Raw genomic sequence first — 72,089 nt, 5'->3', positions numbered from 1 at the left:
TAGTAAAATGTGCCATTTGGGTTTTAAAAACAAGCAAACAGGAGATGATGATTTTCCCAAAGAATAAATAAAATGGTGGAAGGGATGTTCATGTGTGGGAAATAAATATTTTGGGAAAAGCAGGGAAGGGAGAGTCAGGAAAAAAAGAGAGAGGAGAGACAGTCTCCAATCTATTCTGACTTCATTTTCTTGTAAATACTTCTCTCCCCTCACCCTTTTTTTAGCCCAGACCCCATGTGTTATTTGGCATTTCTGGAATTTGGCAATCTGGGCCTTTGAAAAAGTGAAGACAGACATGCTAAAGGGATGCATCCCTCCCCCATCCTGCTACTAACAGAGGAATGACAGATTGGGTTGTAAAATCATCCTCCTAGCTGAAAACCATCTCATCATTATTTCTACATCTGGATTTGTTAACTGAGTAGAACATTAAGTTTAAATAGATTTCTCAGCAAAAGTTTTTTTTTCTTTTCTCTCTGTCTCACCCTGTCTTGCCCCATCGTTTCCCTCTCTTCTCCTTATTCTCTCTCTCCCTCTCTCTCTCTGTCTCTCTGTCTCTCTCTGTCCCTCTCTCTCCCTTATTTCCTCTCATCTCTTTCCCTTTTTCTTTCTATCTGTCTCCTTTCTATCACTGCCTCTCTTTCTCTCTCTGACTCATTCTTTCTCTCCTTTATTGTCTCTCTTCCCTCCTCATTCTCTCTCTTCCTTTCTCCCTCTTCTTTCTCTATGTCTCATTCTCTTTCTCCCCCTTATTCTCCCTCTCCCTCTAATTCTTTGTCAAAGACGGGGTAAAGGAAGTATTTTATCCAAGTGATCAAGTAACATGTACTAAGGAAGTGAATTCTACCTACCAAGGAGATAAGAAATACAGACAGCTGTGTGCACAGTGGTATGGTATCCAGTCTCTCCTGGCAAAGAGAATGATATAGGGCCTGGGGTTTTTTTGGTCAGACCACTTCACAGCTTCCTAGAATGGGACAGCATTTTTATATTTTGGAGAGCTTCTGTTAAACAAGAAGAAAAAGAAAGATTGTCAGAGGGAGAAGGCATGTGGTATGATGGAAAGATGACCGGAGGTCAAAGGATTGGAATGAACAGTTTTCAGAAGAAAAACAAATGATGAATATCTATAAGGGCAAACAAGCTCTCAATCACTAATAACATGAAAAATACACATTAAAACAACTCTAAAAGCACCCATCAACTTGCCAAAAATAACAAAAGACAAAAATAATCAATGTTGAAAGGGCTTTGGGAAGAAAGACACTGTTGGTGGGGCTGTGAATTGATCCAGCCATTCTGGAAAATAACTTAGAACTATGCTAGAAAATATGAGTAGAAAATTTTTTAAAATGTCCTAAAAATATCCATCCCCTTCAATCCAGAAATTCTTCTAGTGTGCATTTACTCACAAAGAAGTCAAAAACAGATGGTCAGATCCATATATACAAAAAAAAATTATAGGAGTAGTTCTTGTGGAAGAAAAAAATTACTGGAAACAAAGTACATGCCTAATATCTGAGAGATGGCTGAACAAAAGGTACCATGTAAATGTAACAGACAGTGACTAGGTCATCACAAATGACAGATACAAAGAATTTAACTAACCTCATGGATGCAACAACTTACAGCCTCATCCATGGTGCCTTGGTAGCCTAAGCTCCCTCAGACATGAGGCTCCCACAAGTGTGTGTGGGGGGGGGGAGTTGACATAAATTTACATATACATATATACATGCGTACATATGTGTGTATGTGTGCATGTTATATCGAGGGTGGCACAGTGGATAGACTACCTAGATTTGGAGTCAGGAAGACCTGAGTTCAAATTCTGCCTCACACTCTTGCTAGCTATGTGACCTTGGACAAGTCACTCAAGCCTGTTTGCCTCAGTTTCCTCATATGTAAAGTGAGCTGGAGAAGGAAATGGCAAACCACTCCAGTATCTTTGTCAAAAAAACTCAAATGGCTCCACAAAGAGTTGGACATGACTGAAGAAACTGAACAAGTATTTATGCTCGTGTGTGTGAGCATGTATGCACACATGTGCATCCATCTCCATCTATACCCTTACCCCTCAAATACACAGGTGTTTCACAAGCACTCAAGGTCACTAACCTATATTGCCTGATGCTACCTGGTTTCTTATCTGCTAGAAGATGACAAACTATTGCTCTTGAGCCAAATTACGACTGGTACTCTATTTTTGTACAGCTTGAGAACTAAAGAATGTTTCTTTCCTTCTTTCTTTCCTCCTTTCTTTCCTCCTTTCTTTCTTTCTTTCTTTCTTTTTCTTTCTTTCTTTACTTCCTTCCTTCTTTCTTTCCTTCCTTCCTTCCTTCCTTCCTTCCTTCCTTCCTTCCTTCCTTCCTTCCTTCCTTCCTTCCTTCCTTCCTTCTTTCTTTCTTTCTTTCTTTCTTTCTTTCTTTCTTTCTTTCTTTCTTTCTTTCTTTCTTTCTTTCTTTCTTTCTTTCTTTTAAATGCAATTATTTTAGGCTTAAATTTGGCCTGGGGTGAGAGGTGGAGAGGTAATTTGCTGACCCTTCCCAGACTGCTCACCCTGGCCTTCCATATCAAAATTCTAGATGAGAATCAGTGAAAATGACCAAAGAATCTATGGAGTACAACATATACTTTCCCTTGTAGCTAAATTCTTCTCAGGAAGTAGGTTAAATAGATCAGAGTATTGTTTCTCAGGTAGTGCCTCATGATACACTATTGTGCCATCTTTTTCTTGATTGTCTCAAACTCCTCTTTTCCTTTTGTTTATTCATAGTCACAGTTTCAGAGAAGTGGAAGTGGTAGTATCCATGGGAGGAAGAGGAAGGAATATGGTTGAACTGAGTATATATACATACACACACATATATACATATACACGCATACATACACATGCATATATACATATATGTGTGCATGTATGTATGTGTGTACATATGTGTGTATAATTATGTGCCTAAATATATACATATATCTATATGCACACACATATACATACTTCTACTTTTCTTTTCCTATAGGTTAAAAGATGTAGGTTTTTGGTGTCATCAGTATAAAGCAACTCCCTTTGTAGAAAAGTCCTCCATTGATGAAGATCAGAATTTAAAATACAACTTGTGATGCAAGAGAATCGCTGAGGCAATGAAATTATAGTTTCACAGGTGGTCTGTGTCAAAGGCAAAACCCGAACACAGTCCAAGTACTGGTTCTGAGACCAATACTACCCATTATACCACGATGCAAAAAACACCTTGGTTCAAGTCTTGCCTTTGACACTTATTAAATTGTGACCCTAGGCAAGTCACTGGACCTCTTTCTGCCTCAGTTTCCTCATCTGTAAAATGAAGATAACAAGAACATCTGCCTCCTGATGTTGTAAGGATCAAATGAGATAATCTATGAAAATCTCTTGGCAAATCTTGAAGCACGGATATCTCTAATATCTATGCATATGTTTATATGTGTATCAGGAGCATATGTGTATGTATATAGTGCATATATAAATATACATGGATATATATGGGGAATGTACATGCATAAGTACACATCCTTTGATGAGAGAGAAAAAGCAATAGGTGGATAGCCAAAGAGTTCCATTGGTACCCTTGACACTCTGCATGGACATGACTCAGTGCTGACATTTGAGGTAACCAGACAATCTACTTTTTGGACTCTGGACAGGAAGAACACTGGGATTTCCTATGAAGGTTTGGGAAAGAATGACAGTTTTCACTATCTCTCACCTCATTTGCTGCACCACACACAGAGACACATACAAACAAATGTTTTTATTATGAATGTGTATGCATATAAATATATTTGTATTATATATACATATAGATGCATGTACATATATGTGTATATAAATGCATTGGATATACATGTGCATGTACATGCTAATCCATGTACATATTGACACATAGGTGTCCATATACATATGCTTTTGTTTTCACTTCTTTTAATTGCAGTAAACTATCCCTCAGTAATTAAAAACTCACCTTTATAAATGCAATTTTGTCTAATATATAAAGTTTAACTGAATACTTTATGCATATTAACCCATTTGAACTTCATTAGCCCCATTTTACAGATCAGTCATCAAAGGCCCAGAAAGGTTATGATTTGCCCAGTGTTACATATCTAGTAAGCCTCTGAAGGGATATTCTACCTCAAGTCTTCCTAGTTCTGGATCTAGCATTCTCTCTGTTCTGTCATCTGCCTCCCAATTAGTAGATTAATAAGGGTCATGTTTACACGTTTAGTGTCAACTGAAAGCACTGTATTTAAACATTATTTAAACTGAGGATTTCTCAGTTTATTATTATTTCTTATTATTAGGAAGAAATAATATTTCACAATTCCACAAGTGTATAAATTACATAATCCTTCAGGTCCTCTTGAGATCGACTTTCGGTCATGACCTTGCCACAATGACAATTTTCAAGAGGGCACAGGGTCTTCCTTAGGGCAACTGATCTTTAATGTGTTCCTGTTCAGAAATAATCTGATAATTTTTCTTCCTTGATTGAAAGTAGGTCAAGTTTCTTCATTAGTCTTGGTATTATATAAAATGACAACATTGCATCATTTCAAAGTTGAAAGAAACCTCAAGAGGAGTAAGCTGGGTCAGGCCAGACTCCACTAAAAATTCCTTCTAAAACAATGCCAGTAAATGTCCAGTCAGCCTCCACTTGAGAACATAAAGTTACAGAAATACACACTGAAAGGCTTTCAAGGAAGTCCACTGTACTCTGGGACTGTGTTAATTATTAGACAGTCTATCTTACATTAAGAAAATCGGCTAGTCTTTTCAAGTTCTACCCATTACTTCTTGTTCTCCCTTTTGGGGCCAAATGAAGTGAGCTTAATATTCATTCCACATGACGATCTTTAACACATGAACACTGAAGGTCTTCAAGCAAAGGATGATCACTTGTCAGAGATATTATACAAGGTTAAATATGGTTATACTTAGTTAAAGTACGGGCTATATTAGATTACTTAAAGAGCCCTTTCCAGTCTTAGATCTTATGATCTCACGTACACAAAAAGAATCACTGGGAAAGTGTGTATTGTAAGAGCCATACATTGAAAATGACCCACCTACACAGTTCTAGTTAAGATCTATGCTATTAAAAATTGGCCTGACTCAGGCCAAAGGCTTTGGCTTTGGATTTGGTAAACTGTTTCTTAATGTCATTGTAAAGCCAAGAATTAAGCTCCCATCTGTGCTTGGACAGATTTTTGCCTATTAGTACTCTTACAGGTCACTTCTTACATTATTATATCCTCAGGAGTGACAGATGCAAATAGATGGAAGACTGGAATAGTTAATATGTAGATGTGGTGAATAGGGAGCATAAAACCACTCTTGTTCCCCCTCCTTTTCCAATCCTCCCTATCAAACTAGCTTGTGTCACCACTGGAACACTTCTGGGTGTCTGATTTTGAAAAGTCAAGAAATGTTGACAAGGTATATGTCTGATGTATTGATTCTTTAAAACCACTAAGGTGACTAGGACACTGGTATCAGTAACAAAATTATTTCCTAGGATCCTAAAAGTGTTAATGTCACTTGCGGATATAATGGATATAATATGAGCATAAAGGAAAAGGAGATAGTTGGTACTGTGGATAGAGTATGGGGCCTTGGTTCAGGAAGACCTGAGTTTAAGCTAGCCTCAAATACTTCCTAGCTATGTGATCCTGGACAAACCACTTAACCTCTCTCAACCTCAGTTTCCTTAACTATAAAATGGGTATAATAACAGCATCTCCCTCCAAGGTTGTTGTGAGGATCTAGTGAGATAATATTTGTAAAGCACTTATCACAGTACCTGGCACTTTGTGTTATTTGTCCTTGTTCTTGAAGAGGGCTATGACATCAGGAAGGTGATGCTATGACTTGCAAATGAAATGGATTTTAGTGAGGTAGGGCTATGCAAAGTCACTAGCCTCACTTTCTCCTCCAGAATATCTAGGTCCAGTGGCAAGATACACATCAGGTCAACTGGAGATGGTCCCAGATCCAGTGGGAGACCTTGGCTTTTTTTAAACTAAGGACTTTCCCAGGTCTCTTAATCACTTGGCACATAGGCATTATGCAAATATTAGTTTATTATTAGTATTAATTTCATTTTAATCCCACCCCCATCCCAATATCTATACATGCACACACACAAATATGTACTGTACACATACAGTTTTTGCAAGCAAATTAAGCATTTGCTATTTTATCATAAACAAATGGAAGGGACTACTACTTTCCAATGCACAAAGGGTTAAAAACCATTATGACCATCATTCTAACTTATTCTACATTTAGGGAACTGTCTAGAATGACTGGATCTATGTTTAGTCAGGGACGTCCCAGATTCCATTTTAGCTAGGAGCATGATTTGGAACTGAGTTTCTAGCCTTTCACTCTTAACAATAAAACATGACCCTTTGCAACATGAATGAACCCTGGCAACTATCTGCTTGGCCATGATAGGCTCACTGAGCTATAGGGTTAACTTCCACATAGGAACAGAATGAAAAACGTTGCCTTGGATAATAGAAAGAGACCACCCTCCAGTGTGCCATACATGCCATGGAAGTGATAAATAACTCCCATGCACCCTCCCACCCCACTTTCCTAGCATTACTATGCCTGGGTTTCCAGAATAAAGTCATAAAATACCACTGAGGGATAGTTGTTGACTTGTACCCACATTTTCTAGCATGGTTTCCTAAGAACAGCAAGAACTCACAAATTTCTTAACATTCTCCCCTTTAAATTCTCTTTTCTATTCCTTTTCTGAATTATATTTTGCGTGTGTTGTGGTTTGTCCTTCATCCTCAGAGAGGACCATGACATCAGGGAGATGATAACATGACTCGTAATTCTCTGAATTATATACCTTGAATCTGAAAATCAACTCTCCATTTGGGTTTCTGTGTTCAGCATTCTATACCAGAATATGTTGTTTGGATGGAAGGCAAAGAGGATGATGGGGAGAGGGGAGCAGAGAATTTGACTTGCTACTTCTCTGCATTCCTGGCATAAAGGCAAACCTTCTTCAAGTCTGAGATTCTCTCTGGAGAAATTTGCATTCACTTTTGGCTCCCTAACCTATATAACAAAGTGTTATATGTTTAAGCGCTTCCTGGGGAAGTCATGGACAATCAAATTGGGCAAAACGACCAAAGTTCTGAGAAATTTGATCCTGTATTAGATGTGGCCCATGCACATTCATGCCAAGAAAACTGGGTTTGAAATCAGATGAGCTGAACAAAATCCTGGTTCTACCACTGGCTAATTCTATGGCCTTGGGAAAGGTGTTCACTTTTCTGGGACTTGGTTTCCTCCCTTACAAAAAATGACGGGGTTGGATTACATGATCTGCATGATCCTGTCTTTCGCTAAACCCTAAGATCCTATGACTTAGGCACAAGGGTGGGGAACCTATAGCCTCAAGGCTACATATGGCCCTCTAGGTTCTCAAGTGTGGCCCTTTAAGTGAATCCAAATTTCACAGAACAAATCCCCTTAATGAAAGAATTTGTTCTGTAAAACCTGGGATCAGTCAAAAGACCACAACCAGGGACCTAGAAGGCCACATGTCGCCTCAGGGCAGCTGATTCCTCACCCTTGAATAGGGGAAGAAGAGAAGGGAACAAGCACTTATTAAGCACTAACTATGTGCTAGGCATTTTGTTAAGTAGTTTTCAAATATTTTGTTTGTTCCTCACAACAGCCCTGAGAGGTAGCTGCTACTATGATGCCCATTTTATAGTTGACAAAATTGAGGCAAACAGAGGTTAAGTGACTTGCCCAAGGTTGCCCAGTTAATAAGTGTCTGAGGCTGAAGATGAACTCAGATTTTTCTGACTCCAGGCCCGTTTTGAGACTGGCATCTAAGATAACCAAAATGATCAGATGACTTTTAACTTTCCTTTCAGCTCTTGATTCTGTAAGGAGTACAGGGCTTTGGTTTGCAAGATAAATTTTTTTTCCAATTTTATCTGTCAGAAGGGTCTGCTACTTAGATGGACTTCCTTATATTCTCCTTCTATGCAGCCGCAACCAAAAAACACCATTCAGACAGTGACCCTGCCTGACAGTGATTGTTTGGTTACTGTTATCGGGCTTTGGTTTTTTGGGTCTTTTTTTTTCCTAATGTGGGCAGTCAGTTTAGTACTAGACAATCCCACTCTTCTTCCTCTGTGCCAGACTCCAGGATAACAATCCCAGCTAAACCCTTGTTTCTATTTTAAGAAGATGAGCCCCTGAACCACCCTTATGATTTTCCCTTCAATCATTATTTACCATAGCCCCTTAATTGGGAGGCACTGTGTATTCTGAGAGATGTGGATTATAGGGTAGTGGTGATAGGAAAGGCTGGTCGACTGTGAATTGAAAGATGCAGAAATGAGTATTATAGTCCAAGCTGATGAGTTTATCTTTTTTTTTCAAGGAGGTATCGTAAATATTCCAGAGTTACTATAGATGTCTTCATCATAATTTGGGGGGAAGCAGTTGAGGGCTTATTGAGTGTTTATCCTTAAAATCTTGTTGGGTCATACAGTTGTGGGAAAGAAAAAAAAGGCCTTAGACTGGGAATCAGGAAACCTAGAATTAGGGTGAGATGAGCCTTCTAAGGCTATATATACATATATATATATATATATATGTATATATGTTACATATATAATGTATTATATATATTTTACACACTTTACTTATATATTTTATACCTAAGTAAATGTACACATATATATTTTATACATTTACATATATACACACATATTGTATATATTCTATATAAATATATAGATTATATATAAATAATATAAATGTTATATATAAAATATATGTTTTTTATACTTATGCAAAGCCGTATGGTAGAGTGGAATAAACATAGTTTCAAGAGTCAGTGGTGGGTGCAAAGCCTGCCTCTGAAGCTTACTGCCTTATGACCATGAGTAAGTCCCTTAACTTTCCCCTGACTGAGGTCTAGGTGTGCTCATCTGTAAAATAAGACAATTACACTAGATGGTCTCTGAGGTCCCTCCTTACTCAATGAGTCTGTAATACACATCACTGTAGTATCTATTATACACCTACTATATGCCAGATTGGGCACTAGGCTATTGAGATACAAAGACAGAAACACAGATAGAAGCGAAAGGAAGGCAAGGGAAGGGAGGGAGGGAGGAAGAGATAGAGGAAAGAAGGAAAGAAAACAGTTCCTATCCCTAAAAGAGATAGCTTTTACAAAAATAAAATATGTTCAAAGGATAATGGTGGGAGGAGGAAGGGAGGAAGGAAGGAAGGGAAGGAGGGAGAAAGGGAGGGAGAGAGGAAGGAAGAAAAGGAGTTCCTGTCCCTCAAAGAGACAAGTCTTACAAAAATAAAATACATAAAAAGGATAATGGAGAGGGGAGAGAGACATTAGAGGCTGAATCAATCAGGAAAGATGGTAGGCAGAAGGTAATATTTGAGCAGAACTTTTCATGAAACTAAGGATTCTAAGAGTCAGATACAAGGAAGCAGTGCATCCTAGATATGACAGACAGTCAATGAAAAGCCTAGTAGCAAGACAGGGCAGTAGAACTACCAAAGAAGTGGAGGTCCTGGCAGTAAATGCTGAAGTTCAGGAGAAATCTTTGCAGTCTGGCAGGACCAGGAAAGTCTTTGCTGGGGGAAAGGGGAAAGGGAAAGGGAAAGGTGATGGGGGAGGGGGGGGTCTTGATTTCATAAAGTCATAGATCATAGGTTTACAGCCAGCAGGAACATTTGTAGATGAGGAAACTGAGGCCCAGGGAGGATAAATAGCTTGCCCATAGTCATAGAAGTAGCATGTGATTTTAGTTGTTGTTTAGTCATTTTCAGTTGTGTCCAACTCTTCATGACCCCATTTAGGGATTTCTTGGTAGAGATACTTGAGTGGTTTGTCATTTCCTTCTCAAGCTCATTTTACAGATGAGGAAACTGAGGCAAACAAAGTGAAGTAACTTGCCCAAAGTTACATATGTTCTCAGTTCCCAAGGTCAGATTTGAACTCAAATCTTTTTGATTCAATTTCTGTCCACTACACCACCTAGCACCTAGTAAGTGACAGTGCTATAGTCTGGACATCACACAAAGTTTATCTTCAACTACACAACAACATGAACCCTTTACTCCTATCAGACTTGTCTCTTAACTATCATATGGCTTTGACTCAAAGATCTAAAAGTAGGAAAGACTTTAGACATCACCTAGTCCATTGGTTCATAACCTTTTTTGTTATTAAGGACCCCTTTGAGCATCTGTTAAAGCCTATGGACTCTTTCTCAAAATAGTGTTTTTAAGTGAACAAAATACATAGAATTACACAGGAAAGCAAGTATATTGAAATATAGTTATAAAATACATTTTTACAAGTTCATGGCAGTCTTCAATTTTTCTACCATACGCTAAGTGCTGGACTTTCCTGGGGACTCAGAGACAAGATCTCAGACTAGGAGGATGAAACTGTTGTGGCTCTACCCCCAAAGCCCATAAAACACTTGTAAAAAAAAAAAAAGCCTTTAAACAAATTCTAGAGCAGCAGAAGCTGCAAAAAGACAGAGTGAAAAAGATTTCCAGCCCAAGACAATGTGGAAGGCCACCAGGAAAGGTCTATCACACCAGGCTCAGAGCACAGCACAGCCCATGGAGTGCACCCCAGCCTTGGCCACATAGCCCAGCAGGGACAGAACTGGAAAAGGCTTCAGGGTGCAGAATCACGGGCAGCAGCTGTAGTTCCCAGGTTTCACAAATGCCAAAGACAGCTTCAAAGGTCAGTGAGAAAGCTCCTTCACCTGGGTGAGAAGGGAGCAGGGTTGGGTCCAAGCCCCAGGCCCAGGGCAGCAGCCACTGTACCACAGGGTCCATTTTTCAAGCCCTCAACCTAAAGACCCTGGGAGAATCCAGCAGCCAATCTGGATCTCAGCCCTGAGTGCTGGCCCTGGGGTGAGGAAGAACACTAGCCTGTTAGAGCTGGTGGAGCTAGTGCAGGTTCTGGAGAGGGAATTCAACTCAAAGATCCTGGGTAGGAAAGCTTGTGGATGCTTCCATATCAGACTGCAGGTCAGGAAAAGAGTAAACTCTGCCTTGATTGTGCCACCTTGAAGGAACTTAGAACTTACAAGTCCCCAGAGTTTACCCTCCCCTTGACAAAGGACTCAAAAGTCAAGTAACTGGCTGGGAAAATGCCCAAAAAAGGGGAAAAAAATAAGACTACAGAAGGTTACTTTCTTGGTGAACAGGTACTTTCTTCCATCCCTTCAGATGAGGAAGGACAAGGCATACCATCAAGGAAGACATAAAAGACATGGCTTCTGCATCCAAAACCTCTAAATTAAATATGCTATGGTCTCAGACCATGGAAGAGCTCAAAAAGGATTTTGAAAATCAAGTAAAAGGTGGAGGAAAAATTGGGAAGAGAAACGAGAGTGATGAAAGAAAATCATGAAAAGCGAGCCGACAGCTTGCTTAGGGAGACCCAAAAATATGCTGAAGAAAATAACATCTTTAAAAATAGACTAACCCAAATGGCAAAAGAGGTCCAAAATGCCAGTGAGTAAAAGAATGCTTTAAAAAGCAGAATTAGTCAAATGGAAAAGGAGGCTCAAAAGCTCACTGAAGAAAATAGCTCTTTAAAAATTAGAATGAGGGAGGAGCCAAGATGGCAGAGTAGAAAGATACACATATGTTAGCTCTGAACCCACAGCCCATAAAATATCTGTAAAGAGGAACTCCCAACAAATTCTGGAGCAGCGGAAGCCACAGAGCAATGGAGTGGGGGAGATTTCTGTTCCAGGGAGCCCTGAAAAACAGACACCAAAGGTCCATCATGCACCAGAACCAGAGCAGAGCCCAGCCCTGCCTTGGCCATGTGGCACTGAGAGTAGCAGATCCGAGCAGGCTCCAGGGACGGAACCTCCAGTGGCAGGGCAGGTCCCTCCACCCACAGGTGCTGGGGGTGAGTGAGAGAGTCTTTTTGGCTCTCCAGGAGGGGAGCAGGGTGTCTCCATAACTCAGGCCCCCTCAGGAGGCAGCAGCAGAGGCAGCAGCAGACAAGGGCTCGCAAAGCAGGCAGGAGCTCAGATCCATTGTTGAAGGTCTCCTCATAAACCCCCTGAGGGAACTGAGCCCTGAGTGGTGACCCTGACCCCACCTGAGCACCTGAACTTAATCTCACACTGAATAGCAGCCCTGCCCCCACCAAAAGCCCTGAGGCAGGGAAGCAGCATTTGAATCTCAGACCCCAAACCCTGGCTGGGTGGATCTGGAGGTGAGGTGGGTGTAGAGAGGATACTCAGAAATCAAGTCACTAGCTGGGAAAATTCCCAGAAAAGGGAAAAAAAAACACGACCGTAGAAGGTTACTTTCTTGGTGAACAGATATCTCCTCCCTTCCTTTCAGATGAGGAAGAACAAGGCTTACCATCAGGGAAAGACACAGAAGTCAAGGCTTCTGTATCCCAAACATCCAAAGTCAATATTCAATGGGCTCAGGTCATGGAAGAGCTCAGAAAGGATTTTGAAAATCAAGTTAGAGAGGTGGAGGAAAAACTGGAAAGAGAAATGAGAGAGATGCAAGAAAAGCATGAAAAGCAGGTCAACACCTTGCTAAAGGAGACCCAAAAAAATGCTGAAGAAAAGAACACCTTGAAAAATAGGCTAACTCAATTGGCAAAAGAGATTCAAAAAGCCAATGAGGAGAAGAATGCTTTCAAAAGCAGAATTAGCCAAATGGAAAAGGAGGTTCAAAAGCTCACTGAAGAAAATAGTTCTTTCAAAATTAGAATGGAACAGATGGAGGCTAATGACTTTATGAGAAACCAAGAAATCACAAAACAAAACCAAAAGAATGAAAAAATGGAAGATAATGTGAAATATCTCATTGGAAAAACAACTGACCTGGAAAATAGATCCAGGAAAGACAATTTAAAAATTATGGGACTACCTGAAAGCCATGATCAAAAAAAGAGCCTAGACATCATCTTTCACGAAATTATCAAGGAAAACTGCCCTGAGATTCTAGAACCAGAGGGCAAAATAAGTATTCAAGGAATCCACAGAACACTGCCTGAAAGAGACCCAAAAAGATAAACTCCTAGGAACATTGTGGCCAAATTCCAGAGTTCCCAGGTCAAGGAGAAAATATTGCAAGCAGCTAGAAAGAAACAATTCAAGTATTGTGGAAATACAATCAGGATAATACAAGATCTAGCAGCTTCTACATTAAGGGATCAAAGGGCATGGAATATCATATTCCAGAAGTCAAAGGAACTAGGAGTAAAACCAAGAATCACCAAGAATTACCCAGCAAAACTGAGTATAATACTTCAGGGGAAAAAGTGGTCTTTCAATGAAACAGAGAACTTTCAAGCATTCTTGATGAAAAAACCAGAGCTGAAAAGAAAATTTGACTTTCAAACACAAGAATGAAAAGAAGCATGAAAAGGTAAACAGCAAAGAGAAGTCATAAGGGACTTACTAAAGTTGAACTGTTTACATTCCTACATGGAAAGACAATATTTGTAACTCTTGAAACTTTTCAGTATCTGGATAGTGGGTGGGATTACACACACACACACACACACACACACACACACACACACACACACATACACACACACACACACAGAGAAAGAGCACAGGATGATTGAATAGGATGGAATCATATCTTTAAAAAATGAAATTAAGCAGTGAGAGAGAAATATATTGAGAGGAGAAAGGGAGAAATGGAATGGGGCAAATTACCTCTCATAAAAGAGGCAAGTAAAAGACTTTTCAGTGGAGAGAAAAAAGGGGGAGGTGAGAGAAAAAGAAACATGAAGCTTACTCTCATCACATTAGACTAAAGGAGGGAATAAAATGCACACTCATTTTGGTATGAAAACCTATCTTACAATACAGGAAAGTGGGGGAGAAGGGGATAAGCAGGGTGGGGGGGATGATGGATGGGAGAGCAATGGGAGAAGGGAGCAATTTGAAGTCAACACTTGGGGAGGGACAGGATCAAAAGAGAGAATAGAAGCAATGGGGGGCAGGATAGGATGGAGGGAAATATAGTTAATCTTACACAACATGACTATTATGGAAGTCATTTGCAAAACTACACAGATATGGCCTATATTGAATTGCTTCCCTTCCCAAAGGGAATGGGTGGGGAGGGAGGGATGAAGAGAAGCTGGAAATCAAAGTTTTAGGAACAGCTGTTGAGTATTGTTCTTGCGTACAACTAGGAAATAAGAAATACAGGCAATGGGATATAGAAAGTTACCTGGCCCTACAGGACAAAAGAGAAGATGGGGACAAGGGAAGGGAGGGATGATAGAAGAGAGGGCAGATTGGTGACATGGGCAATTAGAATGCTCGGTGTTTTGGAGTGGGGGGAGGGGACAAATGGGGAGAAAATTTGGAACCCAAAATTTTGTGAAAATGAATGTTAAAAGTTAAATAAATTAATTAAATAAAAAAGAAAAAAATTAAAATGGAACCGTTCGAAGCTAATGACTTTATGAGAAACCAAGAAATTACAAAACCAAACCCAAAGAATGAAAAAATAGAAGACAATATGAAACATCTCATTGGACTTATCTGTATTCTTAACTGTATCATATAGGCTGCATTACTCAGACTTACCTATCTATGAGCAAAGAACACCTTAAAATTAAAAAAAAAAAATCAACCTAGAAGACTACAAAATATAGAAAGCTACATTATTCCTAAAAGCTCGGAGGTCAGGTCCCAGTAGCTGTCAGAGAGAAATTAATTAAACCCTGCCCATTTTTTAATATGAGAAAAGTATCTTCATGTATGTTGCAGTCACCTGGAATATCTCAAGAAAGAGGACCATGTGCTGCAGACCATTCATGGAGGTTGAGTTAAGAACCCCTGATTTAGTCTAATTCACTTTAAAACATAAGGAAACCTGAGCCCAGAGAATTTAAGTGATTTTCCCAAGGAGTCACAGTAAGTGGCAGAGGCAGAATTCAAACTGAGGTCCTTTGACTCTTAGCTAATCACTCTTTCCACTGCATCACCCTCACTTCCTAGAGGATTGCTTTGCTATCCTTGAAACAAGTAGAACAATGTTGGATTTGGCAGGAAGAAAAGTAAACACTTGCCTGGCTAGAATGACCTTGATCCCAAAAGCAAATTTAGAAAATTCCTTCAAGAGCATCCTTTGGACTTCAACACTGTCCAGACTTACATCTGAAGAAAATCTTCCCTCTGACAATCTGTAGGAGGAAACTTTGTTAACCTCCCAAAATCCATGCAAATTCAATAAATGGGTAAAGACCTTAGCATTCATCTGTGGGAGTTGTTGTATGTGGCCCACCCTGGTGCCTCAGTGGTCACCATACCGAGAAGCCCCAATATCGCTGACAGTCTGCTAAGAGAAAATGAGGGACACTAGAATTTGAGACAGATGGGAACAGTCCCTGGTGAAGGCTAGACAGTTGCATGCTGAGAGAAGTAAATAAAGGTAAATATTTATTTGGAACAATCTGTTCAACTGGAAACCAAGTGTGTAGTTGGCTACTTTGAAGGACATAAGATGCCTTTCAAAGTAGCCAAATGCTCTTTGACTCTTCTAGGATTTTTAAGCTGGAAGAAACATTAAAGATCATTTCATCCAACTCCTTTGTTTCACAGACGAGATTCCAAGACTCAGAACTTGTCCAAGATTGCACAAGTGGCTATTGGCAAAGCCAACCTGGAAACCTAGGCATTTTGACTCTTTATTCATGCATGTGTTTATTCATCCATCCATTCGTTTATCCAATCCAATGCAGTCTTTGTTCTATTATATCCCTGTTGTCTATTGATTGCCTATAGATATGGTGAATGGGAATAAAATGGGAATCAATGAAAGACAAGCCAAAAACTTCATGCTAGAGCTTCCTCCTACTAAAGTTTGTCCCATGGATTGGATCTAGTATAAGTAACAGCCTGTCTGTGAAAAATAACCTGGACAATCAAGTATTATTGAATCAGAACTTTAAAGCTGGAAGGGATCTCGGATTCCTTTCCGCTTCAGAGGAATAGTGAATATCCAGTGAGAACAGGTTGCCTGCCCAGGATCACAAAACCAATTATGGTAGAAATAGGCTCAGACCCCAGGTCTTCCCAGTCCAGTCCAGGTCTCAGCATGCTATTCAACAAACAGTAAATGGTACTAGCCACTCTGAAGTGTTTTATTGGAACAGTCCTAGCACTAGGAAAGATCTAAAGGGGTAATTTAGTTCAGACCTCTTTATGGTAGCCCTTTTGAACTGACATTCATTAGTACCCTCTGACTCTGCCCCACCCTGTCATTGGAGAATGGAGAAGAAATACCCTCCCAGAACCTCCATTTAAGGAGGATGCCCAGGCCAGTCATCTCTTTATATCCTACTGGCTATGTTCCTTCCAACTTCTCCATAATGGGTCCAGTCCAGGTACCTTCCCCACTACCCCTAACCTTCCCAGTTTCCCTTTCAGTTTTCTTTCGTCTGTTATCTTCCCTCATTAGATTGTCTGCTTGGGTTGATCACTGCCCAAACCATCCAAGAATGTCACAATAAAAATCTGCAAGAAGATTTCCAGAGGTTCTTTTGCACATTAAACCTATTATCATAGAATTAAAAGCTTGGAGGACTTTGCCCTGGTATGCCTACTGGGGTCTCACTTTGCTGACTGATGACTGTCTCAGTGGCCCAGTACATGGAGGCCTGGTTCTGACAATGAGTCATTTTACCCCACCCTGCTGAGTTATCCCCTCACCATCCTTATAACTTTCCAAATCAAAATGTCCCTCCTATGTTGTCTACCTAAAACTGAGTATGAGTTCCTGAGGGCAGAAACTGTCTTCACTTCTGTATTTGCATCCCCAGGATGACAGGTATTGGCACAGAACAAATATTTAAAAAGTGCTTTTTTGATTCATTCATTTATTTACTCCTCTAGCCGATTAGGAACATCTTCCTATAGCCCTGCCCCCTGCTATATCTACCTCAGCTTCTGGTTCTAGACACCAACCTAAGGACTTGGATAACTTTTGAATATGCCATACAGTGATGAGGGTGATTATTATTGTAGTGGTGATGATGATTTTAAAAAACAGACATTTATTTCATGTTTTAAGGTATACAAAATACTTTTAATATATAGTCATATAAGCCTACAACAAATCTGGGAGGTAGACATTACAGGTATCATTTAACCCATTTTATGGATAAGGAAACTGAGGTTGACTTGCCCAAGGTATTTAGCACCTTGTGAAGATTTCAACAATGAAAACTAGAGGGAAAAAAAGCAAGCATATGAAGGAACCCTTAGAAGAAAAAGCAAAAATTCTTGACCACATAGAAAAAATAAATAAATAAACATTATAACTTACAGGTTGGGAATTCCAGATCTCCCAATTCTAATCACTTTCCAGATAAGTAATTATTCCACACAGTACTCTAGTGAGGCCAAAGATGATTCCATATCATTCCGTAAAATATGTGTTTTGCCCAAAGCTATTCCCTAGTCATCAGGGATACTAATCATTCCACTCTTCAAGCAAGAGATCCTTTGCCCTTTCCTCAGGGACCTGGGTAATTTCCAAATAGTAGAAAGAGAACACCACCACCATTTTATTAGTATTTACTTTTAAGGGACCAGTTTTAATATTTTTGGGGGGTTTAGCATGGGAAAACTTCTGTGCTAATTAATTTCCCACAGCCCCATCCCCTAAGCTGTCTGTGTTAATTAAAATGAACTCCACCATCATTGCTGATGGACAGTTTTCAGAAAGGGGCCAATGGGAGGAAGGGCCCTAAAGGGTCTAAACAATTGGAGGAGCAAATAGAGCAGTTAATCTCAGGGACTAGATTTTTTCAGTTGAGCCTAGTTTATTAATCAGGACCAAAATATGCTGATGCAGAATCACAAGGCAGGTGGGCAAACCAACTGCATCAGGGGAGCCTGGTAAGCACACTATCTTAAGGAGGGAAGGGACCTTGAGAGGTCACTGAGTCCATTAATTCATGACGCTCTCTTCCCTTGGTTTCCATGACAGCATGAAAATTGTTCTAAAATCTTGCTCTAAAATCTCTCTAATCATGTTCCTCTACTTTTTTCTACTGACTCCTCTTCCAGTCACCTTAGCATTAGTGCTCCTTAAGGCTGCACTTGGTCTTCTTTTCTTTCTTCTTTATGTATGTTCCCATGGCATCTCACCTACTCTCAACACATCAGTTATCACTACTCCTCAGTTGACTCTCTAATGAATATTTCTAACCCTGAGCTCTAGACCCATATTTATCACTCTTATGAGTAGTAATGACAGGCATACAAATGGAAGCGATTCAGTTTCCATTTGAACTGTCTTAGGAAGATTCAGAGGATCATCTGGCAGGATAAGGTACCAGATAACGAAGTCCTTGCTAGAGCTAAACTGCCAAGCATTCAAACTATGCTTCAGAGAGTGCAACTCCAATGGGCTGGCCATATTGTTTGAAAGCAAAATGCACGTTTGCCAAAAAGACTTTTTTATGGAGAACTCACATGGGGCAAGCCATCACATGGAGGTCAGAAAAAGCAATACAAGGATACTCTCAAGGTCTCTCTCAAGAACTTTGGATTTGACTGTGCCACATGGGAGATGCTGGCACAGGACCGCTCAGCATGGCATGCCCACATCAGAAAAGATACTGTGCTCTATGAGCAAAGCAGAATTGAGACAGCACAAAGGAAACATAGGATGTGCAAATTTGGAGTAATTACCCTAAATATTCACACAGACTATCTATGCTCAGTCTGTGGTAGAGCATTCCAAGCTCTTATTGGTCTGATCAGCCACAGTTGGACACAGTGAAACTTCACTTTATCATGGTGATGTCATTTTGGTCCTCTTCGAAAACAAAGGACAACAACCACCCAACCAACCAACCAGTAATGAAAGGTGGTAGTGGCTACAGAGCTGACCTCAGAAACAGGAAGACCTGGGTTCAAGTGTCATCCTTGACACATACTGGCTATATGATACTGGACAAGTCAGTGTTCTAGGTAACTCTAGCACTATAAACTCTAAAAGAAGAGACCCACTTACATTGGTAGATGGAGTTACCTCATCCAGGATTTCTCCATACCAATAAGGTCCTTCAAGACAGGGACTGTGCTTTGGACTTTGATTTTATCTCCAACACTTTACAAAATGCCTAGAGTATTACACTTAATAAATGCTTGTTGACTGACTGATTCTTTTTATTCCTCTTAATAACAATAAAATTAGCTCCTACTTATATAATAATTCATGATTTACAAAGTGTCTCCCTGATAACAACCTTGTGAGATTGGTAATGAATTATTAGCACCACCTATAGAGGCTTAGAGACACTAGGTGATTTACTCAAGCTCATACAGCTAATGAAAGAATGAATGAAAATGAATGACTGAATGAGACATTTATTAAATGCTAAGTATGTACAAAGCACTCTGCTAAGCACTGGAGATACAAATAATAAAGTTAAGACAGTAAGTTTGCCCATAGCCAAGGCTTAGTCCCATTCTACTTACTACACTACAACATATATCTACATCTCCCTACTAGATATCTCTGCTAGGAATCCCACTAGCACATCAAACTCATAATGTCCAAATTATAACTCATTATATTTTTCACTCAACCAGTTCCCCCTAACTCCAATACCCTACTACCCTGCTTGTCCTTCTGATTACTCTATTTTTATCCATTGTACAACTAGTGTCATCTTTGACTTTGTTGTCTTATTTATGTCCCATATTCAATAAACTGCTAAGTCTTATCAATTTCAGTTCCACCAAATCTCTTACATGAATTTTTTCCCTTGTATTCCCTTTGCCATCATTCTAGTCATAGGCCTTTATTACCACCTATTTAGACTATTTCAATTTAAAATCAGTCTTCCAGTCTCTATCCTTTCCTCACTTCAATCCATCTTTCATATATACTTCATACAACCCATCCTTCATACTGCTGCTCAATTAAATTTCCTCATGCATAGGTCCAGCCATGTAACTCCTCTGACTCCAATAGTTCTCATTTGTCTAAGAAGTACAGTCCAAATCCTTACCTAGCATTCAAAGACCTTCAAAATCTGGCACAATCCTACTTTTCTGATCTTACACTGCTCCCTTCCAACATAGGCAAGGGTCCAGCTAAAGTGTACTGTTAATTTGGGTATTTATAATAGTCAAAAAGACTGTCACTCAAAGTTGTTCTTAAAACTATATTGTATTACCATATACAACATTCTCTTGGTTCTTCTCATTTCACTCTTTGTTATTTCATGCAAGTCTTTACAGGTTTTTCTAAGATCATTGAGCTTGTCATTTCTTGTAGCATAGTAGTATTACATTCCATTCATATACCACAACTTATTCAGCCATTCCCTAATTGACAGGCATCCCACAATTTCCAATTCTTTGTCACCACAAAGAGAGCTGCTATAAATATTTTAGAACCTATAAGTCCTTTTTCTTAGACCTATGAAGGAGATGCCAACTGTATTGAGAGAAATGATCAATAAACTGAAATATGTATAGAATGATTTCATATATATATATATATATATATAATATATATGTGTGTGTATGTGTGTGTGTTGTACACACACATATATACACACATACATATTTGTTTCTAATGGTAGGCATCTGGGAGGGAAAGGAAAAAAGAAAGCTACTTGATAACTTTATTATATATTTGAAAGGAATAGCAGATTATACATGATAAATTTGCATTTTCATTTATAATCGCTTTTTTTTTCCATTCCACTGTTATGGAAAGGTTTGTTTTATTTCTTAAGGTTGGAATAAGATAAATTAAATAAGGTATACTGTTTATTGTTCTCTCTCACTTCCTATATTGCCCTACAAACCCATGTCCAGATGTTGCTTCTTTCATGAAGTCTTCCTGGTCTTCCCCCTTTGGAAATTATCTTGGTCACCGAAGAATAATCATGGTACAGTAGAAAGAATACCAAGATTTGGAGTCAGAAGATTTCCTAGCTCTGGTGCTTCCTACTTTGTGACCTTGGGCAAGTCTCCAAACTCTTTTGGCATTGGTTCCCTCATCCTGTTGTTTGTACTTCATTCTCAAAGGGATTGAACCAACTCTAAATCTTTAGCTCAAAATCTATGGTCTTATTAATCTACAACTGATTTTTGAAGGCATTTTATTTTTAGTTTACATGCTACCAAATGGCCCTCCCCCAAAGGGAAAATATATAAATCCACATACACATATTCACACTCACAAAGGTCTCTGTAACACATATACACTCACACATACTCGTTCTAACATAGAAAACACCTTCATTGATGATTTTGTTCTCAATCTGGCTTCTTTGTCTTTGCAAGAGCTATGACAAAGTTGCATTGCTGAATGTCTCCATGGAGTTAGATTTCAGGTAAAAAATCTGCCAGAGAATCTAACTCTCATGACCACAGAAGGGAATTGGACACTGTTTGCAGTATATATAACACAGTGTTTTAAGATAGCTGTGTCAGCTTATGAACTTAACTTTCTCATCCTCCACTATCCACATGAAGATAGCAGTTGTTTAAGTACATTTTAATGTTTCAATTTATATTCAGAACAAAGATCCTAGAATTATCTTACCATCAGAAATCCTCTGTACTTGATTTTTTCTTTGGCATTTTCCTATCATGTAATGTTACATCTGAAAGAATTTTTTAAGAAGTTATATTCTTCCATCTCATTTCTATGATTATTGTGTGAGAAATGCTTTATCATAATGTTTAGAAAACATTAAGATTGTATGAACTCAGATTATTGCCTGAACCTCAGCAACTCGCCAAGAATTCCAGCAATAGCTACAACAAATTTTGAGTTCCTCAGGTCCTGGATCCACCAAAAAAATTTATGTTCTCTATCCTTTCTCCTAGGTCTTGTTTGGGTTCGCTCACGCTTGCGTTTAAGGTTCCCCTTGTGCTTCAGCTTTGTCTAAATTTTATTGGATATTTATATTTACTGATATCCCTCTCAATCTACTAATTTTCAAGCTGCCCTGATAGTGTATGTGGGGATACCCTTGCTTAAATCCTATGTATAATGTAAACTTCTCAGAGCCTAAACTAGAGGAAACCACCCCCTTTCCAACTCTCTTTTCTCTACCAAACGACCTCATATATTTCCTTCTAAAACTATTTCAGATTTTGGGTTTGTACTCATAAACAGTATTTGCAGCAATAGAAAATATCTCCTTGAGGAGTTGTGGGATAAGGAAGGAAGGGAAAGGACTAAGTCTTGAAATTAAAATGCCTGGAACTGTTTGGTTATTTAAAGCCAGGATACCCAGAACAAAGCATAAACATTCTGGTTGTGAAGTTATATAGGCTTCCTGCCTTTCAGAAAGGCAATTTACTACCCATCTCATTTCTGGGACTTCCTCATAACCATCCTTTGAGAGGTAACTTGATGAAGTGAAAAAGGCATTGGACTTTGAATTGCAACCATGAGGAACAATTCCTCTGCACAGATAAAATGACATATAAGGTAGCCTCAAATGCTGTTGGTGCATCAGGGCATTGAGGTGGAGGCCTAGGGAAGGATTTAATTGGGGTACAACCATCTGGTTGTTTCCTATTTTAACTAATAACTCTTGCTAAGCAGGAGCTAAGTTTGGCTGCTTTTAGGATGCTGAGGACTGCAAGTACTGTCGGGAAATCTATAAATTTCAGCACCTTGAGACAAAGTGCTAGTCACCCTGCCCTAGTTATGACTCTACTTCTAGTCAGAAAATTTGTGTTCAGATTTCAGCTCTGATATTTCCTAGCTCTGTTACTAGTAAGGAAGTCACAACTTCTCTGAGCCTGTAGCCATAAACTGGACACAAAAATATTTATAGTATAAGCATCACAGGGTTATTGTAAGGAAAGTAGCATGTAAACTTTAAATCACTCAAGAAATGTGCTTTTTTTTAATATTATAAATGAACCTGGAGTGCTCATATAACCCTGAAACTTCCTCTCTCTGCTTGGAAGACAGATGTGGTTCTTGGAACTGGCAGAGAAAATAGCCTCCACAGAGAGGAAGCATTATTAGCAGAAGGTAAAAGCAAGGCTGGACTTGGGGAAATTGTTTATGACAAAATAATGCAATGAATTCTCAAAGGAAGAGCTATATATACTAAAGAAAAAGCCCTCTCTCCTCTGTGAAACAACCACAAGTCCCCAAAGGAACATTTCAAGTGTTTAGACCTTGGCATTCCAGCCAAAGGATTCAACTCACAATTCTAGTCAGTCACTAGACTGACAAGTCCTGTCAGTTTTTCCTCAGCAATATGGCTTGCATCTGTCCCCTCTTTTCCATTCCCATTGACTTCACCACATGAGAGTTCAGGCTTTCATAGGTTTTTCCTAAACTATTATTGTCTTCCTAATTTCTTTTTCTTTCTATGATCTATCCCCTCTTCAAACCAATCCTTCATACTATTGCCCTAATAAACTTCCAAAAGTGCTGCTTGGATCACAAAATCTCTTTATAAAAGCCTGCAATAGTTGCCCATTTTTCTCTTTTGTTTTGTTTCTTGGAGGCAATTGGGGTTGTGACTTACAATTAGTTAAGGATCTCACAATTAATAAGTATCTGAGGCCAGATTTAAACTCAGGTCCTCCTGACACCAGGGTTGGTGTTCTATCTGCTGTGTTATCTAGCTGCCTAATTTTTTGCTCTGTCTTGTTGTCTTTTGAATAAATTTTTGATGCTAGCCTTCAAGGTCCTCCAGGGTCTATCTATAAATGACCTTCCCCACACTATCCCATTGAAGTGGGAGAGAGAAGGGAGGAAATAAGCATTTAGTAAGCATCTATTATTATCTAATTAGATCCTCCCCTCAACCCTGGGAGGTATTATTCTAATTTTACAGTTGGGAAACCAAGGCATACAAAAGTCAAGTTAATAGCAACTGAGGCTAAATTTGAACTCAGGTCTTCCTGACTAAAAGCCCTGTGCACTATCCGCCATACCACCTAGCTGCCTAGCTTATTTCAAGCTTCAGACCAGACTGGACTATTCTTTGTTAAGTGCCCTCATCTCTGTGCTGTCCACTCTCTGCACCTCCGCCCCACTATCCTCATTCTTCATAGGGTTTCCTCCCAAATCTCTGTCTATTGAAGATCTCCCCTTCCTCTAAGGCTCAACTCAAACACAGCTTCTTTCAAGAAGCCTTCCCTGACTGTTCCACAAGAAAATTATCCCTCCCCCCTGACATCTTTGATAGTACTTTACCTGGACTACTCCTTTGAACTTAGCTGAATCTCCTATCCCATCTATCATGTTGTTCCATATATGAGAGTATAACCTCCTTAAAACAGTGTCTGTATCATCTCTATCTTACTATCCTCCATACTAATGGTATTTATTACAAATAGTATTGACCCTGAAGCCAGGAAGGCCTGGATTTGAGTCCTACCTTCACAATCGACCCCCTGAGCACATCACTTGCCACTCAAGTGTTCTAGACAACTTACTAAGCTTGTAAGCTACAGAGAAAATGTTGACCTCTCTCGGTAGAGGGCTTTCCTTTACCAGGGAAATTTTCTATAACCAAGGAAATCACAGATCTAATCCCTACCCTCCATTCAGAGAATTTCTGATATTGAGACAAGATCAGTGTCATCCATTCTTATGGTAGTTGGGGAGGGAAGAGAGAGCTGTAATATTGTCAGCATGTGAAACTCTTGTGAACCTTCCCCAATACAAATCTGTAGCTTGTCTATGATTTAAAATCTTGGAGAGTGGCCTGGGCTCCCTCCATCTAGGTTTAGCTATCTTCCCTCTGTCTCACTGCTAATCAATGTCAGAGACCCTTGAGCCCAGGCCTTCTAGAATCCATGGCTGGTCTTCTGTCTTTTACTTCATCTCCTGTGAGTGCTTGTTAGACAGCTGTGGAATTGCCACACTGTTTTACCTCCCCTACTAGCTATAAACTCCCTGAAGGCAAGAGGTCAGGTTTCGTTTATCTCCCTTTGCAACTAGCATAGTGGCAACCATTATCTGTTGAATCGATGTCACACTTGACCAGCTCCATGATCCAACTAGTCTATCATTCTGTCTCTGATAATAGCACTAAGAAGAGATTTGGTAATCTTGGGTTTTCTTTGGTGGAATTGTTTTATTGAAGGAAGTGAGTTGGTTAGTTTTTCTTGGGAGGGAGGGATGAGAAAGAAGGAAGGCAGTGTTGTTGATCTCCTTGAGATCAATTACAAAGGTTAGTGATATCCCCCTAATACTTTCCTTTGCCTTAATAAATCGATGGATGACAGATCCCTAATGGGTTATCTAAACCTTTTTGAGGTTATTTTCAGTTTCTAATACCTTTGGGAATAACATGGTCCATAAATTTATTAACGTGAGATAGGATGTGTTTTTTTAATTTGCCCTAATCTTACTTCCCCCTCAAGCTTCAAGGTTACTGGTATGTCCTCTGCTTTCCTCTTCCCCTCTCATCCACTGAAAAGAACAGTTTATCTAGAAGTCCACAAGGTAAATATTAGATTACTTTTGGGATTTGTCTTCCTGTGCATTTATCAACCTGTGACATTCAGAATAAAATAGCCTGATATTTTGTTGTAGAGTCAAACCAAAGGGAATATCCATGAAAAGGGGAAAAATGAAATACCGCATGGTACCACAGAGAAGATGAGACTTAAGCTCCTAACCAGTTGGGATGGGAGGCAGGGAGAAGTACCCCAATAGTACAGAATTTTCTAGACCCCAAGTAGAATTCAGACAGTCTGGCAATCTCCTCAAACCCTAAACCAGTCATGAGTAGCCAGTACACATTGGCCCCCACCCAGGGGATGATGTGGTCTCTCCTTTACTTACAGTCTCCACACTCCAGACAGCTGTTCAGGAAGAGATCACTATTAATTCAGATGTCACAAAAAGTCTGAGGTGGGCAGGATGGAAGTTTACTTTTGTAAAACAAAGAATAAGGCCAGGCAAATTAGTGGTACTAATAGGATTAGCAACATCTATTTGCATACAGACAAAATGAAATGTGCTAATTGAAGAATATTCTAATCTATGGCAAGGCCCACAGAGCTGTTCCTTGCAGTCTTTCGCTAGTTACATTTAGTTCATTTGGGGTCTGCAAAACAACATTATCCATCATTAAAACTGTGATAAAGTAATTCATGGAACTCCGGATTAGTAAGGTTTTACATCTTACACAGAGAGATATTCTTATAAAGAGGCAAACTTTCAGCCTCCCATGGAAATTAGTCCACAGGAACTTGAGATCATTTCCTCTTTTTTAGTTTTAACACTTCCTCTTATGTCAAAGTTAAAGGGACAGTACTCTCAGAAGCCCAGAAAAATCCCTAATGATAGGTTCTTAACTTGGGATCCTGGATTTTTTTTCAAAAATATATTTTAATAATTATTTCAGTATGAAATATTAAATTATTATACTGCAATATAAAATAACATATTTGTTTCCTTTGTAATCATGAGAAAGATTTCATGGGGTGGAGGGGTGGTGATGATGGGGAGAAGGGAGAGCAAAAGAATAAGTATTTATAGAGCGATTGTTACGTTCTAGCTACTGTGCTAAGCACTTTACAATTATTATCTCTCTTGATCTTCTCTATCCAGTACTATCCTGGTACCTCTAGGCATGCTTCAATTATCTGTTCTCCAGAATCTGTTTTGTTATTGTTGTTTAGATTTTTTCCTCTAGTTTCTATTGGTCTTTTCATTTACATTGTTGCATTCTTTGGGTACACAGTTTTTGGGGATTTAGCCTATTTCATTCTGTATCAATTCGTTGATATCTTCCAGGGTTTCTCTGAATTCTTTATATTTCTCATTTCTCACTTCACAATAACATCCCATTGATTTTCATATGCCATGATCTCTTCACCACCTTTTTGTAATCACTGTTTTTTTTTTTAATTATTATTGCGTTTGTCCTTTGTTGCCAAAGAAGACCATGCCATCAGAAAAATGATGACATGACTTGCACTTGACTTTGTTTTGAGTGAGGGAGGGCTGTACAGGTCACTAGCCTCACTTCTCCTCCAGAGCCATCTGAATCCAGTGACCAGATATTCATCAGGATGATTGGAGATGGCCCAGGGTGCATTAGGAGAACTTGGCCCCTTTAGGCCAAGGTCTATTTAGGTACTCACTTAGGCTGAGGTAATTCCCATCCATTGAATAGGCCTGTTTTAGAAGTAGCCAGGGAATGGCCCCTTTAATGAGGCCAAGAAAAAGAAAGAAATCAGACTGCGAGGGAAACAGCAACAGTGAAGTCATATAATCATTTAGTCTAACGGGAGATAGTTACATCCTAGATTATCCCTCAAATCACCATCTTCTCAGTATTCTCCAAATAGAATTGCACACAACTAGCATTAAGAGCTGTACAAGACATTGATTGCTTCAGGTTCTAAGGACAGAGTCAAAAACTAGATATTTGCAGTCTTCAAGAACCTTAAATTCAGACATCACCCCACATTAAACTGCGAATTAAATTCCCTATACCATGGCAAAATTAAGGTACAGAGACCATACATATCTCATTGCCTTCAGTATAACCTAACATGAAGCCTGGCACAAAATGCTCGCAAATATTTGTGGAAGATATTAGCTAACTAAATTAGCCTAGCTCCTAAAGCAGTACCTAGGGATAAATTGATGGTAATAGTAACTTATATTTAGGGCATGCTTTAAGGTTTGCAAAATCAGGATAAGTATTATTATCCCCATTTTACAAAGGAGAAAGCTGAGACCTTGAGAGGTTAAGTGACTACGATTTGCTAAGGATTGTGTGTGTTCGTCTTTCGTTGAAAAAGAAGACCATGCCATCAGAGAAATGATGACGCGACTTGCACTTGACTTTGTTTTGAGTGAGGAAGGGCTGTGCAGGTCACCAGCCTCACTTCTCCTTCAGAGTCATATGAATGCAGTGACCAGATGTTCATCAGGATGACTGGAGATGACCCAGGATGAGGCAATTGGGGTTAAGTGACCTGCCCAAGGTCACACAGCTAGTGAGTGTCAAGTGTCTGAGGTGAGATTTGAACTCAGGTCCTCCTGACTCCTGCACTGGGGCTCTATCTACTGCTCCACCTAGCTGCCCCTCCCTAAGGATTACATAGCTGGTAAATACTTGAGATGAGATTTCAAGTCTGGTCCTCTAAGTCTGATACTCCCTCTACTCTGCCTGGCTCTCATTTTGTATATAATTATATACCTACAAGCTGTCTCTCCTAATAGAATATAAACTCTTTGAGGGCAAAGACCATGCCACTTTTGTCCTTGTATTCCTAATGTCTGGCACAGACATTAGATGTCTAATAAACACCTTGTTGATTGGTTGGTTGTTTGGTTGGTTCATTGACTGATAGAGGCAGGTTAGGATTCCCGGGCCATAAGACAGCTTGTCCTTGTTTCTTCCGGGAATTTGAATCCTTTCCACCTCAAGATTCCCACTTCTGTCATTTAGGGAACCCAAAAGTCCCTCAGAACCCTTTTCTTCTAGAGAACCAAACATCTTTCCCTCTCACTAACATGTGAGTTAGTGTAGATACATGTGTTAGTGTAGATAAGATTGACCACAGGGTACTACCTGATCAATTTGAGCATTATCTCTCAATCAAACATGGGCATGTCCATTCATGCCTTGTTTAGAGTCACACAAACAATTCCTGATTGTTTTTCAGTGACTGGGGCGACCTCCAAGGTATTTACTTGGCTGGAAACTCAAGAGGATGGATTCCCATCAGAGAAATGACTTTCTCTATAATCTATGAAAACCAAGTAACAGATAAAATCTCTCTCTGCATGTCTGTTTGTCTGTCTGTCTGTCTCTCTCTTCCCTGCTCCTCTCTCTCTCCTTCTCTTTTTTATCTTTTTTTCCCCTTTAGCTCTCTGTCTGCCTCAATCTTTCTCTCTTTTTTTTTGAGGGGAGGACTTCTTTGTTCTAAAGAGAGACCATTCTGGCAGCAGTGTGTATTTTGACTCTAGCATTTGGGCAAAGTCTCTGCACACAACAATCCCTTCCGACCACACAGAACTCACAATGACAGCCTTGGACCAGAAGCACAAGGGATTTGGATGAGTTTGTTCAAGTGGCCTGAAAGGAGAGATACTAAGGGCATATTTTGTCCATCCAACAGCTACATTAGCAGATTTCTTGCAGAAGCACTTGACAAAAGTAGACATGAATGTGTCTACTAGGCCTGAAAGTGAAGCTCATGGACAACATTCCCCCATCCTAACTTCCTATGTGGACAAAGGGGATATGGGTCACCTAGGCAGCATGTTTACACAATCCAGTTTTCTAACTTGAAAGGCTTCTTGTCTAGCACCAGCCATAGGGTTGCCTTGTAGGGGACCCCCAAATTCAAGAATTCCTAACTTAAAATGTTAAGAAACCTAACCTTGTAGAGAGATGTTTCCTGAAAATTGTGCTTCTTGGAAGAAAAAAAATGTATCTTCTATGGGCTCCTCTTTTCTCCCCCTGTGACTAGAGGAGCAATGAGGAAGACTAAAAAATCTAAGGAAACAAGGGACCTTGTCCTTGATACCCTCAGCTGTTATAGTAAGTGATCAGAAAATAGGGATCCAATGGAAATAGACATGGTCCTTCCATGACCTCAAAGTGGAATTGCTTTCTTGGGAAAGTTGATAAGCTCTCCAAGTGCATTACAAATTCCCTGTATTTTGTTTATAAACTACTTTGAATATATTTTGTTTTCTGGATTTTCTATAGGGTGAATTGAAGGCTATTGTGCCTTGAAAGGTTATATAGGAATTGAGTATTCCATTTACCTAAATTTGAAGAAAGCTAGATGTGAACTCTACATTTTAGATGAAGCTATACTGTTCTCTCTAATCCTTTATTTTAAAAACAAAATACCTTCAAAAAAAAGGATATGGTAAACTCATTTGTATTTATATTGGGGCATAAATGAGTAAGACACAGCTGGGTGACACAGTGAATAGAGAACTCAGTCTGGAGTCAGGAAGACTTGGGTTCAAATCCAATCTCAGACACTTTTTGTGTGATCCTGGACATCCCTTAACTCTGTTTGCCTCAGTTTCTTCATCTGTAAAATGAGCTAGAGAAGGAAATGGCAAACCACTCCAACATCTTTGCCAAGAAAATTCCAAATGGGTTACAAAGAATCAGACTTGACTGAAATGGAAGACCAACAGCAGCATAAATTTCTGACAAGGCAGGTGTGTTGTCCTTCTAAGTACACTTAACATTTTAACAGAGTTTAGCAATAACTCAAAGGAAATAACGTCTAATAGAAGAATTTTAGTCTCATATACAGATGTCATATATAAGCAGACAGAAGGAGAGTTTTTTGTAACTGTTGTTTGTGATTTGAGATGGGGGCAAGGGAAAAGTCTTTTCAGAGTTTTAACAATTCCTGATGTTTATACAGTTCAGAACTGTGATTTCATCGGTATAGGAAACTCTCAGTGAGGAAACTGTCTCTGCCAATGCAGGTGAGTATCTGCAATGCAACTTATAACCTTGGGCACCTGCCCAGGGCACTCAGCTTGCCCAGGGCAAGGGAGCCAGCATGTGTCAGAGGTAAAACTTGAACCCAGACTTTCTCGATTCTGAGGTCAGCTCTCTAGCATCCTAATATGTTTAGAGTCTGCCAAGGGCTTGCACCTATCTTATTTCATTTGACTTTCATGAAACCAACTATTACTTCCCCTATTTTAGAAATAGGGAAATTGAGGTGAAGAGAGCTTGTGAGTTAACTGTGATAAGATAGAAAACTGCAGAGGTAAGATTCAAACACAAGTCTTCCCCATACCAAGTTCAATCCTCTATCATTATGTTACCCAAGTTCTTTGTATGCCCATGGTGCAAGCAATTGTCTTTTTCTCCTACTTGTACAGCTAGTTCTGTTCCCAAAATTCTTTTGGGAAAGGGGTGCCATTTTGAGAAAGCTCCCCAAGGCATCTCAACCTCAGCAGCAACTTGGATCTTGTATGGGGAATAGGCAGAAATCTTTGTGTTTCTGCATCTATCCATCAAAATGTAGTTATGCATGTGTATAAGCCCAGGGGTAAATTTATACTTTGTGTCTGTGTAATGCAGTGTGTTCGGTTTCCACAATGATAATTTCAGGATTATGAAAAAATTAATAGCAGATTTTAGTATGTTATTCATCATGTACAACTCCCCTATGTATAATTTGACCGTTGAGTTGACAGTGACTTACAATTTAAATATTACAGGGCTTGTCTGGGGGAAAAAAAAGCATGACATACAAAGGAATAAAAATGTGTAATATTTCCAGGCTTTCACAGCTCTCCAGATTTGGGAAAGAAATTATGTGTGGGAGTTAACTTCCCCTTAAGGCTCCTAGCTTTCCTCTCAAATGGCTTCACATGAAATCGAGGTGTGGATGTGGGGCTTTAATCATGACCCTTCCCAAGCCCTCAGCAGAGAAACTGACCAGAGAGGAAACTGAGAGGCCTTTAGCAGTACTTAGTCTAGGGCCTCCCAGCAGCAAATCTTCACTCTTGGATCTGGTCAGTTTAATGAAGAATGCACCCTAACTCCAAAACAAATGAATTTGGGCACAAAGAGCCTCTGACTCCCCTGTTTTCTACATGCTTATACAAAGACAAATAATTTAATCTTCCTAGGCCTGAGTTTTCTCATTTGTTAAAAAAAAAAAAAAAAGATGATTATAAAAGATAATCTCTAAGATCTTGAAATCTTGAAATCTTCATCCATATATTCTCCCTTTTGGTAGAGAAGAATTATGGTGCACAAAGTTGCATACAGTCGCCATATTAGCCAATTTCATCTGATTACTTTTCTTTGTTATAAAGGCGGGTGTATTTGGAATGAGAAATAGTGTCTAGAAATGAATGTGATGTGAGAACAAATAATACCTATGACTTCTTTGTAAAGGTCTACTTGACTAGCACGTGGGTTAGGCTTCAAGAATTCTAAAGGAAATCACTGATGCATTATTCACTTTCAAGCAGTTTGAAGTCGTTGGACCTGAGAAGATGAGTTTTTGACCAAGTTAACCAGTGTTATAGCTCTTAAATTGAGCACAGTGGTAGAATCATTATAGCATTATTTGGGGACAAAAGAAAATCCTCCTGCTCCAAATTTTCTGCCAGAGGACCTAATGTTTGTATACCATTCCTTCCCATTGATGTTCAGATATTAAAGAGCTCTATTAAACATACTTTTGTCATCTGAGATTTATAACCACTCAAATTTAGCATGGTGTAAGGACCAGTGGTCCTGGAGTCATAATTTCAGTCACTTTCCAGTCGTGTCTGACTTTCGGGGACCCCATTTGGGATTTTCTTGGCAAAGATAATGGAGGGGCTTGACCTTTCCTTTTCCAGCTTATTTTACAGGTGAGGAAACTGAGCCAAATAGAGTTAAGTGACTTAACCAGGGTCACATAACCAGTAGGAATCTAAGGTCTAGGCTGGGCACTCTATCCACTGCACCACCTGGCTGCCAAGAGTCATAATACTGGAGTCTTTATATGGGTTCTTCCATTTACTAGTTGTGTGACCATGGAAATGTTACCTCTCTGTGCCTCAGTTTCCTCTTCTGGATGTTGCACCCCCTCTGTGGCCACTTTCCCAACTTCCACTTGTATTGGCAGTTGTCCAGAGGTCAACTGATACCTCTTCACTCCAGGGTATCCCCAAGAGATTGTGAATTCTAACACTAACTCCTGCTTCTCCAATTGAACTCCATTACTTTTATAAAAGGTTTTACTGAAAAGCTGTAGAAAGAACAATTGGAGCCAAAAGCATTCTCCTCAAACCAAGGAGACACTTTCCTCTTATATGTACAAGTTCTAGGGAGAGTTAGTTCAAAATTTCCTCCCCTCTATTAGCTATTTCCTATTTATCCTATATATATAAATTGTTCATATAGATTTTATTTAATTTTATTTAATCATTAGATTATTAGCTCCTCGAGGCAGAGACCATCTTTTGTCTCTTTTCCAGTCCCCTGCATTCAGCACAGTGCCTGATGCATAACAGACACTCTGCTAATTTACTGACCTGACTGGCTTCTTGCAGATTGTGGGATTTTAGTGGAGATAAGGAAAAAGACAATCGTGGACTCAAGTAACAACCAGTGAAAATGCCCATAGTCGAGAGCTGGAACATCATATATGAAGAACAGGAAAAATGCAGTGTTCCTAGATCGCAAAATATGCGATAGGGAGGAAGGTACTAGAGCCATGGAAAGGTGGTCAGAGGCAAGGTCAGGAAGGGCTTTAAAACTCAAACAGAGGGTTTTGTGTTTGATCCTGGAAGTAAGAGTCACCAGAATTCAGTGAACAGCAGAAAGGGAAAGGCACTAAGCATTTATTAAGGAACTACTATGTGCCAGGCACTAGGCTCAGCGCTTTACCAATTTTATCTTTCTTTGATCCGCATAATAACCCTGGGAGGTAGGCGCTATTATTATCACCATTTTATAATTAATAAAATTGAGGCAGACAGGTTAAAGGACTTGTCAGGGATACGTGGTTACTGTCTGAGGCTGGATTTGAATTCAAGTCTTCCTGACTGGAAGTCCAGCTCTCTCTCCCTCTATTGCATCACCTAGCTGCCTCTATGAGAGTGACAAAGTCAGACTTGCACTTTAAAAAAGACCGGTTTAACATCTGAGGGAAGAAAGGCTTAGAGTGGGGGAGAGGCTGGAGGCAGGGAGACCAGTTGGCAGGCCAGTTCAATAGATCATGGAGTTCAGGTTTGAAGTAATTGAGGGTCTGTGTTAGAGTGGTGCCAGTATCAGAAGAGAGAAGCAGGGTATATGGGAGAGATATTATGAAGCAAGAAAGAACAGGCAGAAAGCAGGGTGTATTAGATAGTATGATGGACTCAGAGGAAGGAAAACCTAAATTCAAATCCCATTTACTACCTATATGATGATGGCCCAATTGTTTGACCTCTCTGAGCATATTTCCTCATTAGCAAAATAAGCATGGCCATTTCTATGAAAACTACCTCACAGGGCAATTATGAGGCTCCATGGAGATAATAGGACCATAGAATTAGAGCAAAAAGCAACCTTGAGTCCATCTAGTTCAACTCCTTTATTTTACAGTTTAGGAAACTGAGGCTCAGAAGAGTTAAATGCTTCAGAGAGATCTAGAAGGACTTATATGAACTGATGCTGAGTGAAAGGAGCAGAACCAGGAGAACTTCGTACACAGCAACAACCACAGTGTGCAAGGAATTTTTCTAGTAGACTTAGCCCTTCACAGCAATGCAAGGACCTAAAAAATTCCCAATGAATTCTTGAGGCAAAATGCCTTCCACAGCCAGAGAAAGAACCATAGAATTGGATCACAGAATGAAGCAGACCATTTTCTCTTGTGCTATGTTTTGTTTTGGTTTCTTTTATGGTTTTTCCTATTCCTTTTAATTCTTCTATGCAACATGACTAAGGTGAAAATGCATTTCATAAGAATGTATGTGTAGAACCTATATAAGATTGCACACTGTCTTGGGGAGGGAGTGGAGAAGAAGGGAGAGGGAGGTGAACAAATCTAAGATATATGGAAGTGATCGTAGAAAACTGAAAACAAATAAAATAATTTAAAAAAAAAAAGAAAAGTTAAGTCAATTGTAGGCTAGATTTGAACTCAGATCTTCCTGAATCCAGGCCCAGCACTCTAGAATACTTAAAAAAAAAAAAATCTGTGAGATTGGTAGTGCAGGCATTATTTCTACACACACACACACACACACACACACACACACACACACACACACACACACACACATACATACATACACACACACACCTTACAAGTTTTCATGAAAGAAATGACATTTGAGTTGGGTCTGAAGAAGTGGTAGGATTTTAAATGGGGAAAATCAGAGATCACAGTGTTCTATATACATGCTGTATAAAGTTCTCTCTAAGAAAATCAGAATTTGGTTTTTATATAGGCCACTATCATAAAAGGAAAAGCCTGTTTTCCTTCAATGACCACATCTTACAAGATAATAAATATAGGACAGGCTTTAAACACAACTTTCTATTGTATAGTTGTGTCCGATTTTGGGACCCTGTGGGCTATACCATCCAGGGGGATTTCTTAGCAAAGACACTGAAGTGGTTTGCCATTTTCTTCTCCAGTAGATTAAGGAAAACAGAGGCTAAGTGATTGGCCCAGAGTCACACAGTTAGTAAGTATCTGAGGTCAAATTTGAACTCAGGTCTATCTCAATTCCAGTCCCAGAGCCACCTAGCTGCCACCTAGGAGTCTTCCCTATTCTTAAGTGCAGCCCTCTATCCAGGATGTCACCTAGCTGAAATAATGTATGCAAAACTTTGCTACCTTTCAAGTGTTAATTATTATTTATTTAATCTGTCTTCTTTCTATAATCCAGCCTTGCCTCTAAATAACTTCTAAGGTCTGGCCCAGCTTTAAACTTTTGTGATTTTAAGGCATTAATTAGCCTTAGCAGAGGGCTAGCAGAGGACAGCCCAATAATGAGAAATCAGGGAATTAGGAAAGGGCCAAAGCATGAAGGAATGAATAGGAAAGACATCCAGTGGCCATGGAAAGTCTTTGTTTTTTATGCATGTTTTACCTGTCTCAGCATAAAGCACCTAGAAGCTGAAATTGTCTGAATCTATTGCTTGAATTCATTCATGAGATGAACTAGCAAGTCCTGGGAATGTGGCATCTAGGTGGTGCGGTGGATAGAGCACTGGACTTGAAATCAGAAAGACTTACCTTCATGAGTTAAAATCTGGTCACATACACACTAGCTGTGTGACCCTGGGCAAGTCACTTAACCTTGTTTTCCTCATCTGTAAAATGAGCTTGAGAAATTGGAAAACACTTCCTATATCTTTGCCAAGAAATCTCCAAATGAGAACATGAAGATTTAGACCCTACTGAGCAACAACCTGGGAAAACAATAAGGGAACCAGATATAGGACAATTAAATTTTGATGAAAAGGCTTGAGATGCATTAGGAAGCATTTGGAAACTAAGGTGTTATGTAAGATGGGCCTAAGAATGGGAACCCCAATGCACTTAGATTCATCATTATAAAGATGGATAAAGGTCTACATTTTCTTTTCTATATATAGTGGTATAGATCTGGTTATTGTTTCACATATTTCCTGAATCAGGGGACAAATACCTCAGCTTTTACTATTTTTAATTATGCCATACAGTGGAAAGAGGAGTAGACTTGGGGTCTTCGGACCTGAACTCAAAACCTGCTCTACCATTTACTATCAATGTGACTGTGAACCAGTCATTTCACTTCTGAGCCTCAGTTTACTCCTGTGTAAAATGTGTTCTTTGTACTAGACTACCTTTATGGTCCTTTCCAGATCTCAGTCTATTGTCCTATAGCAGAAAGTGTATAAAGTTGATAGAGGCAGTATCAAAATGTCAAAGAAAATGCTGAAAAGGGAGAAGTTGTCAGGGTGGTAGAAGGTCACCAAAATCAAATCGTCACTTCACATCTTTGTCCTCTGACTGAACATGGACCCAATCACAGAGAAGAGTCTGGTAGATTATGTTTCCCTTCCTCGGGAACTGACAAAAACAATCCTTAATTCTTCCACGCTACTGTTTTCTAAGAATGTGACAGAATTGGGCTTTGGGTAGGAGAGAGTCCATATTCAGGGAACACCCTTTTTCTCAGAAAAAAGCATCCAGATGAACAAAATCAAGCCAGGAGCTATCCTTGGCAAGATGATGAAACTACATTAAGCCACAAATTGGGAATGGATTTCTCTACCACACCTAATCACATTCGTTATTTGTCAACATTAGTTTCATTCATCCATGTGACATGCCAGCATAGACAAATACCCATGCATCAGTCAGATCCCATTACAACATGCTACAAGGGACTGTCTTTCTGGGCTGGAATCTTACATCAATAATAGCTCACATTTTATACAACACTTTACAATTTTCCTTAACTGCTTTCCTCACAATAACTCTGTGAGATACTTTACAGGGTTATCAAAATTGCTTGAAATAAGTGAGTCAATGGCTAGAGATTAAAAAACCTTTTAAAGACAAAGATTTTTTTCAGAAAATTTAAGATAGAATGAACCTTGGTATCATAGATCTAGAGCTAAACAGGCACTCCCAGGACAGCTAGCCCAGCCTTCTCATTTGACAGATAAGGAAAGGGACACTAGGAAGTGAAATGTTCTGACCAGTCACACAGTTAAGATACATGAAAGGCTAGATTTGAACCCTGGTCTTTTGACTTCAGACATTACTGTTCCTTCCACAAGTCTTTACTTTTCCTAGGATATAGTTGAAACCTCCATTTTTTTTTTTTCAGGGTAGTGAGGAGGTAAAATTACTTGCCCAAGCTCACACAATCAGTAAGTAGCATAACTAAGTCAAGAACTCTGTGATTCGAAGTACTCGATCTGATATCTAAGATTCCTTCCACTAAACCATGCTGCTGTCATCAAAAGGATTTGTCAAAACGGGATTTGACCCACAATAAGTAAAGAAATTATTTCATTTACAAAGAGTCAGGCTGATGGAGGCATGTGGCCATTGGCCCCGCCTCATTGAGGTTGAGCTATTTAGGCTTATTCAGTCACTGCTGGCTCCAACTTCAGAGGAGCAGGATTAATAAATCCCTGCCCAGAGGGAACTAGTTGTGGTGTCTTTCTAAATCCTCTAAGACAAGTTTTCATGGGCACCTTCTCACAGATTTTGATGAGTTGTTTATTGGGCTTAACTTGACACTTCTCTTTTGGCACCCTAACAAAGCTCTCTCAAAGTATATTGACATTTCGGTGCAATTAAAATAGCTCAGAGACTCTAGTTCATATTCTTCAGATTGATAAAAATGAAAAAAGACAAAAATTATTCATGTTGGAGGGGTTGGGAGAAGAAAAGCACACTATTCCACTGTTGGTGGAGATATGAATTACTCTAGCTATTCTGGAAAATAATTTGGAACTATACTACAAATATCACAAAAACTAGAAATATCTCTTCATAAGGTACACCCCCAAGGAGATCAAGGAGAAAGTTCACATATACTGCGATTGTTGTTTAGTTGTGTCTGACTCTTTGTGACACCATGGACTGACCATAGCATGCCAAAACTGTCCGTGGGGTTTTCTTGGCAAAGATATTGAAGTGGTTTGCCATTTCTTTCTCTACTGGATTAAGGCAAACAGAGGTTAAGTGACTTTCCCAGGGTCACAAAGCTAGTAAGTATCTGAGGCTAGATTTGAACTCAGACTTTACTGACTTAAGCCCAGTGCAATACCCACTGAGGAACCCAGCTATGTGTGTGTATATATATGTGTATATACATAAAATATGTACATGGCTCCCCTATGTCAGAAGTATTTGTAGCAGTACTTTTTATAGTAGCAAAGAATTGAAAGTATGTGCCAATTGTTTGGGGAATGGCTAAATATATTGTGGTATATTAATGTAAAGGAATATTGCTGTGCCCCCTAAAAATGACAAGAAAATTTCAGAGAAACGTTGGAAGAATTGTCCATCACAGTGGCTGGCATGGTCCCACTAAGTTGAGGCCACAGGGGTTAGGACCTCAAAGTGCTCCCTAGGTTCTTTGCTCTGCGGTTGTTTCTCTCATCAATGTAAGAAATAGACTCCCAATGATTCAATTCCTTCTCTACCTCAGATTGTTGCGAAAGAACAATTTTATTTTTGGCTCTTGGTTGTGGGAGGAAAAAGTAACAAGGTACCCAGAGTAAAAACATGGTTTGGAAATGAAACAGGCAGCTTTGTTCCCATGAAGAGGAAGGAATGAATGTCAAGCAATAAAGAGTCATAGAATGATTATAATCAATTGCGAGACTGGTATTCAAGCTTCTTGAGACATTTGCAATGGAGCTGCTCATTAGCTATTTTATATTTTACCTCTGCTCAACACAACGCAATCAAAACTAAATGTACACTTTCTTCCTTGTATTCTCTCTCTCTCTCTCTCTCTCTCTCTCTCTCTCTCTCTCTCTCTCTCTCTCTCTCTCTCTCTCTCTCTTTCTCTCTCTCTCTCTCTCTTTCTCTCTCTCTCTCTCTCTCTCTCTCTCTCTCTCTCTCTCTCTCTCTCTCTCTCTCTGTCTCTCTCTCTCTCTCTCTGTCTCTCTCTCTATCTCTGTCTCTCTCTCCCTCTCTCTTTCTTTCCCTCCCTCCCTCCTTTTCTTTTCTCCCACCTCTTCCACAGCAACCTCTCTACTTGGTTACCCAGGAAGGACACATTAGCTATCTTTCAAGATGTCACAAGAATATGTACCAAAAGAAAGAAAACATAAACAGGAGGCAGTTCCATCTCAAACACACACTTGTCTAGAAGGCCACATAACCCTAGGATCAGCAAGGAAAGGATATATTCTGGCTCAGCAGTCAATTAAAAGAATTATCATAGAAAACATGAAGAAATGCCAGAATATTAGCATCTGCTTTAAGCTAGGGATTGGAGAAGGTGATAAACCCCATATCCCCTAACATTCCCTTGAGGATGGGGATCCTTATATGAGGATGGGGATACAATCATATGAAGTGATACAGAATGAAGCAAGCACATCCAGGAGAATAATATGTAAGATGATCACAAAAATGTAAAGAAAACATTGAAAGATTTCAAAACTCTGACCAATAGTAACTTCAAAGGTCTGATTGTGAAGCAAGTCTCCTATCTTTTAGAAAAAAGGTGGTGGGCTGGCATGGAATGAGGCATACATTTACTACTCTGATCTGCGTATTTGTTTATTTTGATCGATTATTTAAAGCACAGTTTGAAAGGGGGGGGTGGGAGGAAGAGGAGAGGATTACATCAATTAAAAAAGCTCTAATAAATCATTTTAAAAAGAATCAAAATCTATCAACTCGAATTAAAACAAAACAAGTATATTTCTATTTCAAGTTGATTTTGGATGAAACTTAGTTATACTTTTAGATAATAGTAACGTTTCTATCAGTACCATGGTGTTTTACACATCAGAATAATAAATATGGTCTCTAACAGCATGAAAATTTGATTCAAGAATTTGAAAAAATGAAGAGAACTTTTTAATTTTTTTAAATGAACTGCCACCCTAGAAAACGGACAAAATTAAACTATAGCTCTAATTATCATCATTTCTTAGGAAATTTTACTTTGATATTTCAATATAGATCATGGAGTTGCTCCTTCCAATAGGGCAGATCCTAAGTCATTTACTCCTCATCCTATGAACTTTTTTCCATGCCTTTTCATAAATTCCATCCACCACCTGCTGGGAGCTTTACCTGGTTCTCTTGACATTGTATATATATACTGGTATATTTGCTATCTATTAGCTATTCCTTAATATCTGTTCCTGCGATCTCAGAAAAAAAGAAATTACAGTTGGCCCAAAGTGTATCAAAGATTCACTAGGAAACTGAATCATCCATCCTTTTGTCTATCCATTTATCCAGTGTGTTTATTGAACCAGGGATATTGCCAAACACGGTTTTCAAAAGGGAAGTGACTATAAGGCCACAAAAGGGGTAGACTAACATTCTCTAAGAGATAAGTGGTTAAAGGATATGAATGAACAATTCTCAAAAAAAAATTGCAGTGATAATAGTCACATGAAAGAAAGCTCCAAATTAGTAATGAGAAATATAAATCAAAACAAACCACTCTACAAATTGCCAGAAAAAATAAAAGACGAAATATGGCAATAGTCAATATTGGATGGGTTTCTGGGAAGATAGGCACACTGGTGTATGATTGGTAGAGTTCTGAATTATAGAAATTTAGAAAGCAATTTAGAATTATGCAAAAAATGTGATTAAAACATCCATACTCTTTTCCAGGAACTTTATAACTTAGCTTATGCACTAAGAAGGTCATTAAAATGAAAGTCTCCATCGACACCAAAACATTTATAGCAGCCCTTTTTGTGATAGCAAAAAATGGAAACAAGATAGATGCTTATTGATAAAGGAATTGCTAAAAAAAAAAGTGATGGGACATGAATGTAATGAAATATTACTGTACTAAGAAATAATGAATGTTCTGAATATAGAGAAGTCTGGAAAGATCAACAGGCATTGATACAAAGAGCCAAGAAAATGAAACATGTGACAACTACAACAATGTAGATAGAATGACACACTCACAAAAAAATCAAAAATAAATGTTGTAAAATTGAATAAACATGTCTCAGAAAAAGAGAAATGAGAACACATTCCCAACCCACTCCTATGCAAGAGTGGGAAGTTCACAATGTTACATATTGAACATGTTGAGCATATTTTCAAACTTTTTGATGCATTAATCAATTGTGCTAGTTTTTTCTTCTTTTTCTGTTTTTATCTTTGAAAATATTATTTGTTAAAGGACATGATTCTCTGGGAGGAGAAAATACTGGGGAAAACCATAGTAATTTTTACAAGGACAGCAATATTTTTTTTAAAAGAGTAGATCATCAATTACTTGAAGGACTGTCATTTGAAGAAAAGACTAGGCTTGTTTGTTCAGTTTCAGAGGGTAGAACCAATGCAGAATGAAGGAAAGTTGTAAAATGGTTAACCTTCAAGAAAAAATTTCCTAACAGTTAGACTGTTGAGAAGTTGAGTAGGCTGCATGAAGAAGTCATTGGCTCCTCTTCCCTGGAGGTGTTCAGACAGAGGCCAGATGATCACTTATTGGATATGTTATAGTGGGAACTCGTGTGTGTGTGTGTGTGTGTGTGTGTGTGTGTGTGTGTGTGTGTGTGTAGGTTGGACCAGATAGCCACTGAGGTCCACTCCAACTCTCAAATTCTATAACTCTGTATATTAAGGGCAAGGGATAAAAAAGATAAGTTAGCCCAAATGATACACTGGTATCTCCACAAAACATTAAAAGATTCAAGAAAGTCACCTGGTGCACTGGGCAGATATTATATCAAGCACTGAAGAAGGTAATGGACAAGAATTTTATAGCATGAGAGGATCAACATGATTAGGAATCTGCACTGGTGGTAGGACTACTCATATGATATCAAGGATACTGCAGTCTCAAGGTGTAACTAGTTCCTCTAGTCTAGTGGTGTCAAATTTAGAAATAGGGACCACTAAACCATACTTTAGGATCCCTGTGGGCTACATATTGACTTAAAAATAAATATTTCTGTTATCTATGTTCTATTGTATTTTTATTTATTTTTAAAGATATTTCCAATGATCCAAGATAATTTCAAAGGACTCATAATGAAAAGTACTATCCACCTCTAGAGAAAGAACTGATGAACTATGAATAAATACAAATTGAAACATACTTTTTTGCATTTTCTTTATTTTTCTTGTTCTTTTTTTAGCAATATGACTATTATGGAAATATGTTTTGCATGACTTGAGGGATGGAGAGAATTTGGATTTCAAAATTTTTTAAAAAGAATTTTATAAACAAACAAATGAATGAATGAAGAAAGAAAGAAGATTTTTTGAATAACTAATATACAAAACTAGATTTTCCTCTCTGCAAAAAAAAAAATCAATCCCAATTAACTTATGACTAGGTTCTGTCCCCACTCAACAATGAAATGCTAACCCAGTGTGTGACCCCTCTGCCTTAGAGCAAACCCATCAGAATTAAAGTTTTCCATTAAGAACTTCTCAGAAACCTGTTCACTTGGCAAATGCAGCAAATTCGTAAAAGGACTCATTTGTTACCATATTGTGGGATATTAAAACCATATAACTCAGCTAAAAGTTATAGTAAGTATGATTTTTAATATATTTTGTACACTTCTATTCCCCAAATGTCCCATTTCTGTTAAGAGCAATCAGCATCATTCCAGTTGCCCAGGTTTGTGACCGCAGAGTCATTCTTGACTCTTTACTCTCCCCACTACCTCCCTCATATCCAATCAATGTTGTTTTGTCATCCTACTTCCAAATCACAAAATGTCTGAATTGGGAGGGAAGGTCATTGGAGGTCCCAACTAATACCTGAGAAAGATCCCCTACAACATGCTTCACCAGTGATCATCCATCCTTTTCATGAATTCCAGTGAGGGGAACTCATTTCCTCTAAAGATAAGCAAGAGAGGTTTTAATTGATCTGTCATACTGATGTAGGGTAGAGGGTAACGATGGCAAAGCAAAGCAAAGTGGAACTACTGGTTGCTCAGCTGATATCTATCACTACAATGCCCAGGTATGCAGAAGGGCTTCCTTTGTTTCAATTGTTCTAGGTTTCCCATGCCTTCAGAAGAACTCTGAAATATCATGAACACTTTAGAGCTTTGATGCTCACATTCTTGTAAAAGAAACCCCTCCCTCATCCCAGTGGAAATGGTAGTGAAAGTTTCTGAGAGATTTTTGTAAGGATATCTTGCCTTTGTAACATAGAGTTAGGTCCTAATTAGTGGGAATAATGAATCTCATGATGCAGGCACATTATTCAAATTCACTTTGCATATTTCCATGGGGATAGAACCAATTGCCATATTTTATGTAATTATAACTTGAATATGGCTAAAACTTGCAATAACTTCATGATATTCATTATTTGCTCTAAATCAGGACATAGCAGTATAAGATATAGGCATCCTCGCAAGAAGACCACTGAACTTGGAAATGTGTGTGTGTGTGTGTGTGTGTGTATGTATAGATTTGCATTTATTTTTATATTTATTTTTACTTATTAGTATCTATTTATATATTTTATATTTATATATACACATAAATAGATATAAATTTATATTTATTTGTATTTTTTATATATTCATATTTCACAATATAATATAATTAGGTAACAGTTTTCTGAAAATAATCTAAGAGTTTTAGTGGACAATATGAGGCAAAGGGTATGATATGGCAGTCTATAAAGCTTCTATAAAGAAGCACTTGATGGCCAAGTACAGAGTACTGTACTCTGGGAGTACAGAGAGCACCAGGCCTGGTATCAGGAAAGCCTGAGTTCAAATTTGGCCTCTGACACTCACTAGCTGTGTGTCCCTAAGCAAGTCCCTTGATCTCTGTTGGCCTCAGTTCCCTCAATTATAAAATTGGGGTAATAATAGAACCTACTTCTCAGAGTTTCTGTGAAAATCAAACGAGATAATATTTTTAAAGTGCTTAGCACAACTCCTAGCATATTGCAGATGCTATCTATATACATGTTTTTCCCCTCCCTTCCTCTCCCCCAACCCAAGAGAGGTATTGCTTCTAAGAATAAAGAGGCAATGATACCACTTTAGTCCATCATGGCCTATTTCTATCCCATCTAGGAATATTGTATTCAGTTCTGGGAATTACATTTTAGGAAGGTTACTAATCAGTTGGACAGCGTCCAAAAGAGAATAATTGTGATAGTGACAGTCCTTGACCATACTCCATAGGAGGATCAGCTGAAGGAGCTTTGAAGCCTTTGGCTTGTAGCAAAGGAGATTCAGGGATGACATGATAGATTCAGGTATGTAAAGGATTGTCCAAGGGAATAGAGTTGAGATTTATTCTGATTGGTCCTGGAGGGCAGAAATATGACCACAGTGGGGAAGGTAGTTTTCCACTTGATGTAAGTAGAAAAAAAAAACTTCCTAAAAATTAGGGTTAAGAAAAAAGTGGAATGAGTCCCTTTCTGGATATTGTCAAGCAGGAGCAAGATGACTTTCAGGGTTTTATTCTTAAGAGTATTTTTTTTTTTCATGCACAGGTTAGATTAGATAGCCCTCTGGCCCCTTCCAACTTTGAAATTCTGTGGGATTTTGCATCAGAAGAACTGGATTTGAATCTTACCTCTAATTTTCATACGTTTATGATCTTGGGCAAGTCATTTAATGTCTGTCTAGGACTCAGTCTTTTCATCTGTGAAATGAGAGGGTTGAGTAAATAATCTCTGAGGTCCTTGCCAGATTTAATTTCTATAGTCCCAGACCAATTTTTTTTGTCCAGTGAACCTCTCAGTGATGCCTCCCAGGCAGTATTAAAGCTTCAGCCAAAAAAGGAAGGAAGGAAGGAACGAAGGAAGGAAGGAAGGAAGGAAAGAAGGAAGGAAGGAAGGAAGGAAAGAAGAAGTCAAAGGAATAAAGAAAATTAATACTTGGGAAATATCAGCACAAGGTCTATAATGAGAAATTTTATGGTTTAAAAAAAAGCTGATTCATTATCATGGCAATTGATAGATTACAATTTCAAGGTCCTTTATATTTATGAACATTTTCTACATCCATTTAATAATTGGAAATGAAGGTGAATCATTTAAGCTAATTTTATTTTTGGCTTGAACTGGATTTTTAAAAAATGGTAATCATTTCAATTTTTACATTAATAAAATCTCAATAAATTGGACATGTACAGGACAAATACTGGATCTCTCACTCCAGTGACAGAATGCCAGGCTGGAAAACACATTCCTCTATGCTCATCCAACTTCAACATTCATTGCATTTTCTGTGTTTGCTCATTCCCTAAATGTCAAATACCTTCCCAGAAGCTGTAGGACAAGAAGGGACTTTAAAAGGTCTTCTAACTGACCTCTCCTGTCATGAACTATATTAGTATCCCTCAAAATTGAGGGATGACAGTGATACCAAACTCAAAATGGTTATAGGAGCTACTAAACCATACATAAGGATCCCAGAGGTCATATATTAATTTAGAAAATCACATATTCAGATTATATTTTATTATATTTTCATTTATTCCATAAAATATTTCTCAATCGAAATTTAATCTGGGTCAGACTATACCAGGGAGTGTTGTGGGCTGCATAGGTCCCCAGGCAGTATATTTGACCCTCTGCTTTACATTAAGCAACCAGAAACTCTGAAGTTTCAAATAATGCCTCTCCTGCCTTTGAGCTTCTACCTATAATTTAAGAAGTCAACAAGAAATGTTAAGGCTAGACTCAGCCCTACAATCAGGAAAGTAAAATCTTCTTAATCAAAGTAAAAATAAATTTGAACCACTTCATGATCTATAAGAAACAATATGGTATAGTGAATAAAAAGCTGGCCTTGGGAGGCCAGAAAATGAGAGTGCAAGACTCCCCTCAAACACATACTGGTGGCATGACTCTGGGAAAATCACTAAACCCCAGTGTCCCAGGCAATTTTCTAAGAGTCTAAACTGCAGTGATGCACATTTACATTGGTAAAGTAACTCCCTACACCAAAATCACAGAGCTGATCAAAACAGAGATGAGTCAAATTTAGATCTGGAAAGAACCTGAGTGACAACCTCATCTCACTCCTTTTCATTTTGCCCAGCCTCTCTCATTTTCAGATGAGGAAACTGGTGTTTAGAGAATTGAAATCGCGTACCCGAGATCACACAACCAATTAGTAATAGAGTAAGAACTAGCATCCAAGTCCTCTGGTTGCTAATTCAGTGCTCCTCTAAACATGTCACAGTGATTCTGAAAAATCTTTGTGCATTTGCAATCAATAGAAGGAGATCAAGCACTAAAGCAAATCCTTCTCTTACTCAAGAAACTACAGTGGTTCCTTATAGTCACTTATGACAGTACAAATGCTTTTGTTTGGATGCCAAGATCTTTCATAATCTGCTCATACCCTACCTCAGGGGTGGGGAACTTGCAGCCTTGAGGCCATCTTCAAGTGTGGCCCTTTGATTGAATCTGAACTTCATAAGTTTGAAGATCTAGAGGGCCACATGTGACCTCAAGGCCACAGGTTCCCTACCACTCTCCTACCTAACAGAGAATTCTCTGAGTCAATCAAACCAGGCTTCTCTTTGTCTCCTTTAGCCACCATCTTTACGGATTCACACAAAATCTCTGGATTACTTTTAGCTTTATTCTCTACCCTTGGTGAACCACCATCTGGAGATGGGTCTTTCAAAATGCGATGGACATTTACATGGGGCATTTTAAGTGCAGCCATTTTCCTGGTGCTGATTGAAAATGGATGGGATGAGATGAAGTCTTACATTAGATACACTGTTATCAGTACCCCCCCAAAAAAAACAAACCTGAATGTGGCCTAAGTAGAAAAGTGATGAGTAGCTACTGAATGTGAAACCAAGGAGGTGATAGGCTTCTGTTGTTTGTTACATACATCAAATCCATTGCTTCTAGTGAGTGCTGGGATTTACAAAGAAAGGATAGAATCAACAGGTCCTAGCTCAGTCTTTTACTCAAGGTTACAGGGAGTGAGCACATAGGATGTAGTATCATACCTCAGTACTTCTAATGAATACATGGTCTCTTCAATGTAAATACTTAACTATTGTTGCATATCACAAATGAGCCACACTTTGCCCTTCTAGGTAGCTCTTGTCTATATCTTCTTATAGATCTTTCATAGGTGGTCCATCCAGAATACTTTCTTTGCATCCCCAATGCTTAGCATAGTGACCAGCACACAGTGAGTACTTAATAAATGTTTGTTTTATAATGACTCTCTTTATGTCTCCTGACATTGAATAGGCACCAATGGAGTCCATAGAATGCATTCATCATTCTTTGTTCTCTTTTTCAATTAATACACATCTCTGATGTCATTTTTTACATCATTTCTCCTTCATAATTCTTCATTGGTAATATATTACAACCTACCCACACTCAACATACACCTCTCACTTCCCTTTGAGTGAAAACCACAACTATAAGTTCAGTCTTCTGTGACTTGTAGCCATATGTATTATTAAAAGAATGTTGATGTTGAAAAGGTGGGTCTTCGCTTCAGGGAGAAGATGGAAGTCACCAAAAGTACTATATACTTTTCCAAAGGCAATCTAACCTGATTTCCTCTACCTATTCAAATCTTACCCTAAATTATTGCTCCTCTCAAGCATCTATCAAAGATATAGATTCCAGCTGTGATGGTGATTATAGAGTTAGTCTAGCTTTCACACACAAACTCTAAAAATAATCTTTAAAGGGCACCAGATCAAATAATATTAATAAATATTAAGAGAATAATCAGTAAACTTCATCCAGTATAGAATTATTAATATTATATATACATGTATATATATATGATGAAAGAGGCATCCCTCTAGGAATATCAACATGAGTTCAAATTGGCAGACTAGAAGCCTGTAGTATCAATAAGACCAAGGAAGCTATAGAAAGGAAGGAAACATTCAGTAATACTAGAACCAGATAAAGCCCCAAAGAAGACGGAAGGAAGCCTGCAACAGTGCCCTGACCTGAGAAAGTCAATCACCGAATTCTGATTGTGCTATGTAGAGGACAAAGAGAAGACACTAAAGACTGCCAGTGTTCTTAGCACAGAAACATCAAGGGAGGTGGAAACCAAAGGTAAGAGCCCAGGAAATCAAGATCAGGGACAAACAAGCCCTGGCTACCTTATTCAAGAGCTGAGGAGCAGATATCATCTGACCCTGACATAATAACTCAACTGAGGTTGGATAATATTTTTTCAAACATTATAAAGAAATATTATAGGCCAGAAGACAAACATAAGGTCTCAGGTGGTTTTGGTCTGTTTTATTCATCTTAATAGAGGAAGGAAAAGGGAGAAGAAAAGGAATATACTAAAGAAAAAATGAGAAAGGGATCCAAATTAATGTCTCATAATTGAGAGGCAAATATAATACTATATGAATATGCAAGATGAGATAGATAGATAGATAGATAGATAGATAGATAGATAGATAGATAGATAGATAGATAGACAGACAGAGCATTTATTAAGCATGTACTAGGAAATGGTGAGGGGAGTGGGCATTGTTCTCACCAAAATAGGAGAACTGAACACCCACTCAGACTCATATATACAATGAGTTTGGTGGAGTATTTCATTAAACTCAATAGAGAAACAAGGAATGATAAGGAAAGAGAAGAGGGAAGTTAGAGACAGAGAGGGAGTAGATACAAGTAAGACAAATTTCAACTTTGAAGGATAATTCATAAAGGAGTAATTTATAGAAAAAAATATAAGAGCTATTGATCAGAGTTTAGGTATGGGAAAGAAAGAAGTAGAAGTAAATCTCTTCAGTTATAGACCATTAGTATGCTTACATTACTCATCTTTCTACTCTGTTCTTTGCAGAGGTTTGTAGGGGGGAAAGGAAACAAAACAAAAATAAGAATATAAACGTTATGGGAGAAAAATATAAATAATAATCATAATCTTGAATGTGAGTGTGATAAACATCCGTAAAACAGCAGAAGATAACAGAATGGATGAGAAAGCAAGATCCAATAATTTGTTGCTTACACTTACCTTTTTTTTTAATTTTATTTTTCATTTTTAACACAGTTCATCTTGCATAAAACAATTCCAACTTTTGGTCAATTGATACTTCTTTTTAAAGCATTTACAATATAAACCACAAAAGAATTTTTTTTTAGACATTAACCAACTGAAACACAAATATTTATGTATACTAACTTCACAAGCCCTTGACCTAATTGTCTCTACAGTATTACTAAGAATTAAAGGACCCTAATTTATTGTTGTTGGCCTAAAGTCCTAAGCCTAATAGCTTAATTTTAGGCTTAACCTCAGATGTTCCCCTACCAATCATCTATAATTTAATAGATCTGGTATTAAGCTTACAACCCTTTTGACTATAGGAAATTGCCACTAAGTGTAGGGACATTACAGAGAACCAATATCTGCCCAACTTCATGTCAGTTCCAGATAGGAGTAGATTGTCAACTTGCATTCAGTCAGGCTTAAAGTTTGCCAGGTGTCAGTGGGGAAATTGAGTCAGGAGAATCCTACCTCACCCCAGGCTGAACAACCGCTCTCCAACCCTTCCCATGAGATCATCTTTTTCAGTTCATACCAGCATCTCGCATGCTTACTGGCATCATGGATTGGAGGCTCAGACCGACTTTCCTGCTTTCCACACCTGGAGTTAGACTCAGAAGAACAGTCACTTAATAGTCCCATAGCATCTTAAAATAGCAAGTTCCAATAAGCAGGTTTCAAATATGACTATAATTTCACTTTGACTAAGGAACATCTTTTGAGGCAAGTCTTAAGTGGCTTAAGTGGCTATGCTTTTCTATACATGTTCTAGTTCCTGATTAAATAGCAACCATAAAATCAAATTTACCATTAAAACCTTAACTTTTCATCAATGCCAAATTTTACCTGAGGTTATGTTCCTCTAGGAAATTTAGACTAAAATTCTTTTCCCCAAACTAAAGATGTATTTGATTTATGCTCAGTAATTAATTCAGCCAATTGTTTTAATACTAATTGCTTTTATATCACTTTATAACATGTCCAATTTCTCTCCCCATCACTCCCCTCCCCTGGCTTCCTAATACCTTGCATTCTGATTACTCCTTCCCTCAATGTACCCTCCCTTCTATCACACCCCACCATTCTCTTATCCCCATCTTCTCTCTTTTCTTGTAGGACAAGAAAAATTTCTATACTCCACTCCTTGTATTTCTTATTTTCCAGTTATATGCAATAAAAATTCTCAACATTCATTACTAATATTTTGAATTCCAATTTCTCTCCCTTCCTCCCTCCCTACTCATCCTCACTGAGAAGGCAAACAATTCAATGTAGACTAAATATGTGTCATTTTGCAAAAGATTTCCACAATAATAATGTTGTGTAATGCTAACTATATTGCCCTCTATCCTACTCTATCCCTCCCTTATTTTTATTTTTTTATTCTCTCATTTGACCTTTCCCTTCCCATAAGTGTTTATTTCTAGTTACTCCCTTTTCCCATTTGCCCTCCCTTCTATCATTCCCCTCACCCTACTTGTCGCCTCCTCCCCCACTTTCCTGTAGTGTAAGATAGATTTTCATATCAAATTTAGTGAGCATGTTATTCCTTTCTTCAGCCATATGTGGAGAGAGTAGCTTCACTTTTCCCCTCTCTCCTTCTCCCTTTTCTCCCCCATTGAATAAGATTTTTATTATGTCTTTTATGAGTAATACCCTGCCACATTCCATTCCTCCCTTTTCTAAAATTTATTTTTGTGTTTGTGTGGATATTATCTCTCCTGACTCAACACAACCTGTACTCTCTGTCTATGTGTGTGTGTGTGTGTGTATGTGTGTGTGTGTGTGTGTGTGTGTATGTACAATCCCTCCACCTACCCAAATACTGAGAAAAGATTCAAAAGTTATAAATATTTTATTTCCATGTAGGAGTGTAAACAGCTCAGCTTTAGAAAGTCCTTTATGATTTTTCTTTCCTGTTTACCTTTTCATGCTTCTTTTGATTCTTGTGTTGGAAAGTCAAATTTTCTATACAGTTCTGGTCTTTTCCTCAATATGAATGCTTCAAAGTCCTCTATATCATTGAATGACCATTTTTTCTCCTGAAGTATTATACTCAGTTTTGCTGGGTAGATGATTCTTGGTTTTAATCTTTGTTCTTTTGACTTCTGGAATATCATAATCCAAGACCTTTAATCTCTTAATGTTGAAGCTGCCAGATCCTGTGTTATCCTGATTGTATTTCCACAATTCTCAAATTTAACTGCTTGCAGTATTTTCTCCTTGATCTGGGAACTCTGAAATCTGGCCACAGTATTCCTAGGAGTTTCTCTCTTCACGTCTCTTTCAGGAGGTTATGGGTGAATTCTTTCAATATTTATTTTGCCCTCTGGGTCTAGAATATCAGGGCAATTTTCCTTGATAATTTCATGGAAGATAATGTCTAGGCTCTTTTTTTGATCACGGTTTTCAGATAGTCCCACAACTTTTAAATTGTTTCCCCTGGATCTGTTTTCCAGGTCAGTTATTTTGCCAATGAGATATTTCACATTATCTTCTATTTTTTCATTCTTTTGGTTTTGTTTTGTGATTTCTTGGTTTCTCATAAAGTCATTAGCCTTCATCTGTTCCATTCTAATTTTTAAAGAAGTATTTTCTTCAGTGAGCTTTTGAACCTCTTTTTCCATTTGACTAATTCTGCTTTTTAAAGCCTCCTTCTCCTCATTGTCTTTTTGGACCTCTTTTTCCAATTGAGCTAGCCTCTTTTCAAAACTGTTATTTTCCTCAGCATTTTTTTTGGTTCTCCTTTAGTAAGCTGCTAATTTGCTTCTCAAGTTCTTCTATTGCCTGAGCTCAGTTTAAGTTCCCTTTTGAGGCCCTAGAGGCAGGGGCCTTGACTTCCTGTGACAGTATGCCTTGTTCATCCTCATCTGAAAGGATGGGAGGAGACACCTGTTCACCAACAAAGTAGCCTTCTATGGTCTTATTTTTTTCCCCTTTTTGGACATTTTCCCAGCCAGTTACTTGACTTCTGAGTTTCCTCTCCACAACTATCTAGCCTCCAGTTCCACCAAGTCAGCACTGGGAGCTAAGATTCAGATGCGCTGTACCAATCCCCCAGGGGTTTCAGGCAGCGATAGGGCCAATATTCAGTGTGAGATTAAGATTAGCTGCTCAGTGGAAGCAGAGCAGTCACACAGGGCTCATTTCCCTCAGAGGCTTTACGATGAGGCCTTCAACAATGAATGTGGGCTGCTGCCTGCCTTGGGAGCCCCCATTTGATGCTGTCACTCTAGGAGGCCTGAGTTATGGGGATACCCTGCTTCCTTCTCAGTCAGCCAAAAGAACCCTCTCACTGACCTTTAGCACCTGTGGGTTGAGGGATCTGAGCTACTGCTGGACATTCTGTCCCTGAAGCCTGCTCTGATCTGCTCCTCTCAGTGCTGCTTGGCCAAGGCTGGGCTGGGCTCTGCTCCATGTCCAGTGCCTGGTGTGACAGACCTTTCTCATCAGTCTTTCAGGTCACACTGGGCTAGAAATCTCCTCCACTCCATTGTTCTGTGGCTTCTGCTGCTCTAGAATTTGTTGAGAGTCCTTTTTTCCAGGTATTTTATGGACTATGGGAGAAGAGCTAGTATATGTGCATCTTTCTACTCTGCCATCTTGGCTCCACCCCTCTACACTTTCTTTTTAGAAAATTGATCCATCCAAATTCACATAAAGTGTAAAGGAAGAAGTGGGGTAGAATTTATTATTCTTTAGTTGAACTTTAAAAAAAGCAAGAATAACAATCACAATCTTAGATAAGAAGCAATAAAGTTTGTTGTTTAGTCATTCAGTCATTTGTGACTCTTTGTAACCCCATTTGGGATTTTTTTTGGCAGAGATACTAGAGTGGTTTGACAGTTTTTTCTTTTAGTTCATTTTACAGATGAGGGAACTGAGACAAACTGGGTTAAGTGACTTGCTCCAGGTCACAAAGCTAGTAAGTGTCTGAGGCTATATTTGAACTCAGCAAAACGAGTCTGCCTGACTTCAAGGACAGCACTCAATCCACTGCACCACCTAGCTACCCATAGTACAGTTAAATAAAATTAAAAGAGATGACTAGGGAAATTATGTTCAAATGCACCATAGATGACGAAACATTAACAGTAATTTAAAAATATGCACTGAAGGGCAATTCAGTATTTAAAGGAAAAGTTAACATAATGACAGGGAGAGACAGGGTGAAAAACACCTATAATAATTGGGAACTTTAATGTACCTCTCTCAGACCTGGACAAACATAACAAAAAGGTAAGCAAGAAAGAAGTTAAGGACGTGAATATAACTTTAGAAGGAAAAAAATGATAGTTCTCTGATGATTATTAAATTACATTATATACATATAAAATATAAATATTTCTCAACTATGTATGGCACCCTAACAAAAACTGACCATACACTAAGTTATAAGAACCTTATATGTACACACACATACACACACACACACACACACATACATACACGTTGTTCATTCAACTACATATCATTATCTGGACAATAGCATTCCTCAGTCATTTTATTTTCCTGTCTATAGTTAGATCAAATTATGAGTGATTATGGATCTCATTTAGAAGATTCTGCAGTATTCCAAAACCTTGAAGACATTAGCACAAAAACAAGAACATGTCTGGGGGAATTTACCTATCCATAGGAAGTGGCTCTTCTATTTGGACTCTGAACTAGAGATATTTTATGACACTGGTAAATACCTTTGATGAACATACTTTGTTTTATGCTTCACCTGATATTAATACTGATCAAGTCTTCAACTAAATGGATCTCTGTTGTTTCAACTTTCAAAGAATCTTGCATGATTTTGATATATGCATTGGAGATATGTTTTTGGAAGACAGTCTTTTAGGTGTTATTTTAATCTACCAAATCAAACGCTTTTGTTGTAGTCAAAAAACAAGCACAGTGAGCTTTTGCTTTTTTTTCAATTGTCTCAATTATGGACTGTAGTCTAATTTGGAATACAAGTTTGTGAAAGTCTTCCTATTTCCTTCTCAAACAGAAGCTCTCACTATGGTTGCAGATTATTCTCAAAAATATTTTCTTGAAATGGAAAATAGACATATGAGTGCTTTAACACCCTCAACACTTTGTCATTCACAGTGCCCAGTTGTGTAGTGTCACCTATAGTATACTCAGACTTGCTCTTGGTAGTCTAATCAAACTTTTTTTTCCATATCTGTTTTCTTTAGAGCTATTTCTAATTCATCCTTTATCACTTGAGGAACTATGATATCAGAGTCCAAATGTGACAGTTCCACTGTCATTTATGAAGAAATGTCTGCTATAGAAATCTTTACAGATCTTTTCCATTTCTGCTCTGTTCATTGTCCTCCTTCCAGTGTCATTCCCTAGCTAACCTCAGATGATATGATTTCATTAGGTTTCTTGACAAGCTTTATCTGATTCTAAACTTATTCTCTCCCCTACTTCTCACTGACTTATGAAGGGATAGTACTCATAATCTCTTGCGTAAAGATATTACAAATGAGTTTCTTGTCTCTCGTTAGCTGACACTAACTAGGATTAAATTTTTTCCTGGATAATGCAATTCCTGGACTATATTTTATTTATACCAGTTTAAAGCTCCTTAAGAAATGGTGATAGTTTATGTCAACATTTGTCCTTATGCCAATCTTTCATTTTTTGGCAACAACAACTATTAGAGTTGTCATAATTATAGACTACATATTCTCACTTTTATTCTTTTAATTTTGTATTGATTTGAATCTTTATTCTAAAAAGTCAGTAGTCTGTACACCATCAGATGATTCAGAAAGTTTCCCAGATACATGACCAAGTATGTCCTTTCTGATAAAATATAAGCAATGTCATTATTGTGAAGTCCAATTCTTCCATATTTTTTTCAAAGAAAGTGATACATATATAATATGTACATATGTATGTATATACACATATGTATATATATGATGTTTATATGTAGTCCCAAATCTTTTGACCTCTTTCATTTCTTCCTCCTGAATCATCTGTTCTAACAATTTCTTTTTAACAGTCTTCCCTTAGGCTCAGCATATAAGTTGCAGAGTACTCAAGTATATGTTGATTTAATTTGGAGGGTTTCAATAAGTTCTTCATGTAATTTTTCTGCTTTCTGATCCTCTGCAACAGATGCTGACACATAAGCAGCAATTATCTTCAAGGTGGTCTTGTTGCAAATACTTATCAAAAGCACTGAACTACGAGATGGCCAAGTGTCCCGTGAAATGATGTTTCTTGTTGCCTTTGGATATGTGATAAAATCTACTCCTCTATTTGTCTCTCCAAGGAGAGCAGTGAGGCAATTTTCCATTTAACTACCATTTTGTTTTATCCATTTTATTTATCCTAAGATTGTTATGATTAAGTCCCTCTGGTAGTTATGACCACTCATTGGTCACTGAATAAGAATCTCATATTTAAATCGCCAGTGACCAAATTAATGTTTCTAAATAGTTGAAAAATCATGATTTTTAGCACCCTTCTTCATTACTGACTATAAAGCTATCTGTTCTATCCCCATCTACCTATCATCTCAAAAATAAAAACAAGCATGAAAATGACTTTAAATTTCATTTTTATGTGTGGTCAATTTAGCCCAACATAAAAACAGTGACATGTTTAACTCTTCTTTGTCAACTCCAACCCTCCAACTTAGAGCTCTTACTCCCTCAACTTGTTCACCCCAGCCCAGCATCCTCCTTTAATCCTTTCAGGTACTCAGAATCTGTTCCCTCCCCCAGGAACTACATTGCTTATCTGATATCTCCTTGTGATGCTTCAGGTATGAAGAGTAAATGGAAAGTTATGATACTGTTTCAAAAAGAAAAACTTTGCTGACTGTGTATTTCCCCACTGCAATGCTACCACTTTGGAAAGTTTCACAATGACTTTAGTGAGGGTACTATTTGTCAACACTGTTAGAATTCCTCTTTGGAAACAGCCTTCAGAAGCTAAGGCACACTCTTTTGAACAACCTCAGTGGGGACAAATATTCATCCTTTGAATGTAGATTTGAAGTTTAGAATTAGTCAAAAGTTTGAAGATCACAGACTTTATTAAAGTTGGTAGGGATCTTTTAAATCATCTAGTCCAATCTCCTTATTTTACAGGTGAGGAAACTAAGGTGCAAAAGGTTAGATGACTTCTCTGAGGTAACACAGGTAGTAAATATCAGGGCTGAGATTCAATCCCAGGTCTTCTGCCTCCAAAGGTAGAAACATTCTTTACCATATACGCATGTCTTTTGATCATTTTGAGCCAAATTTGATTAATAATGTCACATCTGGTCAAACAGTTTGATTTTCTTTTCTTTTAAATAATACTATGTGATTATTGTTCATGTTCTCTTGAAAATTCTCCTTAGATGTCCCACCCAGATGTTTATAGATTTTTGTTAAGACTTCTTTATATTGTATGGATGTCAGTGGAACACACAAGTTATCCATTAGCTATTTCCCATTCTTATTAACGAAACAACTCGTTTCATTTTTTTAGTCATAGATCTCCTTCTTACACTCCTTTATACTATTCCCCCTACACAATTCTTCTTGGTGTATTGTGTTGCTTCCTACACGTGCACCTTTCCATTGCCACAATTTTTATTCTTTGACCAAGCATGGGTCAAACTGTAATCTTAAAGCATTATTTCTTTTTACCTCTGGATGTATCACAAAAAGTAATGCCACCACACTCCTCTATCTGCTAGTCTATGAAAGATTTGTGAGCCACCCATCCAGTTAAGCTACAAATTTCTTTAATCTTCTAATACCATTTACATTGAGAAGATTGAGATGAATATGATTCAGTTGGTATTATTATGGTTGCGATTAATATAATCCAAATGACATTATGTCCATTTGTCAGTCACGGGACAAGGACGAAATTGGTTTTCTAATGTGCGTAAAAAACTTGTTTCAAAGGCCACTTCCTGAAAGAAGTTTCAAGCACATTTTGTGACAATGACCATTTAGAATAACTGAGTGTTGTCTAGCAACTGAATTCTCTCTCTTTCTCTCTCTGTCTCTGTCTCTCTGTCTATCTGAGTCTGTCTCTCTCTGTGTCTTTCTCTGTCTCTGTCTGTCTATCTCTCTCTGTCTCGTCCTCTGTATCTCTCTTTGTCTCTGCCTCTCTCTCTGCCTCTGTCTCTCTCTCTCTCTATGTATGTATGTATGTATGTATGTATGTATGTATGTATGTATGTGTATAATCCCTCCAACCACCCAAATACTGAGAAAAGTTTCAAGAGCTGCAAATACTATCTTTCCAAGTAGGAATGTAAACAGTTCAACATTAGTAAGTTCCTTATGATTTCTCTCTCCTGTTTACCTTTTCATGCTTCTCTTGATTCTTGTGCTTGAAAGTCAAATTTTCTATTCAGTTCTGGTCTTTTCATCAAGAATACTTGAAAGTCCTCTATTTCACAGAATGACCATTTTCCCCCCGAAGTATTATACTCAGTTTTGCTGAGTAGGGGATTCTTGGTTTTAATCCTAGTTTCTTTGACTTCTGGAATATCATATTCCAAGTCCTTCAATCCCTTAATGTAGAAGCTGCTACATCTTGTGTTATCCTGATTGTATTTCCACAATACTAGAATTGTTTCTTTCTGACTACTTGCAATATTTTCTTCTTGACCTGGGAACTCTGGAATTTGGCTACAATATTCCTAGGAGTTTTCCTTTTGGATCTCTTTTAGGAGGTGATTGGTGTGTTCTTTCAATATTTATTTTACCCTCTGATACTAGAATATTAGGACAGTTTTCCTCCATAATTTCATGAAAGATGATGTCCAGGCTTTTTTTTTTTTAACATGACTTTCAGGTGGTCCCATAATTTTCGAAGTGTCTCTCCTGGATCTATTTTCCAGGTCAGTTGTTTTTCCAATGAGATATTTCACATTGCCTTCTATTTTTTCATTTTTTCAGTTTTGTTTTCTAATTTCTTGGTTTCTCATAAAGTCATTAGCTTCCAACTTCTCCATTCTAATTTTTAAAGAACTATTTTCTTCAGTGAGCTTTTGAACCTCTTTTTTCATTTGACTAATTCTACTTTTTATAGCATTCTTCTCCTCATTAGCTTTGAAGACCTCTTTGCCATTTGGGCTAGTCTACATATAAAGGTGTTATTTTCTTCAGCATTTTTTTGAGTCTACCTCAGTAATCTGTTAACTAACTTTTCATGATTTTCTTGCATCACTCTTATTTCTCTTCCCAATTTTTCCTCCACCTCTCTTACTTGATTTTCAAAATCCTTTTTGAGCTCTTCCAGGGCCTGAGACCATTACATATTTTTTTTAGAAGTTTTGGATGCAGAAGCCTTGACTTTTATGTCTTTCTCTGATAGTATGTCTTGATCTTCCTCATCTGAAAAGATGGAAGAAAATACCTATTTACCAAGAAAGTAACCTTCTATAGTCTTATTTTTTCCTTTTTTTTAGGCATTTTCCCAGCCAGTTACTTGACCTTTGAGTCTTTTGTCAAGTACAGGATATAGTCTGGGGACCTGTACATTCCCAGTTCCTCTAAGGTGGCACAAACAAGGTCTGGTCTGGAAACAACCACAAGCTTTTCTGCCCAGGATCTGTGAGCAGAATTCCCTCTCCAGAGCCTCTACCAGCTCCACCACACCAGTGCTCTTCCTCACCCCAGGGCCACCATTCAGGGCTGAGATCCAGATCAACTGCACAATTCCCCCAGGGTCTTTAGACCTAGGGCTCCATAAATGGACACTGCAGTAGCTGCAGATGCCCTGGATCCAAAGCTAGAACTTGACCCTAGTCCCTTCTCACCCAGGTGAAAGAGCTTTGTCACTGACCTTTGAAGTTGTCTTTGATGTTTGTTCGGTTGACAAATCTGGGAACCACAGCTGCTTCCCATAATTCTGCACCCTAAAGCCTCTTCCAGTCCTGTACAAGCCATGCTGTGTGACCAAGGCTGGGCTTCACTCTTCTCTGAGCCTGGTACAATAGACCTTTCCTGCCAGCCTTCCAGGCTGTCTTGGGCTGGAAACTCTTTCATTCTGTTGTTTTGTAGCTTCTGCTACTCTAGAATTTATTTAGAGTCATTTTTTACAGGTGTTTTATGGGATATGGGGGGAGAGTTAAAGCAGGTCCATCCTTCTACTCTGCCATCTTGACTCAGCCACCAATCTTGTGCTTTTCAACAGTGCCTTAGTTTTTACAGTCTAATAATCCAAAGAAATGATTCTTTGTTGTTGTTTTGAGGCAATCAAAGGTTAAGTAATTTGCCCTAGACCAGCTAGTAAGTGTCTGAGACTGAATTTGAACTGCTGACACCAGGGCCAGTGTTCTATCCATCGCACCTCCTAACTTCTCCTTAAAAAAATGATCCTAATGGTGACAGTTTCAGCAAGCAGAAAAAAGGAAAACTCTATAACAAATAAAAGGAGAGAGGATGGAAGACTAGCAGGATGAACACAATATAACACCCATAAATCACAACATAGAGGAAAAAAATCTAATTGAATGGTGCCTAAGGCTGGGCCTGATTGAAAATACACATAAGTAACTAGAGGATGATTGGGTCAGATAAGCCACAAAGATCTTCCTATGTAATCAAATAAGGGAAATTTATTCTTGTGAAACACAAAATCTGGCAGTCACTGCTTACTATATTTATTTGGTGCACATTGTTTTTATTTTGTATATAAAAGAGACAGTGTGATATAGTGGATAGAGTTCTGGTCACAAATTCAAGAAAATCCAAGTTTAAACTCTGCCTCTAATGTATACTGACTATGTGAACCTGGGCAAGTCATTTGTCTTCTCAGTGTCCTAGGCAAATCTCCAAGACTAGAAGTTGCAGAAAGATGCCAACCTGCACTGGGAGATGGAGTTTCCTCCTCCAGATATCCAGTCACTACCCCATTTTGTATATGCATATATATATGAATGTAAAATATTATTATTTCCCTATGAGGATGGGAATTAGTTCATTTTTAGCTTTAAATCTTTATCACTTGACATGTTGTCTGGTGGCATACAGTATGTACTTAATAAATCCTTGTTTTTGATTAATGAGCAAGGAAAATTCCCATGATCATAGGACCATTATAAAAATTTGGGGGTCATTATGAGGCCCAATGCCCTCATTTTGTGGATGAAAGAACTGAAGTCCCTAAGAAGCTATTTGTCCAAAGCCACCCAAGTAGTAAATGACAGAGCTGAGGTTCAAACTCAGGCGCCATGACTCTGTTCAACATTCCATGTTCCATACTCTTTCTACTACAACATATTCATTCATAAAACTTCTTTTAGGTGTCAAGTCAAGCCAACAAGAATTTATTAAGCACTTAATATGTCCCACCCATGTTAAGAACTGGGAATGTAAAGAAAGGCAAAAAATAGCCCACACTCTCAAGGAACTCACAGGCTACTGGAGGGGTCAACATACAAACAACTATCAAGATATAAACCTGGTAAATTAGAGATAATCTCAGAGGGAAGGGACTAAGACTAAAGATAATTGTGATATATAGGAACTTCTAACAACTGGGGACATGCCATGCGACACTGTGGCATGTATTGAGGGAATAATTTAGCATTGAAATAGGGCCAAACACTGCTCCTTTACCCCTCATGAGAAATTGTGGCTATCCATTGGCAGCCTTTTCCATCCCAGGCCTGAGCAATTCCAGGGCTACCACTTCCCGTTTTAATTGCTACCATCATTAGCGGCCTTCACCACAATAACTACATCAAACAGGTTAATGATTCATATTTTCTATGGCCTTGCAGTGGTAATAAATTCATGATCTTTACCAACATTAAAATTCAAAAGCTGATATCCGATCTGTCTTTCTTGAGTGAACAGCTTTACGTCAATGAAATGGCACTTACCCTGAAAGAGAACATTCTTATAACCCTTTGGCCAAAAACCTTGCTGGGTCCTGTTTGCCTCAGTTTGTGTAAGCATCCTATGACCTAATATATGCTATGGCTTCTTGGGTGAGATAGGAAAGTGTTTAGTCTCTAGAGCCCTGGCAGCTGTATTTAGCGAAGATTTTTCTCTAACTCCAGCATTTTGTTTGCTCTACAAGCCACTTCAGCTCTGTAAGGGATATTAGAAAAAGAAATTGAAAAATGAGCCCAGTGACCCATCGTAGGTGGATGATTAATTGTTGAGAGATTGCAGGCTTGATTGCTGCGCTTTCATCTCTATGTGACACTAATTAGGTTTTCGGGCTTTCTGCCGGGCAAACGTGACATTCTGAGCAAATTCTCCCAGCAATCCTCTGGACTGGCTTGCCATGTAAGACACCTTTTATTTATAGTCAACAAGCAAAGAGTCTATATTTCGGAGAGAAAAAAAGAAATCTCAAGACAGAGTGGTAGAGGGGAAAAAACACTGACTTGAGAATCACAAGACCTGAGTTCCATCCCCGTTACTGGCATTTTCATGGACTAGTTCTATGGTATTAACCAAGTCCTGTATGTTCTTTTGGTCTCAGTTCCCTCCCCTGTAAAATGAGATGATCTCTAAGGCCCCTTTCAATTCTTAAATTGTATCCCATTCTCATTAAAAGCAGAATGCCATTTACATCCACATTAGTGAGAACATGGTCTAGGGCAAAATCAAACCGTGAAAAATATCTCAGTTCTTCAGTGAAACAATCGAGCTGTTCACTCATTTCTGCTTTCCCATTTTCCTGAACTGCCTAACTTATACCACACACACACACACACACACACACACACACACACACACACACACACACACACCAGAGGGAGGACCAACTGGAAAAAATATTCTATATTTTTGTAAATCATACCCTACTGCCCAAAGAAATTTTGTTGTGAAGGTAGGAAAGTTGAAATAGGGAAATTCCAAAACCAGAGTGCAGAACATGAGGGATTTTGGAAAGCAGATGTGTTTCTAGGCTATTTCAGAAATGGGGCGGAGGGAGAAAATGTGAGAATAATTATGGGAAGGACAGTGAATTATATATTGGAAGGTACCGGTTTAGGACCCAGGAGCTCAGATTCCTAGTCCAATCTCCTTTCCCTGGTATAGGTCTTCCAGAGAAAAAGGAAACAGATAATGAGAGAAGATCAGGGCTTTTTTTTTTTCCAATCAAAAGCAGTGAGTGGAACACACCGCTTTGCAATAATACACAGTTAATTAAAACAAAATTTAAAAAGAGTCGGAACCCTTGATGCAGAGTCATTGCCTGTGGACAGATTAGATAAAGAGAAATGAAGGGTTTTATTGAGTGAAATATCAGCAAAAATGGTTCACAGGTCTCATTAAACTGATAGACCATGTTGTTTTTCCAAGGGAGGCATTCTTTGGTGTTTGCATGCGACAGGGCATGTTCCCCCAGTGGCCTGTGTGGGCCTAATGCAAATTTCCTCTAGCATAATAGCAGACATCTACTGACTAATGGTTAAAATGTTTCTTCTTTCCTATTATACATCAGTGATGTATATTACTTCTTCCACAGTTGGAAATTTAGGACATGTCCTAAAGAGGTAATTTACTTTCTCCTGTGGACAGTGATGCTTCTCTGTAGCCACTGCCAACAGGTAATTAGTGATGCATGCTGTTGGTGCAAGTTGAAATGGAAACTTGATAAAATATTCCTGCCTCCCTCTTGACAGTCATACCAATTGTCCCCAGGAAACAGGCAAAGAGCTGGTGCTTAATTGGTGAGGAGAATCTACCAAGCACACTGATATAGTCCTCAACTTGGTCTCACTCACCCATACCCAATAATTTGCCAATTTCCATTGACTCTATTGCCAGATAATCTCCCCCAGTCCTCTCCTTTCTTCTTGCTGTCAAAGGTCCACCACCCTAATTCAGGCCCTTATCATCTTTTGCCTAAATTATTGGAATAACTTAATAATTTATCTCTGTTCTCCTTTCTGCCCTCCACACAGCTGCCAAAGAAAAATTTCTAAATTTTTGGTATGACCATGAACTCCTCTCCTCAAAAGTCAAGGGGACTCCCTACTGAATTTTAGATAAAAGACAAATTTCTTTGTTTACCATTTAAAGTACTTTACAATAGAGCACTTCAGTCTGATCCAATCTCTCAGTTTCCAGACCGGTGATACATTATTCTCTCTCACAAAGCCCATGTTCCAAATCAACTTCCTTGATGTTTCCCACACACAACAGTCAACCTCCCACCTCCCTACATTTGCTTTGCACAGGCTATCCAACAAGCCCAGAATGTTCTCCTTACTATCTTTGCATTTTGGAGCCCCTAACTCTATGACTCCTCCTGCAAGGAACCTTTTCTAATTCCTTCATTTACTGAAGCTTTTTTTGCATCTATTTTGAATATCTTTCATATTAACTTATTCAAATACAAGATATTTCCAATTTCCCCCTTCCTCCCATAAGAGTTCTTTCATGATGAGGGCTGCTTTGATTATGTTTCCATATCTTCAACTCTTAGCACAGAGCATCTACCACATAGTAGAGACTTAACAAATATTGTTGAATTGGATCAAAATGAATTGTTTTGGAAAGCTGAAAATGCTCCTTAACCATATGCTCAGGAATAAACATATATATATTAGCATGAGGATCAGCTACTAACATCACAGGTACCAATAGATGACTCAGCATTTCATTGACTTCCAGAAGGTGACATTTGAGCTTTTGTATGGGATCATCTACCATACATGAACACACACACACACACACACACACACACACACACACACACACACACACATACACCACTCTTTTATAAAATCAATGCCTTAAAGGATTGTAACACCAATGCTATACCTATAGCAGCCACTATGAATATGCATATGTATTTCCAGGGTAAATTCGCAAAATATAAATAACTCTCTTCCTCAAAGGCAAAACCAAAATATTTATTCAGATACCAGAAAGCCAATTCCACTATGGTAACAAAAAAATTTATACACATCACCAATCCAGGGAACACTGACATCCCCAAGTCTTCTCTCCTTTAGGCCTCTCTCCAAACAAGCTCCCCCTAGGCAAAATTCCTCCCTCTCTCACTCATTCTAGGTGCTCTACCTCAGCTCTACTTCCTTCTCTCCCAGTTCTGCCTCACTCTTGCTTCGTACTCCACCCTTCTTTCTCCACCCTTTTGGCAAGCTCCTCCCACTATGGGCTCTGTGCCACTCAGGCTCCATCACAGCAGTCAGCTGGCCCTGAGTTCAAAGAAGGTCACATAGGCCTATTAATGGGCAGGAAAGATCTTCCTGTTCTATTAACATTACAAGGATTTAGAACTTGAAGTAACAAAGTCTTAGAAAGGTGAAAGAGGCTGCCTAAGGTCACATAGTAAATGGCAGAACCAAAATCCAAATTCAGTCTTTCTGACTCAGAATATCAGACAGGATTGACTTTTCTCCATTGCAAAATGCTCATTGATGGAATTTTCATTCTGGAAAGGCTCAACTAATTCAATAATTTCACTGTATGGGTAAAAATCTGAGGCCCACAAAGTTGAAATACCCTACCTACTGTCATATGGCCTCTTAAATGAGTGAATCCCATTACCATCAGCACTGTCATCTCCATATGAAATACAAAGAAATTTATGACAAAATCATTTTCCACTCAGCACATTTATGGAAAATACTTTTTTTATTTAGTTCAACAAGCATTTATTAAGTGCCTACAGTATGTTAAGTGTCATGCCAGCAACTGAGGATATAAAGACAAATGAAAAGTAGTTCCTACCCTCAAAAAGTTTACATTCAAGCAGGAGAGGGAAGGAAACATAACAGATAAGTAGATAAAAAATAACTTTTCAGACACCACCACTTTTACCTATTAGATTTGTAGTTGCATAGACTCTCAAAAAGAGCTCCAAATTCCAGAGTGCTGTTAGATACGTAATTTTCCAGCAAGTCGCAGCAAAGCTACATATTTCATGGCCCTGGGAATGGTGTTGATAAAATCACAAAGACTTACACCATGCCACATCAGGATGTTAACTCAGGATATTATAGAGATGGAAGGTGTATTAAGGAAGTTTCTAAACTATTTCTTAAACATATAATTCATGACATATCAATTATGGGCAATGTGTCAATTTGTTATTCTTTACTGTTTTTATTTGCTATGAGGGAGGGTTTTTATTTTGGGGGCTTGGGAGAGTTAGTGAGTAATGATAGAGGAGAGACAGAGACAGAGAGACAGAAAGAGAGAGACAGAGAAAAGGAGAAGGGAGAGAAGACAAGAGGAGGGGAGGGAAGCAGGGAGAGAGAGAAAATAACATACAACTTGCTTCAAGCCATTTTTTTGTTCTATTCATCTCCCACATCTAGTTACAAATCAAGTCTAGTCAGTAGTGACAGTCACCATTCTACCTTGAGTAGAACACAGCTTCCTTGCTCTGCCATGATTCATGAATATCTATGGAAAGCAACTTGTCTGAGTATTTTAATTAGCACTCTGAATGTCAGGTCATTATGGATTCATCAATAACTCTGACTTGCCTGGATGGATTCTAGCATTTGAATAGTGAAGGAATATTTTCCCAGGCATCTAACCATGCCACAAGTCAGAGGGAAGTTATATGAGTTCACAAGAAGCCAGTAAAAAATATACAAATATATATGTATATGTAGATATATACATACTCTATATGAATTAGCACACAACTAACTTTCCATCTCTCTTGATTCTTTCTTGATAGATTAGATAGATAGATATAGAAAAATATGTGTATTTGTGCATGTATGTGTATATGTACAGATATCTATCTATAGACAGATATAGATAGATATACACATGTGTGTGGTAAAGCTTTAAAATGGCATTAAGACTTGGGAAAACCTGAATAGTTATAATTATATTATAGATATTTAATATTAATACTAGGGACACTGGCTTAATAGATAGAGAACTGGTCTTAGAAGCAGAAAGATTGAAGTTCAAATACCGCTTCTTACATATAATGGTAGTGTGACACTAGAAAGGTCACTAAACTTCTCATTTCTTGGGGCAATTCTTTAAAAGCATAAGTTACAGAGAAACTGTCCATATGAAGTTGTAGAAGTTTCCACATCTGAGTGTTCCCTATTTCAATTAAATTATAGGCCCAATCCTCTCCCAGTTCCTGTCTCTCTTATTAATGTATTATAGCTATATAATTATGCTAATTATACATTACATATATATATATTTAATTATATGGACCAATTAAACACCAGGAAGTTCAAGGTCTTCTTCATTTTGAATGTTATGGGTAGGTAGTCTTCAATTTGGAAAGTCTGGTGATCTTGTTGGGGTTATGGACAATAGCTGCTCTATTGGAAGTAGCACTAGTTCTGGAGATTGGGGTGTAGGATGTGTTCAGGGAGGACCAGTACCTTTCATGTGATAGCTGCTGAGACCTTTTTGGGGCTCTTTCTACCTTTGATGTCCACCAACACCACCCAATTCTCACCTGTGGCTCTAAGAAGTTGCAGTATACACAGTGGCCACACCCCAGTAAATCATTTCAGCAGACAGGACAAACCAGGTTGAGGATAACCAAGGGGTTTCAAACCCATTGGTGAGTTAAGGGGTATCTATCCCAAGCTTGTGAAGACTTCCTCTGGTGGAATGGGTGGCTGAGAATAATTTGTTCCAACGGCCATGAAAGTAAATGAAGCAGGTGATGTGGAGCACTTAGAGTTTGGTTAGACAATGAAAATGCCAAGGTCATCCACTGCATCCTGAGCCATTGCCAGCCATCTTGATTTTGTCCTGCCACTAAGATGATTCAGGAGGATAGAGTGAGGCTGACAACTTCATGCAACACTACCTCACTTAAAACCAGTTTACCCACAAATCAAAAGACATCACCTCTACTATTTTATTATTATGCATCAAAGTCCTGTGCTGACAGGCAAGTGATGAAGCAGCAGGTGCGGATACACTGGGAGCTGTCGTCACGACCCTGCACATAGGCAGTCCAGGTCATAGGGTCATTTCTCACTGGAAGTAGCAGTGGGACTTGGCAACCCCCTGGGTGTCTGAGAAGCCTTTTAAGGATCACACTGCTCACCTCCTGGTGTGAGGAAGGGGACTAGAAAAGGTATCCTAAACATTGCTTGCTTACCCAACCCTGGCTTGATTACTGCAGCAGACAGGGAATCCCACTATGTGGTCAAAACACAAAAAAAGTATGAAAACATCTACAAAGATGATTCCACTCACCATCTTCATATGGAACTTGCATACACTAATAGACAACACAAAATCCAGTAGATTTGAAAGAAGAACTGCTCTTATTGCAAGAGAACTCAACAGGTATCACATCCAAATAGCAGCCCTGAGTGAAACAAGGTTGGCAAATGAAGACCAGCTCACTGAAGCTGGATCTGGATACATCTTTTTCTGGAGTGGGCAGAGTGAAGTGGAATGCCATGAAGCTGGCATGGGTTTTGCGATCAAAACTAATCTAATCAGCAAGCTGGTATGTCTGCTAAAAGGAGTGAATGACAGGCTCAGGACAAGGCTATTGCCACTCACAGGAAAATGTCATGCCACCATCATCAGTACCTATGCTCCCACCATGACAAACCCTGATGAAATGAAAGAAAAATTTTATGAAGACCTAGAGACCATTATCATCAATATGCCAAAAGAGGACAAGCTTTTAATTCTGGGTAACTTTAATGCTAGAGTTGGCTCAGACTACCAGATTTGGCAGGGAGTCCTAGGGAAGAATGGAGTTGGAGATAGCAATAGAAATGGCCATTTACTGCTGAAGACTTGTGCATCGCATAACTTTCTCATCACCAACACTGTCTTCCATTTACCTAAATGCAATAAAACTTTATGGATGCACCCTCACAGCAAACACTGGCACCTAATAGATTGTGTGATTATAAGGAGAAGAAACAGACAAAATGTGAGAGTGACAAAGGCAATGTGTGGTGCAGAGTGCTGGACTGATCATAGACTTATTCTTTCCAAGCTAAATATTTGCATTCATTAAAAGTGCTGCCCCCAAGGCAAAATGACTACCAGAAGAATTAATGTCACCAAATTAGACCTTTTCTCTGAGCACGAACAGTTTGCTGCTCACTTGGAGGGAAAGTTGAGCCAACACACAGTTGGCAACAGTGGAGCACAAAAGGAGTGAGCAGCTTTCAGAGATTTGGTGTACAGAACTGCATTTGCTCATCTGGGTCAGAACACTCTCAAACACCAAGACTGGTTTGATGAAAATAATGGGGAAATTCAGAAGCTGCTAAATGAAAAATGTGAACTCCACAGGATTTACCAGAAAGATAGTTCATCCACCTCTAAGAAGATAGCATTTAATTCCATCAAAAACAAAGTACAAGCAAAGCTTAGAGAGATGTAGGATTCCTGGCTCAGTGAGAAGGCAGATGAAATTCAGTTTTATGCTGATAATAACAATCCAAAGTACTTTTATGATTCCCTGAAAGCTATTTATGAACCAAAAACTTATAGTGCATCACAACTACTAAGTGCTGATGGAGCCACATTGATTAGCAATAAGGACACGATCCTAGAGAGATAGGCTGAATGCTTCCATAGTGTTCTCAACAGACCATCATCAATCAATGCTGAAGCCATTGACTGTTTACCTCTGGTTGAAGTCAATCCCTCCTTAGCTGAACTTCCAACTGAAGAAGAGGTTTTGAGGCCATTAGGCTCCTTTCATGTGGCAAAGCACCTGGTGATGATTCTATTCCAACTGAGGTTTACAAGGTAGAGGGACCATTGCTCAAACAAAAGCTGACTGAAATTTTCCAGGTTATATGGCAAGAGGAGGGTATTCCCTCAGGAGTTCAAGGATGTCTCCATTGTCCATTTCTATAAGGGTAAAGGGAATAGATTGTCCTGTAACAACCACAGGAGGATCTCTCTCTTAGTCATTGCTAGAAAAATTCTTGCTAGAGTCCTCCTTAACAGGCTGATCCTTCACCTGGAAGATGGGCATATACCTGAGAGCCAACATGGCTTCAGAAAGGGCTGAGGAACAGTCAACATGGTATTTGTTGCCCGACAACTCCAGGAGAAATGCCAGGAGCAGAACAGAAGTCTGTACACAACATTTGTGGATCTGACCAAGGCCTTTGACACTGTTAGTCATGAGGGCTTATGGAAAATTATGTCAAAATTTGGTTGCCTGGAGGAGTTCATCAATATTGTACCTCAATTTCATGATGGCATGTTTGCCTGGGTTCTGGATAATGGACAAAGCTCTTGTGCCTTCCCAGTCACCAATGGAGTGAAACAGGGCTGTGTGCTTGCTCCCATGCTTTTTAGCATGATATTTTCAGCCATATTGACAAATGCTTTCTATTGACTGTGCAATATGGGAGACACTGGTACAGGACTGCTCAGCATGCCGTGTCCACATAAGAAAAGGTGCCGTGATCTTTAAGCAAAGCAGAATTGAGATAGCACAAAGCACCCCATTTGGGATATCCACCCCAAATATTCATATGGACTATCTGTGCCCAACCTGTGGTAGAGCATTCTGAGCTCATATTGGTCTGATCAGCCACAGTCAGACACACTGAAATTTCATATTACAATGGTGATGCCATTTTGGCCCTCTTTGAAGACAAAGGGCAACAACCACCACCAGCAGCAGCTCTGGAAACTGATCCAAGGACCAGAGTTCAAATTCTCCCTCTAATGCTGATCTGTGTAGCCTTGGATAAGTCACTTATTCTCTCTGGGTCTCATCTTCCTCATCTATAAAATAAAGGTTTTAGATGAGAGAGCCTCTAAAATCCCCCCTACCTTACACCAGTAATTCTAAAATTCTTGTTGTGTTTTCCTAGTTCTTTTAACACCATTTATTTGAAAAGCTTTTTCTTAATGGCCTAATGTCCTTCATCATGAAATTTTCCCCTTCCCTCTCTTCCCCTCACCCTTCTCCTTCCCTTCTCCTGTCTTCTATTTTTTCACTCCTCCCTCCTCCTCTTACATGCCCCCCTCCTACTCTTCTCTACTATGTTTCCTCTTTTCTTCTCTTCTCTCCTCTCTCTCTTCTTCTTCTTTCCTTTCCCCATTCTCCCCCTACTTCCCTCCCCTCCCTTCTCCTCTCCCACCCCATCTCTTCTCTCTTTCTCTCTCTCTCTCTCTATAAATATGTGTCTATGTGTGTATATAATATGTATGTGTATATTTAGTGTGTGTCTCTGTATAAACAAACTTCATTTTTCAATCATTTCATGAGTTCATGAATGTGAATTCTTCCCCTTGAAGTAGAGATTGTACTTCCTCCTTGCCTCCTTGTTGTGTATGGTTCTTGTTCATATTCTTCCATAAATCCCTCATGGAGGATTCACCCAATATACTGAAGCATTCCTCTGGGTTTTTAACATTTTATGGGTACAGAGCCCCCCTGAGCAATATCTACATTGCTTTATTGCCTTCTCTTGTTATATGACTGAACCACCTCCTTTTCCTATCATACATTTCGCAGATGATTTCTTACCCATAAAACATTGCTAGTTAACATACTGAAGCCTAGTCACACCTACCGAATTTCTTTCCATTGCCCCTTAGATCACCTACCATTTTGATATTGTGGAGATTTAATTGTTCTACAATTTATAGGGTTAAAACTATGGGCTTTTGCCTTGGGCAATATTGAATCATTTGAAAGAGCACACAATTTTCCAAATGAAATTCAGTCCATCCTCTTTCTCCTACTCAGTTCTGAGACGAGTTCATTATCTATCTGTAGTGTCTGTCCAAAATGTACATACTGATGAATTAAATCAATAGGCTACCTACATAACTGCATGTTATTAGTCTGGACAATAAGAATTCTTTATCTATTTTTCCTTTCCTACATTGTTAAGCTGACCTCTCTTGAACAGTTGTAGATATCAGTGAGGACACCTTCTACCATTCTGGGACATCAGGAATGACCAAAGGATCTCACCATCCAGAGCAGTAGTTCAGAATCATTTTTGTGTCCTGGACCCCTTGGGCAGTCTGTTGAAACCCATGGACATTTTCTCAGAATAATGTTTTTAATGCATAAAACAAAATACATAGAATTGCAAAGGAAACTAATTATATTGAAGTAGTTATATTTTTAAGTTATTTTTTTTTTTTTTTGAAATTCACAGACCTCAGATCAAGAATCCCTGATATACAGAGAACTCCTCTTTGGTAATAGTGATAAGTGTCTTTTTGCAAAATAAAATAAAAATTCCTCTTTGTTTTATACCTTCATTGGTACTGATAATCAGTGAAGCAATGGGCAAACTTTCTTCCATAGTCCTATCTAACAAGAGATTATATACAGCCTTACATGTACGTCAGAGATGCCTTCTTGGAGGAAAGTACTCCAGGCTATATATTGATCTACCAAGAGTGCCAGGAAAAGCAATGCTTCCCTCCCTTCCAAAATACGAATTCTGCTTCTTAGCTCCCCCAGCCATCAGAGATCAATTCTTGTGGAGAAGGGTCCCACAGTGCACCAAAGCATCTACCTACCAGGGAGTAGCCTTCTCCCACCTCTCCTCCAGAAAAACAGTCTCCAAAGACCCAGAAAAGAAAGTTCTCATCACAAAATTTCTTCATACTGTTCAATAGTTCAACATTAGAAACAGATACACCTTTAACAGTGGAAATGTCAGTAAAGAAGGTGAAATAATAATTATTTCCTTCTCACTATATTCTAAGGACAACTAGACCTTTTGATTTGACTTGTAGTTGAGACCTCCTATATATCTTGTTTCTCCCATTAGAATGTGAATTCTCACTTATTTTTCTATTTATATCTTTGATCTTTTGCATACAATAAATTTCATTAAACAAAAAGGATATATTTAATCTGTTCAAAAGCATTAATCAATACTTTCTCATTGACTTATTCACCAAGGCAAATGTTGTTTCAGAC

This window comes from Notamacropus eugenii, chromosome 3, assembly GCF_028372415.1.
Source record: "Notamacropus eugenii isolate mMacEug1 chromosome 3, mMacEug1.pri_v2, whole genome shotgun sequence".
Taxonomy (NCBI): domain Eukaryota; kingdom Metazoa; phylum Chordata; class Mammalia; order Diprotodontia; family Macropodidae; genus Notamacropus; species Notamacropus eugenii.
This window is presented reverse-complemented; position numbering follows the sequence as displayed.